General features: G+C 48.4%; 4 protein-coding genes and 1 long non-coding RNA gene across 6 annotated transcripts in view; 1 reads left to right on the forward strand and 4 right to left on the reverse strand.

Annotated features, from left to right (window-relative positions):
- The window catches only part of FOXA2 (forkhead box A2), a 34,021-nt gene extending 18,838 nt beyond the window's left edge, over positions 1 to 15,183 (reverse strand). Inside the window, exon 1 of the mRNA XM_054064130.1 lies at positions 15,016 to 15,183. Within this exon, the coding sequence (XP_053920105.1) occupies positions 15,016 to 15,068 (53 nt within the window). The 5' untranslated portion in view covers positions 15,069 to 15,183. The remainder of the gene's footprint in view (positions 1 to 15,015) is intronic.
- A 7,180-nt stretch (positions 15,184 to 22,363) lies between these two features.
- On the forward strand, positions 22,364 to 25,520 carry SSTR4 (somatostatin receptor 4). Of its 2 annotated transcripts, XM_054062439.1 has the most exons (3): positions 22,367 to 22,926; positions 23,098 to 23,242; positions 23,683 to 25,520. In XM_054062439.1, exon 3 carries the CDS (start codon positions 23,731 to 23,733, stop codon positions 24,970 to 24,972), a length of 1,242 nt encoding a protein of 413 aa, XP_053918414.1. In that variant the 5' UTR covers positions 22,367 to 22,926; positions 23,098 to 23,242; positions 23,683 to 23,730; the 3' UTR covers positions 24,973 to 25,520. The 2 variants fall into 2 exon arrangements, with proteins under 2 accessions (XP_053918413.1, XP_053918414.1); XM_054062438.1 differs by having other exon boundaries at positions 22,364 to 22,926; positions 23,098 to 25,520.
- A 676-nt stretch (positions 25,521 to 26,196) lies between these two features.
- THBD (thrombomodulin) lies at positions 26,197 to 29,547 on the reverse strand. Its single transcript, XM_054062437.1, has one exon. The coding sequence runs from the start codon at positions 29,476 to 29,478 to the stop codon at positions 27,826 to 27,828; it is 1,653 nt and encodes a 550-aa protein (XP_053918412.1). The 5' UTR covers positions 29,479 to 29,547; the 3' UTR covers positions 26,197 to 27,825.
- A 7,717-nt stretch (positions 29,548 to 37,264) lies between these two features.
- CD93 (CD93 molecule) lies at positions 37,265 to 42,146 on the reverse strand. Its single transcript, XM_054062436.1, has one exon. It carries the CDS (start codon positions 41,848 to 41,850, stop codon positions 40,153 to 40,155), a length of 1,698 nt encoding a protein of 565 aa, XP_053918411.1. The 5' UTR covers positions 41,851 to 42,146; the 3' UTR covers positions 37,265 to 40,152.
- Positions 42,147 to 46,488: 4,342 nt separating this feature from the next.
- On the reverse strand, positions 46,489 to 60,730 carry LOC128851612 (uncharacterized). Its single transcript, XR_008448968.1, has 3 exons — positions 60,614 to 60,730; positions 57,390 to 57,566; positions 46,489 to 46,646 (listed from the first exon to the last, which is right to left on the reverse strand). It is a non-coding gene; the product is annotated as an uncharacterized LOC128851612 (long non-coding RNA).
- Between the last annotated feature and the right edge of the window lie 218 nt (positions 60,731 to 60,948).

Consider the following 60,948-nt stretch of genomic DNA (forward strand, 5'->3'; position numbering starts at 1 on the left):
CTCTGCAGCAGCTGGTGGCTGGGCACAAGGGGGTGGCTCCTGGCTCTGTTTTTGGCCATAGTGTTTTACATGTCTCATTCTACCACCTGTCTTCAACTACCTGCCCAGCTGCTGTAACTCACTAAACCAGCAGAAGATCCATGTTTTGATGGCAGGGTTTGTTTTCTGTTGGATTGGCAAGTTGAAATGACTCGTGGAGAAGCATCAGAGCAGGAGCAGCAACTGGAGCATGCCACAGGGATCAAAGGGAGGCCTTCCCCTACCAAACAGAGCTGCCTGCATTGCACACACTCACCTTCTGCAGCACAGGTGGGCCTTCTGGGCTCAGAAGGACTTGTGACTTGGAGGTACCATATTGCTGGGCTTGACTAGGTGTAAAAAGCTATTTTGAGAGTCACTCGCCCTCCCAACCCCCTGGAAGAGGATGCTCTGCAGGAATAGTGGGAGGGCAGGTGCACCTGAACCACAGTATCCCTGCCTCAGAGCTGTTGAATGCCGTGTAAAATGCTGAATATTAAACTGGGAGGAGGAGACACCTTCCCTGCCTTCCTGACCAGCACGGGGACATTGAGAAGTGACTAGGGGAGCTGGTAACATCCGACACTGCCACAGCTGTTTGCTTGAGTAAACAGCAGCCAAGCTTTAAGGCCTCTTCTTGCTCTCCCAGCTGCCAGACCTTGCTCCAACTTCAGGCAGGAAAAAACATTTCCTCAGGTAGGGCATTAACTATGCGATTGAACTAGGGAGTTATTTTTTTCTCCAGCTGTGCATACAGTAAGTAAAGCCCATGAGTCAATGGGCGCTAAGCTCACACTTCAACGCTAAGCCTGCACCACAGTGGATTTAAGCATGTTCCCAGGCTCTCCACGGAGCATACAACCAGACCCAGGCAGGGGGCTTGCAGATGCACCAGCATTCCACACCTGCCCCTGGGAAAGCAAGGGGGATGCCCTCTCCATCCCAGTTTGCATCATCTTAAACAATATGGATCATTCTTCTCCAAACTGCTCTTCTCACCACAGTGGGTGGGTAAGAGGCAGAACTGAACACAAAAAAACCCCCAGGTTTAAGAGCGGCATTTACACTGCTCAGAGAAAATCACTCATGAAAAACTGCTGAATTTGTGGCCAGCTTGAAAGCAGACAATTAGAAACAGTACTCAGCAGCAGCGCTCGGGAGCTAAGCCTGTGCTCAAACAGCAGAGCAATAAACACACTGCTGCAAGAAAAAAATTATATATTTTTTCCAGTGTTTGTCTGAGCAAACAGAAGCTATTTGCAAATGGTTTTGAGGTTGTAGCGGCCTTCCTTTTTGAGTGCCAGAGACTCAAGTAAGCGCAGGGGGTGTTTCCTCACCCAGTGCAAACAGGGAGATGCACAGCCAGACCATGCTCTGGGCACCCCGGCAAGAGCAAGGCGGCCTCTCCTCCCCTCGGCAGGTGATCTGAGACACGGCACCTGCAGGGAAGAATGGAAAAGGGGAGATCCCTTCAGTTTGAGAAGAGTGGGTGGGTGCACAGCCCTGCAGGACCCTGCAGCCGCAGCTTTCCAGCCAGAGACCTGCAGGCCAGCTGGGGACACTTCTGGGCATCAGAGCCCATCCCCATGGCCAGCAGCCACTGTCCTCACAGAGCTGGCTCACCCTGACAACGGGGACCACAGGCAGGGCCAGATGCTTTCCGGCTCTCTGGTTTCCTCCAACCAGAGTGTGCCTGGGCAGAGTCGCTCCGCAAGGAAAGCAGCTCCAGGTTTTCTATTTATGGGCTCTATTCATCCCCAGCTGGGTTTCAGCGGTGCCCTGCCATAAAAGTTGCCTGCTTCTCTGTCTTGGCAGCCAGGAAACCTCAGCCGGCTTGAGGAGACCATAGGAAATGGCAAAGCCTCAAGCTCCAGCTCTCCAAAACAAGGTGCAGCTAAATTAATATGGTGTGAGTGAATGGTGAAGTGATGTCACCTCAGCCTTACAGAGAGCGGTGAGGGGCATAAATGCATCCCTCTGTCCTGGTTTCGTCCTTCTCTGCCTGGAAATGCCCTAGGTGGGCTATAAGAAAGGCACCACAAAAAGCTGCAGCCTGAGACACAGAACACACAGAGGGAGAAACTGGGAAATATTAAGGGATTTAACACAAAGCCATTATTGCCTTTCATGGTGGGAAGTACTAACAAGAGAAACCCTACACTACAGCCAGAGGCTCTAAAATACATCTCCATTATCTCCAATGAGACAGTTAAGAGAATTGTGAGATTTGATGGCCACAAGCACCTTTTGAGTGTCACATATCTGAGTTTCACCTCTTTTCAGTGTTTTCCCCTTTCTGTTGGTCTTGTACTTGGCTAAAGCAATAAACTACAAATGTAACTCCCACCAAGAAGAAAAGCACCATATCCCTTGTATATCACCATTTAGGCCAAATAATAAAGGCACTGTAGCTTCTAAGCAATCACTTGGCTGCTGTATTTCTGTACAGCATGGCTTGCTGGAATTTCCATCAGAAATTCAAGCCCATCCATTACCATGTCTGCATTTAATCTAGCTGGATTTAGACAAATTCCACTGCGCTATTTAAATATTAATTAAGATTTCTCACCCAGCGCATCCTGCATATCCTTTCAAATATCTTTCATCCCTCCAAATCTGGGATACGTTTTTTGAGTGGGTTTATGGCAAACAGGCCTTAACAGGCTGGCAGGCGCCAGGGGTAAACGGCAGCCTGGCTGCCTTGCCATTCCCTAGACCCCTCAAGAGCCAAGGAGCCTGATGAAGCCCTTGCCATAGGGATCAGACCTGAGCAGGACAATGGGTAATTAGCTGAATTACTCTTCTGTCCATCCTCGGCTCCCCAAGTTAAAGGTTGGTCTTGTCTTAGGTGATATGGAATTAAGGTGTTCCTTCCTATTGCTGAAGCAGAGAGACATCTAGCTCTTTGTTTTCGCTGTTCTGCTCTCTTGTGTAGCCAAAGACACATGCCCACTTAGCCACCCTTTTGCTGGGTTACCCTTCTTGCTTTAAGTTTGTTATATACACCTGTAGGTACAAGTTGTACAAATCCACAGGGTTCAAGTGACACAAGGGTCCCCTCCTGCTCAGTGCCATGCCTCTGCCTCTTCCCTGCTTTGTAGCTTTTCTATAAGCTTTATTCAGTATCAACATTTCACAGAGCAGCCTGAATATTTATGCCAATAAAGCCAAGGTTTGGGCACACAGCAGGAATTTGTACAAAACCCCCAGCATTTTACTGTATACAAATGAAAACATAACTCACAAGTGAGAACAAATGCTGAACTCAACACTGAGTAATTTAGGCTTGGGGAATGGAAAGAGGGGATGCACACAGGGCATCCCACTGCCCAGCTGGTGGCTGTGCTCCAGAGCCAGGCCATGCCTCCCACAGCCCGTGCCACGTCTCCCAGCCCATGCGGAGGACGTGAGAAGCATTCAGATGGAGCAGTGGGCTGAAAAGCTGGGTCAGACAGGGCACAGCAAGCAGACCCTGGCCAATGCTCACTCCGAGACTTGTCCTGTGTACCTTGGCCTTGACCCCAGCCCAGACTGGTGGCCGGGCCCATGCTGTGTCCCACCACTACAACAGCTTGGAAGGAAGGGGTTTAGGATGATCAAAGTCTGGGGAGACCCCTGCAGCCCTAGGGTCATATCCCTCACCCCATGCACCCCACCCCAGCATCTCCCCCATCCCCAGGCTCCCAGAGAGGTGTGAATATTTGGAGGAGCAGACACAGGGGCATTGAGTGGGGCTGTGAAATGCAGCAGTGTCTGCTGCACTCCTGGCCAGCACTGCTGAGCTGCCAGCGTCCAGGAGCTGCCGGGACACCAGCCAGGGCAGGAATAAGTAACACCACTGTGGTTCCCGAGACCATGTAAACAAATACCTGCTCTACCCAGCTCACCGCCTGAGCTCTGCTGCTGACATCGGGGGGACACTCAAAGCCCCAGCCTCCATCTCTCCATACGAGCAGAGATAACACCACCTCCGCACCCACCAGGGAGGGGAAAGGTATTCAGGTATTTGTATACCATCCAGGTATTCTGAGCATAAAACAACATCAAAACACCCTGGAAGTTGTCAGCTACCTGCCTGCTAGCAGGAGTGATGAGTGAGCAGCTGTATCTATCCCTCACACGGTCCAAGCAGGACTAGCATAGATAGTACACTGCACGCTGACAGAAAGAGCAGGGATCTTGGTGTGCATATGTGAACATAAACATCACCAACCTTCCGTGCTTCATCTGGGCTTCCCCTAATTTTTTGAGATATTCACTTTATAAATGCAAAAACTGCAATAAAGGCCTTTCCCCCATTATTATTTGTATGGGGATGCACACATTGAAGACTCTCATGAAACACTTCTCCAGTAGCAAGGTGGTCTTCAAACTACACAGTTTCTTTTTGTTAACACCTTCATTTGCCAAAAAATGGTTGCTTTCCTGAAAACTGGAGCAAAACCTCCAAAGTTACAAAGTGGGCAGGACTCTGAAGAGTTTAGAGATGCTATTTTCTGGAAAACAGAAAAGGCAGCAGCTGTGCTGAAGATGTCTGCAGGCTAACAGCCATTAGCTGCGCTGGACAAAAAAACCCTCTAGCCAGTTATATTTTGGCCAGAAAACTTTTCCTAATCACAAGATCCAGTTTTACCACAACTCCCAATGACGTTGTATTTCAGGAAGGGAAAAGAAGTTTTCAAACTGGTCAGTACCTGCTTGTTTGACATTTTGGAAGAATCCTACTCTGACTCTTCTGCAGTTTTCTTTACTGGAAATTACTTTCTGCTTTGAGATTGCAAGCAGTGTTAAAAAAAATCCTTAACGTATGAAAATAAAATAACTGGAAGGTGCCAAACCAAATACTTCGATGGAGCCAAACTTCCTCTCTTCAGAGCCATGAAGCTTGCAGGTGCTGTGGGGTTTCAGCCCCGCAGACCAACCTGACAGCAAAGCACACCACCAGGGTTTCAAATGCACAGCAGCCTTAATAATAGTGATTATGGCATATGAGAAACTCCCCTTGGAGTATCGGTAAGCCTCCAGATGTCTTCCCTTGCTTTGGAAGCACTTACAAGCACCCCAAATCCCGGTGTAGGAAGGTGAGGGTCTGCTCCCAGGCAGAGCTAACAGGAGAGGGCAGCAGCGATCCACATTTCATCACATTCCATCGTGTTTCGGGCTCCTGCAGGCAGGGAAACAGGAGCAACTTCGCGAAGTGCATAGATAAATGCGGATTCATCATCCACAGCCGCCCCGTTGGTGCTCCGGTTGCTCTGCAGGCATAGGGACATGGACAGAAAGACTGCCCCACAGGTCTGTCCTGGGGTGCAGACCCGGACACGACAGGCAGCTACCCCCCAAAACCAGGCACAGCTACCAAAGGGGAGCTTGGGTGCATACGGCTGCTCTGCGAAGGGCCAGCTGTTTAGTCACAGGGACACCACAAATCTTTCAGACTGTCCCTGGGATGTGACACAAAGCCCAGGAAAGTCCCAAGCTGTCAAAAAGCCCCAATTGCAGCTGCCTGGCACAGAGGGTTTGCTGGAAGAAGGGAGCATCACCACGGCTATTTTGCAAACATGCTCATTTTGCAAACAATTGGTGCCAACTAAAGTATCACCTCCTCCAGCTGTCTGTCACCAGTCCTCAAGACCACGCAAGTGGGCAGCAAAAACTGATAAGCTGTGTTAGCAAAACCTGGCTTAGCAAAGCCTGCCAGCAAAAGCTAAGCAGGATTTTGGAGCAGCAGTCCATGCACTGCAGGCAGAGGCAGCAGCTTCCTTGCCAGTGATTAAATGTGATAAGAAGCACAAGCAGCAGTTGCTGCATCTCTCCAGTCACTTCATCAGCCATGTGTTTCCACTCAGCACCCTCTTCATCCGACACGGTCACAGGGAATGCAGCAGTTTTTGGAGAGAAAACACAAAATCATAGCATGATGGATAATAAAAGCAGGCATTAGTTATCATTAGGAGACCCTCATCTCCTCAGTACAGGAAAGACATTGAGGTGCTGCAGCATGTCCAGAGGAGGGCAACAAAGCTGGTGGAGGGTCTAGAGACCAAGTCTTGTGAGGAGCGGCTTCGAGAACTGGGATTGTTTAGCCTGGAGAAGAGGAGACTGAGGGGAGACCTCCTTGCCCTCTACAACTACCTGAAAGGAGGTTGTGATGAGGTGGGTGCTGGTCTCTTCTCCCATGAGACATGAGAGGAAATGGCCTCAAGTTGTGCCAGGGGAGGTTTAGATTGGATATTAGAAAAAAATTCTTCACTGAAAGAATGGTCAAACATTGGCACAGGCTGCCCAGGGAAGTGGTAGAGTCACCAACCCTGGAGGCGTTCAAAAACCATGTAGGTGTGGCACTTGGGGACATGGTTTAGTAGGCACGGTGGTATTGGGCTAACAGTTGGACTAGATGATCTTACAGGTCTTTTCCAACCTTCATGATTCTAAGATTTCCATAACTATCCTGAAAGAATTTTTCTCTTTTGTCTGTCCATGAAATACCACATCAGCAACAAAAGGAAGTGCCATGGAAAGGTGAAGTCATCTTCACTTAGGCTCCGTGTTCCCCAGCTGCCAGGAATGAAGGGAGGGCACAGTCCCATTCTGAGTGTTTGTCAGGAAGGGGATAGAAGAGCAGTACTGGGAAACTCTCAGCTCTGTCAAGAACAGGTATGAAACAAAAGCCAAGGCTGCAGCAGGCAGAAGGCAAAGGGGCTTCATTGCAATGGCAGCACTGCACCAGTTTGCAACAATTAGCAGTATGTCTACATATGCAAAGCTAACACTTCCTCACGTTAGGAAACAAGTCTCTAGCCTGAAGGCGAAAGGAGAAGTGATTTCTTTAAGGTCACATAAGATTTCTCTGCAACAGAGAAGAGCCCCTAAGGCCCAGACCAGTGTTTTCATAGCACAGGCAACACAGCTCTCCAGAACTGGCTAGCAGAAGTCTCTGGGGCAACAAATGCACACCAAAGCAAATCAGCACTGCCAACACAGAAGCACCCAGCAGTTTTTTCCAAAGCACCCACAATGGTGTGCCATCCCCACAGAGTCTACCAGGTCCCTGTGTTCAGAGGATCACTTTAACCAGCCCGAGTTTCAAGCCAAGGAGCAATGTGGCAAATGTTGGGGCTACTGCCTGGATGTACTGAGTCCAGTCACCTAAGATCTGTAACAGCAGAAAAGCAGTCACACACCCAGGAAGCCACAAGCACCTTCCAACACCTACCTCCACCAAAGAAATACCAACACACTTATCCCATAAGGAAAGGCCCTTTGCACCCTTTAAATGGGAGTTCACCCTGGCAAAAAAAACCGACCCGAGGGGTCCTTGTTTAGCTGTTAATTAATCCCCCAGCTGTGCCCTCTGCCATGTCTTCAGCATCCACAGGCTCCCCTGCTCTCTTGTCACCTGGGCCCAGGCCCTCAGCTGCAAATTTGGAGTCCAGACATATTTGGGGACCATGGCAGGTCTGCTGGCAGCAGGCACTAGAAGTTCATGGCACACAGGGATGAGAGGGCAAACACAAGCTAAAGAGAGCAAAATTAGCCTGTTTCCTAAAGCTGGGGCAGAGGAAAAGCCATGTACTGCATAAAACCTAGGACTATTTCCTTGCAATTTGTCAACTTAGAGATTTTCTACAAATACCAGATACTACAAACTTTAAAAACTCAAACTGGGTGATCCCAAGGTCCATAGCTCCCCCAAGACATTCAAGCATCCCCGTGCTCACAAAGATACATACAGCCCCAGTGAGTAAATCCAGCTTTCCCCTTTTCACCAAAATACACTCTAAGAGCTGGTCAGGGTCTGTGCACAGTGGGGCAGCTTCCTAAGGGTGCAGTGTGCCTGGCACATTTCGGAGCAATTATAAGATTAAGGTTAAAGATATTTCTATGAAGCAGGCAGAAAGAAGAAATTTCCAGAGCACGGCAGAATGGTAAGAGATTTTCTTCTCCCTGACAAGTCCTGATCCTAATAATATTATCATTATGCTGTGATATGTAAAAAAAACCTAAAAAACCCAAAACAAACTAACAAAAAAAGCCCAAAACCTTAATTCTTGTGATTTGGGAAGAACTGAAGCAATTCCTAAGTGTTGCTACAGGCAGCAGCACAGTATAGAGGGAGGCTTTACACAAGGCTATTCCCTTCATTGAAGGGCTAAAAAAAAGGAAAGTGGGGCTGGGGGTGCACCAGGATGGGTGTTGGTGATGGGGAACAGCCCTGGCAAGGGGTTCAGCATCCCCTATCCCACAGCAGCACATTCCCTGCATGAGACAGAATGGAGGAGGGAATGTGACAGGGGATGTCAAGTCATGGTCTTCTGAACTGCGCTGGCAGTGGAGCCGATGCGACGTGTTTGCACCAGGATGTTTTAGTTATAAGAAACATCTCAAAGGCTGCCAGGAACTGTTCTGATTCAGCTGATTTTTTTCAAGCTTTTTGATAACTCAAACTATTTGGGAGGGAGGGCTGCCCTGGGTCCCATCCAATTCCCCCTTCTCTCCCTCCAGCAAGAGGAAGGTATTTTGCCCTGTTTAGCAAATGAAGCATTTTTTTCAGTCATTGAACCCTGGGTTTGTTTTCTTTCCAGTTTGGCTGGGAAGGCATAACTGCTGTCAGAAATCTAAAATACAAGTGAGGTGTGTGTGTGTGTGTTTTTTTTTTTTTTGACACAAAATAACTTGTGCTGCTTTTCCGCTACCCTTAGGTTCAAACCCTCCTCTCACAATTGTTGCTGCAGGGATGATCTGGGGTTGGTTCTGGCAGGGAGAAAATGGCTTGCAGCCCCCACAGAGTCCCCTCATAGAGCCCCACATGGGGTGGCAGGCTGGGGGTTTGTTGCGATCCCCTACCTGGAAAGAGGAATGTGAGTTTCTGTGGTCCCTTCAGCTTTGACAGAGACAGAAAAGCAGGGCGAAGGTATACCCACTACATTCTTATGAGCTGGAGGAATGTTAAAAAGAACTCAAATGGTTTGTCCAAGTTAGTGTTCCAGGGTGAGGTCATACAAATCACTAGGACTTATTTATTTATTTGTAATTCTGAGCAAACTCAGCATGAAAAGAAGAAATTCAATCCACTGCTGTGGAAAATACAGGAAGGGTGAGGACATTGGCACAAAAGGGACAGATCTAGGAAATACTTTTGCAAACAGCTTATTCGCTTAAAAATGTGTGTGTTGGCCAACAGTAAACTGTTAGTGATACTTGGATCCTGGTGGTACTTAGGTGCCAAGGAACATTTAATAACCTTTGAGACATTTAACAGGGCACATTATTAGCCTAGGCACTGTCTGGTTTGACAGACCCTCCCTGGGTTTTCTTTGCAGCCATGAAAGCAAGAGCCTCACCTTTTATTACTACGGTATTGCAGCAAAGCTTGGGTGCTGGTGCTTGGCTGGAAGGAGAAGAGCAACTTGTGGGTCATGCCCTCAGGCACAAGCCCCGCATGTTGAGAAATGCAGCTCCATGGGGAGAAGCAGAGGCTGCCCAGGCTTGGGAACATGTTGACAGATGCCTGTAGTAGAGGCTTGTACCAAAGCAGTTATTCTGGGGTCATTTCTCTGTCTACTAATTTCAGGGAAAATTTCCCATGTTAGAAAACATCTTCAGAGCTGCCCAGACAGATTCATTACCAATCAATTTAGGGAAAAGACAAATGCTTCCTTGGCTCTATTAGAAAATGATGAATGAACCCACAGTTTCAGCTCCCCACAAGCAGCAGCATTGCAGAGGGGGGTGAAGGCCACAGCACCAGCTATGCTGTGTTCAATGTTCCAATGCCACTTCACAGCAAAAAATCACAGTGAGCATCCTTCTGCCTTAACATACCACTCAGATGCTGAGCATCACTTCAAAGAGGTTTCAAGGGAGTCCCAAGATGCTTTGAACCAGCCATGGCATCTGATGGTGCTATGGGAAAGGTGGAACTCCATCTGGGTGGCTCTGTTTGGGACAGCAAGGGAAGCAGAAATCAGTGGAAGAAATCCCCAACAGTCTCAGCAAAAGCAGGTTGTTATCTTTGTCAGCAAAAGCAAGTCATTATCTTCTGCAGTGGCTGTCATTCATAAAATGACATCCCTACAGACATAGGGGAGGGAAGTGGCAGACACAAGGCAATGGGGAGCTGGGAAGTGAAAGCAAGGAGGAAATCTAGCTCTGTGGAGCCACGATGCAAGCTGCCAGCCGCGAGCTCTCTCCAGCACAAAACCAACTCCCATGCAAGGTACCACCACTTCACATACCGCTGGCAGTTTGTGGTCCTGGGCTGGTGGATGAGACCACTGGATTATGCTAGAGGTAGTCTTCAGTGGAAACGACAAGAAAAAGCAATATGGAGTTTGTATGAAAAACAATATCTCGTTCTAGCTCTGCAGATCACAGAATGGACCAAGCCCATAAGGTCATTGCCTGGGAGAAATCATAGAATCATTAAGGTTGGAAAAGACCTCTAAGATCATCCAGTCCAACTGTCAGCCCAATACCCTGAGTGCCACACCTACATGGTTTTTGAAGGCCTCCAGGGCTGGTGACTCCACCGCTTCCCTGAGCAGCCTGTGCCAGTGTTTGACCACTCTTTCAGTGAAGAATTCTTTTCTAACATCCACTCTAAGCCTCCCCTGCCACAACTTGAGGCCATTGCCTCTCATCATATCTCTTCTTACTTGGGAGAAGAGACCAGCATCAGCAGATCCCCAAATCTTCACCACAGGGCCAGGGTGAGCCCTGGGGAGATGCTTTAGCACTGGAGGTGTTTGTCTCAGCCTGCCAAATCTTGCCTGGCCCTGAGAAAGAGAAAGAGAAAAGGAAGGATCATGCAGTGTATTTCTGACTCCAAACACCCCATCTCCTGCCATCATGTGTCACCAGATGGCACTGCCACCATCAGCTAGATGAAGTGATGGCAGTTGTGCTGTTATCACAGTATTCCGATGGTTCAGAGAAGAGCTGGAGCCACATCAAGCAGAGGTAGAGAAGTGAGCCAGTTGCCTGCACATCCCCTGAGAGGCATAAGCATGGCTGTGCAGTGGTGATGCCCCGCTGTGGGGAGCAAAACCCTGCACTGAGCTGCCCTGTGGTGGAAATCAGCATGGACCTCTCTAAACATGAACAATAAAAAATAATTGAATGTTTAAATAATATATTTAGCCAATTTTTCCACACTATTCACTCTTAATTTTCCTTGTTGCTTCCTAAAGCATGCTGCTTTTCAGCACAAAGCAGGGAGTAAAACAGCTATGATTGGATGGACCCAGCATCAATGGAGAACCAGGCACCTGAAATCCCAGCACCTCCCTGCACCCTCCATGTAGCTGCCCTTCTCTTAGGCAGAAAGATGCCAGAGGGGAAGAAGAAAGCTAGTGGGCTGGGGTTTAGCTGGCTCCAGCACTCAGCACAAATTAATAGCAGACCAACTGCAGGGAGGCACAATTTTAGAGTAATTTATTTTGTTTTAAGGGCCTAATAACTTCCAGCTGGTGATTTGTAAATGAACTGGTTCCTCACAAAAACCTGAAATGAAGCATTTGACACTGAACCCTGTTTTGCTAAGGCAGGAATTTAACACTTGTGTCTCAGCAGAGGGAGAAGAAACACAGCACGGAGAACAGGGGAAGGGAGAAATGCCTTTCCAACACGTATTAATGAACCTGTTAACGGTGAGGAGTAATTGAGCACCCCTGCATGCAGCCCATGGACCTCAGCGCAGAGGACCCAGTGTTGTCAACCCAACATGTCACCCGTGGCCACCACAATGGAGAACTCTGCATACCAGCAGATCCCTCCATGATGCTGAATTACCATGGCTGTTGCAACTAGAGCACTCAAGCCCCCTGCGAAACACAGCAGCCCCCATTTTTGTGGTGAGACCCCATTCACGTGCTACAGGAGAGGGGAGCTGTGGAATCCAACGGGAACTCCATCTCGCTCGGGTCACACAGGCTCCACATGCTGTTGCTATTCTCCTGTGATACCATCGGTTGTCTGGACCCAAGCATCACTAAGCAAGTACATCCCCAACCACAGGGATGCAGAGTGTGTGGCCAGTGCTAAGAGAGGGGAGAGCTGTTTACCCTAGGAAACTTATAGCATTGAAAAGAAAAGCTGCCTTTGTTATTTCAGGGAAGGAACAGAGAGGGAAAGAAATCTCTTCTAAAACTCAAATCTCAGTAAAAGTGCAGTGATATGGATGTTCTCAGTTAACGCATGCAGCAGGACTACTTTCAGCAAGGCTGAAATACTAGCTCCTCTGAAAGAAAGAGACTTCTCCTATACATGAAACACCAGGGAACATTCCAATGTCACAGTTTCTCTACAATTTGGGTGTTTTTCTGTAAAAGCAAGGTTGCAGGAAATTGCTAAGCAAAAAAAACAGTGCGGGATGTGGGCAGCGAGATGACAGCAGTACAGCTCTCTGAGGGTGCAGGCAGTGGGATTCTGGCAGTGCAATTCTCATGTGGACACCCCTTCACCACCCTCGATAGGCTGGAGGTCCCGGCAGAGGCCCTGACTGCATCCAAAAGGGCTGGAGTGGGAGCACAGGGACCTGCCATGAAAGCAGCAGGACCACACCAGCCTGGGAGCAGCCCACCATCACCACCAGCCTTGCTCATTGTTTCCCTGAAGGTTCCTAGTCCTGGAATTTCCTTTAGAGGTGCAGAACAATATCAGGAAAATCAGTTTTTCTTTTTTTCTTTTTTTTTTTTCTTCCCCCCCCTAAAAAGCTGATGGAGGCCCCTCTGCCCTCTGTGCAATAACATCCTCTGCAACCTAGGTTCCCTGTCACCCTCGGATCACCCCCGGCAGACTGTCAGATTTCTCATGGCCAGAGCGATACTGGTTTCCTCTTGACTCCCCATGCCAAGCATTCACAGCCCCCAACCACATCATACCCTGGGCAGCCTGGCCATCTCAGAGGCAGGGTTTTGAGCCTCCTCCTCCCACTGCAAGATCCTTGGCCATGCAGAGGGCCTCCTGTCCCAACCACCAGCTCTCTTTGGGAGCAAAAGTCTTTGTTGAGGTGCTTGCAACCCTCAGCATAACATGAATGCAAATGCTGTGCTTCTCAAATCGCCTCCAGATTAAAGCCGAGACTTCCCCTCACAGGGAGAAAGAAAAGCTGCTGCTGAGGTTACAGTCAGGAGCGGTACCCAATTTCCATTCCTTAAGCTTTTGTTCATATATACTACCAAACATAACCCAGCAAACCCATGAGAAATATTTAGAATCATAGAATCATAGAATCATAGAATGATTTAGTTGGAAGGGACCTTAAAGCCCATCGAGTTCCACCCCCGCTGCCATGGACAAAGACACCTTCCACTGGATCAGGTTGCTCAAAGCCCCATCCAGCCTGGCCTTGAACACCTCCAGGGATGGGGCAGCCATGACTTCTCTGGACAACCTGTGCCAGTGCCTCACCACCTTCACAAGAAAACATTTCTTCCTAAGATCTAATCTAAATCTACCCTCTTCCGGTTTAAAACCATTACCATCGTATCCCTGCACTCTCTGATAAAAAGTCCCTCCCCAGCTTTCCTGGAAGCTCTCTTTCAATACCAGAAGGTTGCTATAAGGTCTCCCTGGAGCCTCCTTGGGGATGAACAAGACCAACTCTCCCAGCCTGCCCTCGTATGGGAGGTGCTCCAGCCCCCAGATCACCTTTATTGCCCTCCTCTGGACCCGCTTTAACAGATCCACGTCTTTACTGTTCTGATTTAACACCTACAGTGGACCCAGGGTTTCATTTCTGTGGTTTAATGGACTCCCATCACAATGTCTCTCCTACTGTGCTACCCCCACATTTCTGTATGTCACCTACTGCAGTGGTTTGGATATCTCCTCCTAGCGATGGTGATCAGAGACACCCACTTCCCAGCCCATCTGGAATGAAAATTGCCATTTATAAATGGGAAGCATTTCAGGCAATACATTGAACCCTCTGATGCTCAATTTAAATTTGAGAACTACTTTAACTTTTAGCCAGACTAAAGCCCCTGAAACTCAAAGGTATCAATAAGCAAAGGTCCTTTCAGTAGCTTTTCTTTCCAGGGGCCCTACCTCGTATAAAACTGAAGGCTTTTCAAGAGCAAAAGCTTTTTTTTTTTTTTTTTGTTTTCCTGAAAAAGGGACTTTTCCAGTCCACTTTTGCTCTGAGTGGTTAACAGTTATCATCAGAAAGTACCAGATTCCTTTCCAGTATCTCACTCAAACAATTACTTAGATCAAGAGCAGCAATGAAACAAGATTCAGGGTTCAACACCACCACAACCAAAGCCACCATTAAGATAACATCTTGACAATGTTTCTTTCATGCAGACAGCAGGGCAGGAAAGCAGGTGCACACAAAAATGTGCTGTCCTCAGGCAGAAGCCTTCCAGCACCCACCTCCTAGCCTGTGCTGCCCACATGGACAAGGCAAAACCTCCCTATCATGCTTGTGTTCTCAGGATAAACCTCTGACCAGTGTTCCCAACTCGATTTCCTGAGATAACCCAGAAAAAAAAAAAAAAAAAAAGTAAAGATCCTTTTCTCACTGCAAACACTGGCTGTCCCAGGGCCAGGGGAGCTGGAGGTGATGCTATCGGTGCCTCCCAGCCTCTCCACCCACTACCAACAAAGGCAGGATGCGGCATCTGTCATCTTGCAGCTTTTGGGATGGGGTGGACCCTGCCCTGGCGCTCTCCAAGTGTTTACATACCAGCAGCCGCCCATTGTGCATCTCCTTGTCCAGCCACTCCCATAGCATCAACCATTCAGCCATCTGCCTGCTGCAAGTGGCTGGGAGGGAGAAGGCTGAAGGCACGAAGACTGCCTCTGATGCTTCCCCAACCATTAGACAGGGCTCAGGCTGGCTTTCCCAGCCACTCTGAAAAAGCATCCTCACCTCAGCATCACTCCAGCATCTGCTTCTCACATCTTTCCCATCATGGTTATTCCGGCAGACAGCTTGGAGTCAGGCAGTTTTCTGGGGAGACTGCAGCTAAAGCTTAGCCTGCTCCCTACCTCTGCATCTTGTTGTTGCTCCCTTGGCCAGGCTGCAGACCCATGGGCTCCATCCATAAAATCAAACCCCTTATTTAAGATCCTGAGTTTTTCCTGGGGATGCTGTGGCAGGTTGGGGGTTCACAGGTCACTGCAGAGCCAGGGTGGGAAGGGTCCAAGAGAGAAGGAGCCGAGTGCTGGCAGTGGGGCAGCAGGGAGGAGCATCCTATCCTGTGCTTCAGTCCGACACCCGAAGGGAAGGGTGGGGGTGACATCCTCTCGGATGGGGGACAGCCATAACTCATGCACTGTTGATCTACCGGACTTCTGTGAATAAACATGTCCAAAAAGCTATCAGATATTGCAACAGCCCCTATCTACCCAGGATCTGACCTTTCCTTGCTGAAGGGACCAAGTGCTGCAGACAATGCAGCACTCGAATGCATGGTGGGGAAAACATCCCATCCCTGGAGGTACCAAAATACAGTGTCAAGAATCAGTTTTATTCACTGTAACTGGGAAATTAACCAGGTTTTCTGGAACCCTAAGAATGCCTCCTTCCCTGGTTTTGCATAGGAAATTTTACCTCTTCTGGGGGATTCAGATCCAGCTTTTACACAAAATGGGTCACTGTCTGGGGGTATAACAGAGCCCCAAGGCCATAAAGGAAGCTAGCAGAACATTTTCAGTAAAAAAATCATGGAATCATTAGGTGGGAAAAGACCTTAGAGATCATCAACTCCAACTGTACCTGTCTACAGCTAAATCATGTCCCAAGCACCTCATCTAACCGTCTTTTAAACACCTGCAGGGATGCTGACTCAACCACCTCCCTGGGCAGCCTCTGCCAGTGTTCGATAAAACATTTTTGTGAAGAAATTTTTCCTAATGTCCAATCTAAACTTCCTCTGACACAGCTTGAGGCTATAAATCTCTCAGGGTCTGGGGGAATATCATGGGGTGGGAGATTTTCATGCACAGGGGAGCCTTTGCTTACTTTGAAAAGTAAAAACTTATTTTTTATTAAAGTGCAACTGCTGGAAGCAAAGGATTTTCATGAAAATGCCAGAGCTGTCATTGGACGTACAAGACATTTGCTTCTGTTCGCACTACAAAAGAGAAGGCAGGAGAGAGGCGCTACCCTGCAGGCCACAGCCACACCCTGCTCGGCTCTGCCCTAGGTGAGCATGGGGCTCCCAAAGGGCATGGGCTGTTCCCAGTGTTGGTCCAGCTCACTGGGCTCCCCAAAGGTGTGGTGCTGCTTCTGATGTCTGCTTTCCGTAACAAAGGATATGTGCGCTCTGCCAGGAAATCCCCAGCCCTGCAGAAACTGGCCACATCTCCACCACCTCTATTGTCATTTGTATGAAACGTGGTTGTTTTTTTTTTTTAACAAAGATGATTTGTAGGAACAGCCATGTGCTGCAGAAGAGCAAAATACCTCTAACGTGTTGTGTAATGTTTTGTCCTCTGGCAATGGAGCTGGGCTGAATTTCTCAGCAAACATTTTGGGAGTATGAGCAAGGCAGCCGTAACAGCCTTCAGGGCACAACCAGGTGCTAATGCTTATTTCTTTTTTCTCATTGCTTTTACTGGGCAATTGCTTGGTGATCACTGACTGCATGACGTTTAACAAGAACAAGTGCTAGATTTTGCACCTGGGTCACGGCAGCCCTTGATGTCCACACAGACCTGGGATGAGAGACTGGAGAGCAGCCCTGTGGAAAGGGATTTGGGGCTTCTGGTTGACAGCAAGTTGAACATGAGCCAACTGCGTGCCCTGGCAGCCAAGAATGGAACCATGTTCTGGGGTGAATGAAGCATGGAGTTGCCTGCAAGTTGAAGGAGGTGATTGTCCTGCTTTTCTCCCCACTGGTGCAGCCCCAACTTGAGCACTGGGTGCAGTTTTGGGTGACACAGTGTAAAAAGGATCTAAAGCTACTGGAGAGAGTCCAGAGGAAGCCACAAAGTTGGTGAAGGGTTTAGAGGGGAAGCTGTATGATGAGCGGCTAAAGTCACTTGGTCTGTTCAGCCTGGAGGAGACTGAGGGGAGACCTCATTGTGGTCTGCAGCCTTCTCACAAGGGGAAGAAGAAGAGCAGGCACCGATCTCTTCTCTCTGGTGACCAATGATAGAACAGAACAGAATGAGGGAATGGCAGAGGGTGTGCTGGGGAGGTTTAGATTAGATATAAGGAAAAGGTTTTTCACCCAGAGGGAAGTGAAGCACAGGAACGGGTTCCCCAGGGAAGCAGTCACAGTGCCAAGCCTGACAGTATTGAACAAGCATTCGGATACCACCCTCAGACACATGGTGTGAATGTTGGGTTTGTCCTGTGCAGGGACAGGAGTTGGACTCAATGATCCTTGTGGGTCCCTTTCAACTCAGGACATTCTATGATTCTATGATTCTATTATTCTACCTTGTTAGAGGAGAATGTGTGCAGAAAAATTCAAACACAGACAGCAACCACAACGTTGAGGGATGGTTTTATTCATCTGGTTCCAGTAAACCCCTTACCACTCATGGATGTGTTGGAAGATATCTGAATCCTGCCTGATGCCAGGTGCATCCTATTCTCCTTGCTCGCTGGTACCCAGAGGTGCTCCGTATTGCACAGTAGACAGAGCTGGGCAACACAGGCATAGGGGTGTCTTTGGCCGTGGACAGCTGTGATAAGGGCGTGCCCAGCTGTCAGGTCATATTTTGGAGCACTTCTTTCCAGTATGAGCTCTTGCTTTTCATTTAGCTAATTGTGAGAGAGGGCTTTCTGGGAAAAATGTAACAATAATGCCATTTAAAATTTCAAACACGTGGGTGGGATTGATGCCTCTTCCCTAACTTCAAAGGGCAGTGATGATGCTCAGACTGTACAGACGCTGGTACTCCACAGACTTTGAAGTTGGGCAAGCACTTGGGCTTTTCTGATGCTGCTCTTTGCCTTGAGCTGCCAGTTCTTGTAAGACAGCCATGAAGCATCTCACATCTTCTCTGTGGGAGCCAGAGATTTTCAGGAGGAGCCCTGTGTTACTCTGTACCATTGCACAATCAGAAGCCCAGAGCCTGTATTAGAACTCCATTGGTTTCAACTCATTTTCTGTCAACTCTTTTTGAAAGCAGTAACTGAAGAAGACACATTTGCCCAGAAGGAAGGGTGGGATATGCAGTGTGACGGCTGCTCCCACACAAAACTGGAAGCAGCAAAATCCTGTAATATGATTTAACGCATTTTAAATATCTCTTCCTTCTGTGCTCGACTATTCTGCTCCAGTGGTAATGATATGATCTCATTATCTCATTTATTCATTTTTTTAACTCATAGAATCATAGAATGGTTTGGGTTGGAGGGGACCTTAAAGATCATCCAGTTCCAACCATCCTGCCATGGGCAGGGCCACCTCCCACTGCATCACATTGCTCAAAGTCTCATCCAGCCTGGCCTTGAACACTTCCAGGGGTGGGGCAGACACAACTTTTCTAGGCAACCTGTGCCAGTGCCTCCCCACCCTCACAGGAAAACATTTCTTCCTAATATCTAATCTCAATCTCCCCTCTTTCAGCTTAAAACCATTCCCCCTCATCCTATCCTTGCATTCCCTGATAAAGAGCCCCTCCCCAGCTTTCTTGTAGGCTGCTTAAGTACTGGAAGGCAGGTCAAATTGAAATTGTGAAATTTAAATTTAATTGAAAATTGAATTTTAATTTGAAAATTGAATTGATTTTTTAAAATTCATAATTTTCCTTCTGATCAGAAAGATGCACAAAGCGAAGTTGGACAGCTGTTCCCTGCCAGCCCCACTGGCAATCAATGCTGTCTGCTGTGATGATGTTATTGCATTTGGGTGCAACATGCCCTCAGAGGGCCATGTGCTCAGAGGCAACTGCCGCCCTCAAATATGTTGTGGGGTCTTCTGCTGAGCAGTCCTCTCAGGAGATCACTCTTATTTAATGAACTAATACAACTGTTAATTTCATAACGTGGCAATTAAAGTTGGACAAGCTGGATCAGACATTTGAGTCTGATTTCCTTCTCCTCCTTCCTAACTGCACAATATCCCAGCAGAGGTTTTGATATGCAGAAGTTTTTCCTTTCTGCATAGCTAAAACCAGAAGGGAATGTCTATGAAGGCTGCAAAGTAAATATGCTCAGGTTTTATATTCAAGCTTGAAAGGCTAAGAATGGAGAAAATGCACATTTGGCAGTGTCATTTTTATATTAATTCAGCTCTCACTGCAGGGATTGACCTATTTTTATCTCCGAAAGCAGCTCCTGGATGCTGACAAAGTGGTTGCACTTTGTAATGGCAAAGCAAACTCCAGATCTCAAGAATGTGCCTTCAGCCCCAGCTACCCACAGGGTCTACCCTGGCAGAGACGGCTGCAAAGCCGTCAGCATGTTTTTGCTTCTAATCAGATAAGAAACCAGATGTAAGTTGGTAATAGTGAGATAATCAGCCATGGGGACCATTAACTGAAGGAAATGGTATGTTCCTCATAATGAGAAATGTTTACATCAACATTGAGATATAGAAATTTGGCTAATTCGACACAGTCTCATGTACACATTCCTGCTGGATACATCCATATGCAGCTCGTCCAGAGCAGCATCCCTGGTGCGAGCTCCACCAGCCACACCATGGAGCCTGGCAAGGGCTGGAAACTTTCTTTGTACAACAGGGTATTATCTATTTTAAACTCTATTTTTGAGACATTTTCAAATTGGAGTACTTTACCTGTTCCATTTTGAAACTGCATCTATTTTTTAGGACAAGGTTTAAAAAAAAAAAAAAAAAGAAACAACGCAAAAAACAGTCTAAAAGGAAAAAAAGCACAGTCTGTTCTGCCCAGCACTATGTTTCATTGGATTTTCATTTTGATCAGAGGAGAATTTTGATCAGGGGCTGGAGAACAAGTCTTATGAGGAGCGGCTGAGAGAGCTGGGGTTGTTTAGCCTTGAGAAGAGGAGGCTGAGGGGAGACCTTATTACTCTCTACAACTACCTGAAAGGAGGTTGTGGAGAGGAGGGAGCTGGCCTCTTCTCCCAAGTGACAGGGGACAGGACTAGAGGGAATGGCCTGAAGCTCCGTCAGGGGAGGTTCAGGTTGGATATCAGAAAAACATTCTTCACAGTAAGAGTCATTGGGTACTGGAACAGGCTGCCCAGGGAGGTGGTCGAGTCGCCTTCCCTGGAGGTGTTTAAGGAACGGGTGGATGAAGTACTTAGGGACATGGTTTAGGGAGTGTTAGGAACGGTTGGACTCGATGATCCAATGGGTCCTTTCCAACCTTGTGATTCTGTGATTCTGTGAACAAGGCATTTTTGTTGGCTGTTTTGAACTCCTCTGGCTGTATTTCAAGGTGTATTTTTTTTGCTGTTGCTGCAAAAAAGAAAAAAAAAGCAACCACCAGCTGCCTTTTGCTGGAAGATTGGGCAGGGCAGGGCGGAGGCTTGGGTTTACAAATATTGAGCTGGCAGTGATTGCAGGTTGCTGTTAGAGGGAATGCTGCTGGTGCGAGCACATGCGTGCACGCAGCCCCAGTTACACGTCGTTCACATCAGGCAGGCCTGGAAAAGGGCATGCTCGCATACCGGGTTTACATGGCTGTAAGACAAGAGGGTGCAGAATCAGGTGGGTGGACACTTGGCATCCAAAAAAAAACATATTAATGTTCCAGCTTGTCCTATGTTTGCAATAAACTGGTGATGAAAGTCAGATTTCACCTGGCAAAGCCAATTTTTATTATTCCAGGCTGTGGATGTTGAGGTTGGGGGGTATGGTTTAACCAATTTAAATACCACTTGATGCTGTCTTGGGTGGGGAGTGACCCGAGTTTTATTTTAAATTAACCATCTGGAGAGCTTCACTTGCTGGAAGACAGGTTGATTTTGCTTCTTAGCAAATTCAGTTAAAAGAATTCGCTCACAGTGAAGAATCTCTCATCTCAAATCTCTCAGCAACATGAGGTTTGGAAGGCAAGAGGGAGAGTAAAGTTCGGTTAGCTTAGCACAGACAGCAGCACCAAGAGAGGGCTTAAAGACATTACTGCTGGTCATTCTTCCAGACATGGAGAGCACTTTGGCTTACAAAACTCATGTTCTGCAAGCACTAGGGGCAGGATCCCCTAGGAAGCCACCTCAAGCAGGAAAGCTGCTCCCAAGCTGCTGGAGTGGTGCTTCCCAGGGCACTGACTGCCCTGTGTCAGGGCACCCTTAGCCACCTACAAGGAGGCTGTTGTGGCACTAGTTACCACAAAGTGTTCCCCTGCAGCCAAAGCAGTTGCTATTCACCTCTGGTTCTCCCCACCCAAATCTTTTCCATGGAAGGACTAGTACCAACAGTACAATGTGGGCAGAAGTCCTGCTCTCTGTGAAGGAGTTTCCTCGTTTACGGTAAAAGAGCATTTAAAAGTTTCCTGTTCCTCCTGGGAGGTGGAGGGGGCCGATGTAATCTACAGGCAGTTTCATTGTTTTATTACACATTTTCCGGTTGCCGACTGCAACAGGAACCCCTGGAGCATGGTGCCTCTCCTGGGCCTCCGCGCCCAGCCTGGAAGCCACTGACGCTGGGAACATTTGTGTCATCTCAGTGGACCAGAGTGTCATTTTCTCCCCAGTAAAACACCCCATGGAGATGGGGGGAGCAGGATGTGGAGACTGGATGCTCCGCTCCCAGTGCCACGGTCCCTGCTCCAGGGATCAGCATTTCTGTGCTTCTCCACATCCACGATATTTAAGCTGGGATGTCATAGCCAAAACATCTTTGCCAGCTGCATAATTAACTATGGTCATATATTTAAGCACCAAGAGGAAAAATGCACCTGCTTTCCCATGCACATCCAGCCTGTTCTCAGTAATATAATATATGTTTATCTATATTCCCATCCGTGCAGTCAGAACCGCCCCCCTATAACTCCACATACAAATGAACTCATTCAGCCAGCTCACCTTCAGCTCATAGCTCCACCCTGACCTCCCAAAACCTCCATGACCCCGTGTCCTTCACCCAGCAGGATGTCTTGGGAGCATGTTATGTGGATAACTGTGAAAAAAGGTCCTTTGCTCCACCACTTGATGACCCTGAACAGGAGAGAGCGATGGAGTGTAGGATTAGGGTTGCGCCATCAGAAAGCCCCCAGCCCCCCCGACAACCATGAGTGATCCACTGTGACCCAGACCTGGGCTGTCACTGAGCTGAGCCCTGCCAGTGATTTCTCACACAAAGGTGTTATTGATCACTCTCCTAAAAAAAAAAACCAAACAATCAACCAAACAAAAAATCCCAACAAAACACAAAGCCCAAACACAACAGTTGCTTAAAAAAAACACAAATCAACAAAGGAAAAGATTAAATCTCTGCCCCTTTTTACTCATTGCACCATGAAATTCAGTGTAGGATTCGATTTTGGGTGAGACCTTTTGTGCATAACCAGTTTTGGGGCCAGGTTTGGACCTGTCCTCACCCTGCTGCCTCCTTGATTCCGTTTTTTTGGGAGAGACAGTGCTGCAGGATGCTTCTGTCCTGCCAACAAAGGAGAGCCGGGGGTCCCTGCTTGCATTCCCCCACCTCGCATCGGGCTGAAGGGGAAGGGCAGGGGGAAAGCAGGGATGCGCGGAAGGGATGCGGGGATGCGCGGGGGGGCGGGCTGCCGGCAGTCGCCAGGGCAACCTGCCGCCATCTCTCGCCTTGCCCGAGCGGGGACCATCCCGCCGCCCCTCGGAGGGACCCTCCGGTGTCAGGGGGGATGCGAAGGCGGGGTGCGAGGGGGCCCCGGTCCCTCCCGCCCCACCGCCGTGCCCGGATTGCAGCATCCCGCCCGCCGCAGCGCCGGGATCGGGCCGGGGAGGCTGGAGGGCTCAGCACCGCCGGAGGATGCTGCGTCCCCTCGCCACAGCCAGAGCAACGCCACGCATCTCGGAGGCAAGGAGGAAGGGTACGTCTGCTGCTTTGTTTTCAGTTGGAAAGCAGAGAGCTTAAACCAGCAACTCGCGTTATTTTTTTGTTTTTAACGGGAAAACTGATTTTCATGGCATAAATGATGGGGGTGAGGGAGAATAGCCTGTGTCCCCATCCGGCAAGCATGGTCTGTCTTTCACTTTAAAAGGTCCAGATCCTTCTGGTCATCTGATTCAGGTCAAGCAGGACTTTGCATTGCCAACAGCCCACAGATCACACCGGAGTGGCTCCCAGTTGCTGCTGCCCACCGGGAGGGAGGCAAGGGGCTTTTTCAGTCCCTGGAGGATTGAGAGGTAAAATATTTCCAGCTCGGTTTCTCCTTCTGTTTGCTTTCCCCTCAGCGGTTAATGAAACCATTGATATTTGTAGAGGTTGTTAAGGCAGATGGTGGACTTCATTCCCAGTCCATGCTACCAGTTTGTCACTGGCAGCTGAGGTGCCACCAGCAGCCAAAGTCTCCCTGTGCACGGTTAATGCATACACCGTGCCCAAACCCCCTAAAATCCCAAACAGCTGGGATGCCCTGGCCCGAAGACAGATGATACTGCCCTGAGGAGTGACGTGAAAGCATCTGGGCTGGGGGTGGGGTGGATGGATGGAGGTAGCAGGTGGGCCACAGCTAGAGCTGCCCAACGCACGTGGCCAAGAGGCATGGCAAGGGACTGTGCTTTGCCTCTGCTGTGTGCCACAGCTTTCATCTCTTTCTTTCTCTCTGCCCATGTCCTGCCTGCAGGCTGGCCCCTATCCCCAGCAGTGTCCCATTCATGGACCACCACCCAGCATGAGTGCTGGCGCTGAGCAGCTCCCAGCAGGGCCCCAGGCGGCTGGTGTGCCCCTCTGGACCGTATCCAGCTGGGCTGCCTCCGAGGTGCCTCCCAACACCAGTGCAGCTGCAGGGGAGGCTGGCCAGCAGCAGGGGCAGGCGGAGTGGGGCAGCAAGGCAGGAGAGATCGCAGGCATGGTGGTGATCCAGTGCATCTATGCCCTGGTATGTCTGCTGGGACTGCTGGGCAACTCCCTGGTGATCTTCGTCATCCTGCGCTATGCCAAGATGAAGACAGCCACCAACATCTATCTGCTTAACCTGGCCATCGCCGATGAACTCTTCATGCTCAGCATCCCCTTTGTGGCCACATCAGCTGCCCTGCACCACTGGCCCTTTGGCCGGGCCCTGTGCCGCACTGTGCTGGGCGTTGATGGACTCAACATGTTCACTAGCGTCTTCTGCTTGACTGTCCTCAGCTTGGACCGCTACATTGCAGTGGTGCACCCACTGCGGGCAGCCACCTACCGCCGTCCTCGGGTGGCCAAGATGGTCAATGGGGGCGTGTGGCTTCTCTCCTTACTGGTGGCCTCACCCATCCCCATCTTTGCCGGTACAGCAACCACCCGTGACGGCCAGTCAGTGGCCTGCAACCTCCTGTGGCCAAGCCCAGCCTGGTCAGCTGCGTTTGTGGTCTACACCACCTTGCTGGGCTTCTTGCTGCCAGTGTTGGCCATGGGGCTTTGCTACCTGCTGATTGTGGGCAAGATGCGGGCAGTGGCACAGAGGGTGGGCTGGCAGCAGCGTCGGCGCTCTGAAGGCAAGCTGACACGCCTGGTGCTGATGGTGGTCGCCATGTTCGTGGTCTGCTGGATGCCCTTCTACGTGGTGCAGCTGATCAACCTCCTGCTGCCTGGCCGTTTGGATGCCACAGTCAACAACGCCTCCCTCATCCTCAGCTACTCCAACAGCTGTGCCAACCCCATCCTTTATGGCTTCCTCTCTGAAAATTTCCGGCATTCTTTCCACGGTGTGATGCGCCGCTGCCTCGACACCAGCCTCTGCTGCTGCTACACCAGGGAGGGGGCTGCCGAGGAGGAGGAGGAGGAGGAAGAGCCCCTTGACTACTGTGCCACTCCCCGCGGGGATGACAAGGGCAAGGGCTGCATGTGCCCACCCTTGCCCTGCCAGCAGGAGCCCGTGCACCCTGAGCCCTGCTGCAAGCCTGGACCCCTCCTCTCAAAGACCACCACCTTCTAGGGTGCCCCATGCCTTGCCAAACCCCAGATAAGCATCTCCATCAGGCACGGGCAAAGGGGACTCCAGCCAGAGAGCGGGAAAAATGCCATGCCCTGTGCCGCCAGTCCTCACTTGTGCTGTGCCATTCGACAAAATAAAAAGCCATAAGACTGGCCCGTGATACAGTTAATTACGTCAATTGAGTGATTATTGCCATTACCTTTGGCACCAAGGAGCCTCTGCTGCCATCAGTGATGATGAGGATTTCAAAATGCATTAGTGAACAGTGACTGTGGCAACAGGGTGGGTGCTCCTCCAGAATAACAGAATATGAACTTCCCATTCCTTCCCAAAATATGCTCTGAAAGATGGAGAAACGACCTAAAGCCTATCAGCCCAGTTATGTCTATAACAGAGTGTGGGGGTAGGACTGGACTGGACTTCTACAGCAGCTCTACAGGGTGTTGAGAGCACAGGATCGGTTTGATGCCCTTATGTAAAAGGTAAAAGAAAAAAAAAAAAAAAGAGGGTTCTGAACCCTCTTATGTTCCTCTTATGTAAAAGGTAAAAAAAAAAAAAAAAAAAGAGGATTCTGAACACCAGAGATCAGAGCTTGAGACTACGCAAACTGAGCCTTGGCAGGTACCAGGGAGTCCCAACCCTTCCTTCAGCTAATGGGGAAAGGAAAAAACTTAGGTCCCACCAATAAACCTCACCCACACCCCTGAATTCCCAGGCAAAGGGATTTTAGCACACAGGGGACTAAAACTGTATTTTCCACAAGAATACCCAGAACCCAACCCTATTCTCTCTCTGCTACAGGTAAAACATCATCTCGTGGTACTTGAAGAATGTACCCACAGAAACTTCAACTGAGAAATAGCACTGGGGCTATACTGGCTTGGCCACACCGAGGTAGCATTAAATTAGCCATTTCCAGCTTATTTGGTTTTAACTTCATCCTTTTAATGTTATTTTTGTTCTCTACTATTTATGGCTCATTCCTGCTATTTTAATCACACTGGTGAAATAACTGGCAGGGTATGCTTGCAGCCTGATGCTCTGCTAAGAGCCCACAGCTGCTTTTTTTTCTGCTCCAGCAGGGTTTGTGACTTTGGAAGCTCTAGTTGCAAGGCAGGACAGTGCACAGTGGGGAAAAAAACAGTCATTTTAGTGAAGAGGAGAAAGAATGTTTCATTAGCAGCTTTCTATAAACCAGACTGTAAAAGCTTTATTGGTCTACACACAAAATCACCATGTGATTGTGCATTGCGTAGGGTATATTTCCAATAAATAAATAAGTATTTACAAATGTGCCGGGTGTATAAAACAGTGGGCTGAACCATTTACATTAGGAAAGCTACAGTTTATACAATGTCTTTATTTTCCTTGGAGGCTGCAATGTAGCTCTATTATAGCAGGAGGGGAAACGCCGCACGTAAGGGAAGATGTAGGGGGACACAACCCCCCTCTCCTTCCCCGAGTTCTGCAGCCCTTCTGCAGCATCCAGCCCTCCCAAGTTCTGACCCCAGGCTTGCAAAACTTCTGCGGGAAAGCTAAGCACTACTGCGGGTTGATATTTCATGGGCGTAAAGCTTTCAGCACCCGCTCCACCGCTTACCCAGTACTGGCACCAACAGATGCTGGATTTGCCTCCCCATGACTGCCAAAGCAGGACCCCCCAGCTCTGCCCAGCAGCACGCTGGCTTTGCCGAGCTGCCCCTTGTCTCCCCACCGAATGATGTAGCTGGAAAAAAAAAAAAGCATAAAATACTTTCCCAGATTTCCCACAGTCTGGGGCTGGAAAGTAAGCAACGGACAAGATCCTGCCCCCCAGGAAAGTTTTGTCATGGGCTTCAACATGGATTAGACTCAGTCCTGGACAAGATTAAAAGAAAACCAGGAAAAAAAAGCCTTTTGACAGGAGGGGCTGCTTAAGCGGGTTTGTAGAAAAAAGTCCAAACAGTTTAACCCAACAGTTACAGAAAGTCATGGAGGAAATTGAACAACAAATGCAAAGTTCCCCAGTGCTGCAAATGACCTTTCCTAACACAGAAAAAAATCGCCCTGGTTTTCTTGGTATCCCTATTTAACATCTGTGCCCCCTCAAAATCACCCCAAAATGGTAAGAGGGAATAGAAATCTGGCATTTTACCCACACACGGTGACTGGCAGGGTCCCCGCTGTCGCTCATGATTCAAGATAAAAAGTGCTCAGCTGCCAGAGGTGAGAGGCAAAAGATAGGAGTGGGAAAAACAAAAATTGAGATTTCTGACAAAAACGCGAAGGAGGGCAGAGAAGGGAGGCAAAGGGGGTCAAAGAAGCAAGGCAGAGTGCTAACCACAAGATCTTTGCTCCTTCTTCCATCACCCATCAATTTAAAAAACAACTAAACCAAACTCAGACAAAGGCAGGAAAATCCCAGCCCCTCATCGCCCCTGGATGAGGAGAGGGGGATTTGGGGCCAAGTGACCTTCCATGGTCCACGACGACTCATCCAGTTGTGGCAGGCATGTTCTTGTCCCATAGCTGATGTATATTTAAACAGTTCCAGGTGGAGACATCCCTCCTGTAACACACTCATGCTTTTTACTTGAAGACCTCACTACCCAGCTGCTGCCTTGGGGAAAGGAAAGCCAAACACTTGCCACTGTCTGGGAAGGGAGCAACAATGGAGTAGTGCTCCATGCCTTCTACTTTCCCCGCTCTCTGGTACGAGTTTACTAAGAGCTGACTGGAAAGCAGTGAGTATTTTTGGAAGGGAGGGTGATCATAGCTTTTCCCAAACTCTCTTTATCATCAAAAAATTGGCAGGGGGAAAGTAAATGCTATTCAGTGTCATCCACCTCCCTCTCTCTGTCCATCCCAGTTTCCCTACAGTTTCTGGCCAGAGGTGGTACACCTCGAGGCAACCGGCTGAAGTCCCATCTCCTTTTCGTGGGGGCCACTGCACTTGTAATCCATGGTCGTGGGGGGTCTGCAGCGCTTCTTTGCCAGGTGGTACCCCAGGGCCAGCAGGGCCAGGGCCGCAGAGAGGACACCCACAGCAATGCCCACCAGCATGCCAGGGTGAAGATGCTCCATCTTTGGTGGGGTCCGGCTGGGGATGGGTGTCTGGGGTCCAGGCCCGAAATCTCCTGAGAATGCTTCCTCCCCCTCCTCCTCCTCTGTTGTTTTGACACAGTGGTTCTTGTTGAGGAGCTGGTAGCCAGCGTGGCAGTGGCACTCGTAGCCACCAGGGTGGTTGGTGCAGTTCTGTTGGCAGAAGTTCATGCTGCACTCATCAAGGTCAATGCAGACAAAACCTTTGTCGGCATCCACATCCAGCAAGAAGCCCTCAGGGCACTCGCAGGTGTGATCGTCACACACGGCATCGCACTGGCTGCGGTTGCAGTGCAGCAGGCATCGAGTGGGATCCTGTGGGTCAATGGCATAGCCAGGCGAGCAGCCACAGCGGTACCCATCAGGCACATCCTCGCACTGCTGCATGCAGGGTGCCTCATAGCAGCGGGAAAAAGGCCGGCAGCGCCCCTCCACCATCTTGTAGCCATGGTGGCAGTGGCACTCGAAGCCACCCTCGGTGTTGACACAGACCTGTTCGCACAGACTCGGCACCACAGCGCAGTCATCGTCATCCTCACAGCTGCTGCCGTCAGCGGCCAGACGGTACCCCGAGTCACACATGCAGAGGAAGCTGGAGCCGGCAACCACGCAGTGATGCTGGCACGGCGCCCCAGCACAGGGCGAGCCGCAGGTGCGCCCGTCGGGTGCCAACACCTTGCTGTCGGGGCAGGAGCACCGCGGCCGTCCATCCTCTTCGCTGCACGCTCCCTCGCAGCCCCCGTTGGCCAAGCGGCAGGGCCAAGCCCCAGGGACGGCGTGGCCCCACCTCAGCACCCCGCTTTCCCCATCCTCCTCGCAGCGCAGCTCCAGGTCCATCTCCGGAATGACGGCGACGCTCCGAGGGGGCAAAGCCAGGAAATCCCCGCCGCGGGCACCGAAGGGGGTGGTGTAGGCGACGGGGATGCCCTCGGCGGGAGGCAGGCGAGGGCAGCTCCCCGCGTAGTTGTACTCGCAGAGGAAGCCGTCGGCGGGCTGCTCGCAGCGCCGCTCCTCCCAGCGCAGCTCCCGCGACACCGCCACGCAGCGCTCCCCGCACCGCCGCCCCGACGGCGCCCAGTTGGAGTAGTCGGTGCGGCGATCGCCCGTCACCCACTGGAAGCCTCGGAGCCTCTTGGCCGGCTCGGTGCAAGGGACGGGCAGGCTCAGCCCCAGCCAGAGCCGCCCGCTGCGGTTCTGCACCAGCAGCGCGATCGCGTCCTCGGCCACAGTGGAGCGCACCGTCATCAGGTGCCCGCCGCCCCGCTCGCACGCCTCGCTCGCCTCCGCGAACGGCAGCGCCGCCCAGAAGATGCCGAAGCAGTCGTGCTCCAAGCACTGAGCTCCCGAAGGAGCGAGGGGTTCCCCGCCAAGCCCCAGCCCCAGCCCGGCCAGCAGCAGCGGCAGCGGCAGCGGGAGCCGCCGCATGGCGGGCGGCGGAGGGGCCGACCGGCTCGGGAAATCTCTGGCATTCCGGCGTCCCCGGCGCCCGCCCCGCTTTATAAGCGCTCCGTTCCCTCCCCGCCGCAGGAAGGAAGCGCCTCCGGGGACGGGCGGCCGCCGCCAGGAGTGATTGCGGCGGGGGCGGCCCCGGGTAAATCCCGGCGGCGGGGGCAGCCGGCAGCCCCCTCCCTGCCCTGCCCTCCTCCTGCCGGCTCCTCCTCCGCCACATCCCACCCGTCTGGGGATGCTCAGCGGCAGCCCCGGGTACCCCGAAGGATGGGTAGAATCGTGGAATAGACTGAGTTGGGAGAGAACTTAAAGATCATCCAGTTCCAACCCCCCTGCCATGGACAGGGTCACCTCTCACTGCATCAGGTTGCTCAAAGCCCCAAACAACCCGGCCTTGAACACCTCCAGCAACGGGGCAGCCACGACTTTTCTGGACAACCTGTGCCAGTGCCTCACAACCCTCACAGTAAAAAATTTCTTCCTAAGAGCTCATCTAAATCTCCTCTCTTTCAGCTTAAAACCATTCCCCCTTATCCTATCCTCGCATTCCCTGATAAAGAGCCCCTTCCCAGCTTTCCCGGAGGCCCCTTTCAGTACTGGAAGGCTGATACAAAGGGTCCCCAGAGTCTTTTCTTCCCCAGGCTGAACAAGCCCAAGTGTCTCAGCCCGTCCTCATATGGCAGCCGCTCCAGCCCTTGGATCATCTTTGTGGCCTCGTCTAGACTCCTTCTAACAGATCCATGTCCTTCCTGTGCTGAGGACTCCAGAACTGAACACAGGACTCCAGGTGAGGTTTCATGAGAGTGGAATAGCAGAAGAGAATCCCCTCCCTCAACCTGCTGGTCACACTTTGGATGCAGCTCAGGGTATGGTTGGCTTTCTGGGCTGCAAATGCACATTGCTGGCCCATGTTGAGCTTCTCATCCACCAGCACCCCCAAATCCTTCTCTCCAGGGCTGATCTAAACTACTTCTAGTAGTTTAGCTTCAGAAGTACATGAAAAGCATTGCAAGGTTGTTAAATTTAGTGGCAAGGAAAAGAATTCTCATCTGCACCATTTTCTTCAGGTTAATTTATCTGGAACGCCCAACAGCAGGAATATCTATGAGCAGGAGTATCTGAAGGAAACTGTCTATCCTCGAATCTCGCTATCGGCAGAAAAATGAATCCTGAAGTCTCTAAAAATACCAAATCCTATCATTTTGTTAGGTATGGCAAATTATTTCTAGCATTTTTACAATTAAACAAACGACAAAGAAAAAAAACCAAGTAAGTTGAAGCTGTAAAATTGCCACCGTCAGAAAAGGGAAGCCTTTGTTCCCATTCCCTTGTGTCTCAGTGCAAGGGAGAGATTTAGGAGAGGTATTAGGAAGAAATGTTTTCCTGTGAGGCACTGGTATAGATATATCAGAAGTCATGGCTGCCCCATCTCTGTCGGTGTTCAAGGCCAGGTTGGATGAGGCTTTGAGCAACCTGATCCGGTGGGAGGTGAACCTGCCCATGGCAGGAGGGTTGGAACTGGATGCACTTTAAGGTCCCTTCCAAGCCAAACCATTCTGTGATTCTGTATAAGGAGGGAAATCAGCCTACTTGAACCTCATTGAGTTCCTCATCCCATTTGTAAGGCTGCCCATCTCGGTAGAACATCAGTTTTACTGCAATCAGCACCTCCCTAAAGTCTACAGAGCCCCAGAAACCAACGTGTGACTGTGGTGGCAGAAGCACCAGCAGCAGCCCCACAAGCTGTCCCCACTACCCAACCCACTCAGGACATCCTGTCAGAGCCAGACTGGTGGCCTGTTGGTTCTTTCCAGCCTAACCACCACTGCTCATCTGGTGCCTTTCCAAGCTTCAGTGTCCCAGTTCCATGTCAATCATTTCTGTCCTGTCCAAGGGAGGCTGCCACTCAGCTGCAGGTGGAAGAGACACCCCCGTACCTCCAAGGCAGCCAGGATCAGGGGCTGTAGAGTGACAAGGGTGTCTCACCTCGCAGGCCCATCTGCTGCTGTTTTCTGAACAGCTATACCTTTTCCATATTTTTTTATCTTTGCAGGATCTCTGCTGTCAGAACACAGCCAACAGCAAAATAAAAATGAAAAGCAAACATCCAAAGCTTCACCACTCAATGGGAAGGGTATTTGACACCCCACCCCCCCCTTTTTTTTCAATTTTGAACACGGTGCTTCAACCAGAAGACTAAGTCACTGCAATTAGCCCTTGGGATCCCCTGCAGAGAAGCAAACACGTATTTCCTTACTTCACTCATCGCAAAGAAGCTACTTGATTAAACGCATGATTTGTCTTATCCTCTTCCAACCCTGTGTGGTTTGTGTAGGTCATATGAGGCTGTGGACATTGATTCTGGCTGCGGAGAAAAGGGAAGATGGGGAAAAGAGTAATAATAAACTTTAATGATAATTATAATAATTAAAAAAAACCCAAACAACATCACCAAAAAAGCTGTGCTGTTCGGTAGTTGCAAATGTAGCCTGGTGGAAACTGAAGCAGAGGAGCTCACACCCTTCACCACACGCCTTTCCCCCTGCCTGTCTTTGGTCTCTTTCATTCCTTCATCTGGGAAGGGGCAAGGCAATGCTGTTTTCTACTCTGACTGCAGGAGGAGTAATGGAGAGCTCAGTTTTCAGCCTACAGAGCATTCAATCTATCATTTCATTCCCTTGAAAATTTTGGCTGCCACCTGCATGGGAAATAAATGTCTGTACGTTTTGATTTCATCAGTAGGAATGTACCCCAAGGAGAACGGCAGGCTAGGGTATGGCCCAGGGCAGGTTCATTTTCTCCACTAATTAAGCCCAGGGCTAGGGCTGGGCTCAAGCCAGGATTCCCTAATCTCAACCCAAAGCCATCGTCTCCTCCTAGATGACACATGTCCTGTAGGTCTGATCCGCCTTTCCTCTGACCTCTGGAAAGTAAGGATAAATTAGTCTATTTATGGGTGATATTGCAAAGGCCTTCTGCCCAGTGCCGATCACTCCCTGGATCAAATAATCCACCCTAGAAGAGCTCAGTTGCTCTTCGCTGCCTTATAAAATGCATAAACAGGATAATTCCCAGAAGTTTCCTGAAAGGGCTTGGAAACACTGAGCTTTCTTTCCTTTAGTAAGACCTGTTACTTCCCCAGTTTTGGGGTTTGGGTTTTGGGTTTTTTTCACTTCTGGTGGTTTTATTTTCTTTTTTTCTTTTCTTTTTCCCTTTTTTTTGTGTGTTTTCAGAAGCAAAACAGCAAAATAAGGGAGGAAAGTCAGGGCAAGCAATGGAAAAAGAAAGAAGACAGAATGTAATTGGTGGAAAGTAAGAACCATTAATTTCTGTTCTTTTTTTTAAAAATAATAATATAAACAAATTAAAATTTCCTTTTCAAGGCTGCATGATAAGAAATATTTATACAATTTCCAGGAAAAAAATATAGTACTCCCCAAACAATCACCCTGATGTCCTTGCACTGTTGACCACAGTTTGCAGGTCAATCTTGCCAGTAAAAGGGACAGAGGATCAAGGCAGAAGAAACAAGATTAATCATGCTTTAAAAATTTTTATTCTTATGATCTTTTCCCTCTTTTGCCTCAAAGCATGACAGGCATTGGCTGCCTTGGACCTGACAAGCTGACTCACAGATACAGAAATGCCCTTCCTGCTGACATATTGCTTTTCCTTTATAAAAGTGGATTAATCATGCTCCTCCGCAATGCAAAGTTATTGCAAGACATTACTGGCTGTCTGCTGCGATAATAGGAGGGAGACCTCTGGCTTTACTTCAGTCTGATTCATCTGAAATGTCACTGCCACCCTCTGTCCAGAGGAATGCTGATAGCGGGTATTTTGAATAGTTCATTTGACCTGTGTTTGTGGGAGTATGTCATTTTCTTTGCTTGTTTGTTGGTTGTTGGATTTTTGGAAATGAGGTTCATAAGGTCAGAATACTGACAGTCATACACAATATAATGCAATACCATACCACACTATACTACACTATACATTAATATATCAATTAATTAAGGCTCCAGGAAGATCTTGTAGCAGCCTTCCAGTACTTAAAGGGGCCTGCAGGAAACCTGGGAAGGGGCTATTTATCAGAGAGCACAGGTATAGGATGAGGGGGAATAGTTTTAAGCTGAAAGAAGGGAGATTTAGGTGAGATATTAGGAGGAAATGTTTTCCTGTGAGGGTGGTGAGGCGCTGGAACAGGTTGCTCAGAGAAGTCATGGATGCCCGATTCGTGGAGGTGTTCAGGGCCAGGTTGGATAAGGCTTTCAGCAGCCTGATCCAGTGGGAGGTGTCCCTGCCCATGGCAGAGGGGTTGGAAATGGATGGGCTTTAAGGTCTCTTCCAACCCAAATCATGCTATGATCCTATGCTAACACAGTACAATACATTACAATTACAATACAATTAATATACTGTAGTATAATTTAATGTAATATAATATAATAAAATTAATGTAATACAACACTTTTAATTTGTTATGTCAGGATTAAAAAAGTCAGAATCAGACCACTAAGTAACATATACATGCTTTCCCATCTATGCATGGTCTGCATGCAATTCCACTTGGGATCATTAAAACTGCACAAGGATCCCTTCTCACTAATTTGGATGATCTGCTTGGGTTTTGTGGTACCCACCAGCTGCATGTAAGCCATGTTCCCGCAGGTCCTGGGCAGGAATCTCTTGGAGAGAAGGTGAATATCCCTGCACTGGATCAGACACAAGGAGAAAAATATCTCAAGCCAGGAAGTGCCAGACAAATAAATGCATTCAAAAATAAGACTTCATGCCTATCCAGGCACCCAGGCAAGGCAGAGACCCGCAAGGGGGTGTTGCTGCAGTAAGGACTGGCTGCACATTAATTTAGATCACTGCTTAGGGCAGTTTTCATAGAATAGAATAGCAGAACAGTTTGGGTTGGAGGGGACCTTAGAGCCCATCCAGTTCCAACCCCCCTGCCATGGGCAGGGACAACTTCCACTGGATCAGGTTGCTCAAAGCATCATCCAAGCTGGTCTGGAACACCTCCAGCAATGGGGCATCCACAGCTTCTCAGAGCAGCCTGTTCTAGTTTTGTCTGGATGGAGCTGTTGCCAGTGGCTCTGGAGAAGTATAGGCTCAGCAGGTCACACCAGGTGGTGAGCAAATCTTTTTTCTTGTTAAAAGTCAGGAAAAAAATTCTCAATGCTCTCCCATCTCCATGGTCTGTTATAGCCACAATTTTCAATCTGGATGCAGAAAACACAGCTTGAGAGTTGCAGTAGGGCTGAGCCAGATCATGCAATCATGCCTGGTACCTTTTTTTGACTCTGGCTCATAGTTTTATATTAATTCTTGGACTACAACCAGGAGAAGTAGCTGATGTTGATTCCCACAAGGATTAAAGCCTCACGAAGCTAGGTGTTTGCAATATCTGGCATGGCAAGTGTGTGACTTCTCCTCCTAACATCAGCTTCATCTGGTGACCTGCTTTTACACCCTCTCCTATCCGTGTGCCCTTACCTGAAGCCAGCATGGCTGAATTAATTGGTATCTCCCATAAGCAGTGGCTCACATGTGGCTCAATTTACAGGAGATGAAGATGCTTTTGAATTAATCTGTGCTCAGCTAGACAAACATTTTCAGGACCCCAGCAGGGAAAATATTGGAAGTTTTGGTTTTTTAGGCACATAAGACTCTTATCTTTCTCCATGAGCTTTCTCTTGAGCCTTGCAACAGCTCCAATAAATGCACTTGCCCAGTAACTTGAGACACTTGAAGCTGTGTTTTCCTTTAGGAAAGCTGAAAGATCTTTCCTCTGCCACAGGCTGGCTCTTCCCCTTTGTCACGTTGTCACCAGTACTGCTCATATCTGCTCAGGGAGATATGACCTTCGTTTAGCAGCCTTGAAAGGGCTCTGGAGAGCCAAATGCCAAGAAATGTTTAAAAGATAAAAATAATAAGAAGAGGAAATGAACAGACATTTAAAGCATTTGGGTTTAGTGGCTGACTTTTTGTGGGATTTGAAGGAAGGAGCATGGTATTTTGTAGATTATATTTTAACATTACTCAGTACCTTTTCTCTAAATTCTGGTGGAGGGTATTTCCTTGCAGCAGCTTCCCTGGAAATGAGTTAAAAATATACCCCGCAGTGTGGCCAAATTACCACATTGTGCGCCTTCACTTTATTGGGTTAGATGTGAGGGTCTTGCTGGGGAAACTCCATCCAACATGCCTCAACCTCAGTATAGCAAAATAAATAGAATTGGAGGTAACGAGACTGGTTGTGTATCACCATGCTATGTCTGGAAGCAATGTTCCTGCTAAAATATAACCATTGTCCCACCCTTGGCAGCTCCCTGTGCTCAGTAGGGACCCCACTGCTCCTGGCATGGACTCTGTTGGCAAATTTCACATGGCTGATGCCTTATCCCCATGGGCATTTCCCAGGGCAGGCAGAACAACTCTAGGAATGCTTTTTATAGTTTGATGCATGGAGGCACAAACATCCATCACAAGGTGTAATGTCTATTTTTCCCCAGGTTTTCTTGCTTTTAATCACTGCTTAAGGCAAATTTCAATGACTGATAGAACACCACATGAATGCTATTGCAGACATGGGTGATGCAAGTGGGGGGTTATGTCACTGGTTTTTTTCCCCCATCTCTGTGACCTCGTTCCCCTGTAAGTATGGAAGTGCACGTTCTGGAGGTAGCTCTAGCCACAGGCAATCCTGCAGTCTGAATTCATTGAGTGGCTTCTGTGCCTAGTTGCTGACCAGAGTCAGAAAAACAGATCTCTGCCCTCGTACAGGGCTACGTTGACTTCAGTAGGATTCCTTGTGGGATCAGGACCCTGCTTGTGGGTTTAGGATCCAGCCAAGATCATCCCAGTGCCCCCAAACCATGGCCTTGGAAGACACAGAGTGAATTGCCCTCGCTCAGAACAGCAGTGCCTAGGGAAGTCTGAGACCCCACTGACTTTGCTACACAGAGGATGAGCACTTACAGAGGCTTTGTCAGCATCATTGTAGAAAAGGCAAGGATTACGTGTACCAAATCAATAGATTTTGATATAATAGATTTAGATCAGCCCTGGAGAGAAGGATTTGGGGGGTCTAGTGGATGAGAAGTTCAACATGAGCCAGCAATGTGCACTTGCAGCCCAGAAAGCCAACCATATCCTGAGCTGCATCCCTAGTGTGATCAGCAGGCTGAAGGAAGGGATTCTTCCCTTCTACTCCACTCTCACGAAACCTTACCCGGAGTCCTGTGTTCAGTTCTGGAGTCCTCAGCACAGGAAGGATGTGGATGTGTTAGAAGGAGTCTAGATGAGGCCATGAAGATGATCCAAGGGCTGGAGCAGCTGCCATACGAGGACAAGTTGAGAGAGTTGGGCTTGTTTAGCCTGGGGAAGAAAAGACTCTGGGGACCCTTTGTATCAGCCTTCCAGTGCTGAAAGGGGACTACAGGAAAGCTGGGAAGGGGCTCTTTATCAGGGAATGCAGGGATAGGATAAAGGGGAATGGTTTTAAGCTGAAAGAGAGGAGTTTTAGGTTAGATCTTAGGAAGAAATATTTTTCTGTGAGGTTGGTGAGGCACTGGCACAGGTTGTCCAGAAAAGTCGTGGCTGCCCCATCCCTGAAGGTGTTCAAGGCCAGGCTGGATGAGGCTGGATGAGCAACCTGATCCAGTGGAAGGTGTCCCTGCCCATGGCAGAGGTGGGGGGGTGGGGGGGAACTGGATGATATTGGAGCTTCCAACTCAAACCATTCTGCAATTCTATGATATTGTATGTATTTATTAAAAAACACTGAAGATGCATTCTTTTTAGATTTCATTGGTGTTTCATCAGGAAAGCAACTTACAGTATTATTCAACATATGGGATAACCTTATTCTTTCAGTCAAAGGCATCTGTAAGGCTGTGGTGCTGTACTGTTGCTGTGCAGATGACAAAGTGAAATTCAGTCCTGACTTGTCATTTCCACAAACAATGAGGTGTCCCTTAATTCTGGACCATAAAAACATAACACTTCATTACAAACCCATTGATATGTACAAAACATTACGAACATATTGGCTAGCCTGCCCTGCCATGGTGGCACCAGGACAGTTAGAGATCGTGCTTAAAATGGCACTTCATTTATACCCAAGGAACAGGGAGCAGAGGTAGCTGCCCCGGGCACCACAGTAAAACTCCCTTGGGCCAGGACGCACACCCCATCTCCTCTGACTGTAAGATGGGGTTCCAACCTCTCTAGTCTAATTCTATTTGCTTTTGCCCTCAGAATTCAACAGGCCCTGGATAGTTCCCTAACAAGGACATGGATCAAAATGTTCCTGCTGGATTTGTGGCAGGAAAAAAAGGAGACATGAGACTATCCAGGTGTAATTGTACCAGGGTGAAGGATGCTACATCAGGAAGTATTCCACCAGAGAGAAATCAAACTAAACCTAGGCACAAACTAATATCTTCCCTAGGCTGGACCCATTACCATACTCCACTGGTAATACAGTACACATACCCAAATACACAAAAGTCACAACAGAAATCAGAATTACAGGTTTTACCAGGGGATTTCTGGTATAAATAATACCTCTCAGATTTGTACCAGCTCTGAACCTGCACTTATGCTTCCTTTTCCCTTTTTCATAGTGGAAGAAATGTTATATGCAACAATTAATTGATACTTCAACTGAAAAATAAGGCAGAAACACTCCTGAGACTGTTAACAACTGGAAAACGCCTCAGTTTTCAATAAAGTGAACCAAGTAGTCCCTGTGATGCAAGGCATGTCGCTGTGACTGCCTTTTCTCCTTCCAGACCCTGAGCTGGCATAGCCCAACAGTACAGGCATAATTTTATGTATGTAGGTTGTCCTACTGATTTGAGGAGGATTATTCATTTGTTTAATTCATTCATATATTCAGAATGCTTTGCTGCCTTGTCATAACATAGACAGGATAGGAATTTTCTGAGGGACTTCCAAGAATGCCGCTGCTACGTTCACTGTTTCTCCCAGCCACTGTGTGGAGAAAAGGAAGCACAGGCAGAACTTTAAAAACATTTCTAACAGCTACATTTTCCTGTGCTGTTTTGGGTTTTATTTTACAATGGAGAAATGCAGACAAAAAAAAAAAAAAAAACAGCAGGAAAGGGTTTTCCTCCACACATGGAAGAACAGGATGCAGGTCGCTGCCTACAGCAAACTCCTTTGTGTTCAGTTCCCATTTCTGTAGCAATTAAGCCTTAAGTATACAATAAACCCAGCAGATACTTCAAGAAACTTATGTACCCTTCAAAACACATGCCTGTTATTTTCTAGCACCTTTTTGCCTTGTAGAGTGTGGGTAAATAATGAAGATACCACTGCTTGATGGGAAGCTTGAATGGCCCTTGTGCCCCTGAGATTTTTTGGTAAGATTCACACTGAAACAGCTCCAAGAGGCTTCATTGTCAGGAGTGGCTGCATATAAAGGGCTCTCTGAAGTCAGGTACCTGGGGAAGACTGGAGAACAACTTCATCCTGAGAAAGCATTTGGGTTGAAGCAGGATTATAAGTTTTATATACAACAATAAGCAAATATACAACATCCAGTGTATTCTACACAGGGGAAGGAACGGAAAATGCATTCAGTCTGGACCCCCAGCCGTCAGGAAGGGGTCCTACCCAAAACAGGAAAAGTCCAGTCTCTCATCCAGCTGCATTTGAAGGAGAGCATTGTTTTCTGTATTTTGCAAGTGCTTTTAATCTGAATACACTGAAAATGGGTGGGCGGTTCTTCTACACGTATTTTTTTCATATCTTTTTACCACACATTCTCTGCCTTGGCCCCTTGTCTGCAAGGCCAAGTTGAACAGCTTTCTCTGTGCTGTGCACCTCCTGCACTCTGGGAATGGATTTAAGGTCCCTTACTAGGTGTGATGCCTTGGGGGAAGGTTCCCTGTTTCCTTGCTTCAAACCTAGTGCAATCGCACAGGCTCATGCATGGGTCTGGGGAGCTGCAGGGAAAACCGCTAAAAACAGCCTCTGCTTGTAGTAGCAGAGACCAGTTCTTGCCCTGGTGAAAGACATAAAGATTTCAAATGCATTTCAATGAGAACTAGGCGAAACCGAGGGTTCAAGGCAGGCTGTCTGCTGCCAGGCGGGCGACCAGAGAAAGGACTAGCATTACTTTTGGGACGGCAAAGGATTGGAGGAGCAGGGGACAGGGCAGGGAAGCTGCTGCTTTTGCATATTGGCATCTCAAATACAGGTAGAGAAGACTAAATGATAAATTAAATCAACTCTTTAGCTTCAAGAAGACACATCAATACTTATAATTTGTTATTTTTAAGCACAGTGAGGTTCTGCAGAGTTGAAGAGCAGCCCTGACAAGCAAGTTCAATCCCTTTCCCTCTCCACTTTGCAGCACTGTCCTTGTTAACCCTTCCCTGGGAGGAGCAGTGGCTGATTTATAAATCACAGGACTGATTTGGGCTGTCTTCCTACCCAGAGCCTAGATCTGTGCTTTGAAAGGAACATCAGGACAGGCTCTTGGACATACAAATCTGTGTTGAACAGACAGCATTACCCCTTTTTGGTTTTACTTTTCTTTTTAATTTGCTAAAATGCTCTGTGCCACTCCTAGCTCTGCCTCCCCCCTCACTGCCCCGGACACTGTTACCTGCGCTCACCACCTGCCCCACAGCTCTCTGGCTGCTCGGGCACCCAGCAGTAGTTGTCCGCTGCAGTTTTGGCTGTCTGCTTCTCCTGCTTGGCCGCTCTCCTCTTGCAAGCCAGCAGGGCCAAGGCAAAGGCCAGCACCAGCAGGATGGCTACCAGGCTACCCAGAATGTAGTAGAGGAGCAGCCTGGGGCCATCGGCACTGTGTTCAGAGCCAGGTGCCGACCCAGCCAATGTAGGGGCCGGTGGTGTTGCCCCAACAGGGATGCCCAGTGTCCAGGGAATGCCTGTGGTCCATGGGGCATCTGTAGCCTGAAGGATGCCTGTGGTCTGCAGGGCGTCCGTGGTCTGTGGGTTGCCTGTGGTCTGTGAGGTGCTGTTGGGGGCCCCTGTATTCTCCTCTTCAGGGGTGGGTGCAGAGTAGCAGCCACGTCCATCCTCCTCTGGGATGAAGCCAGGAGGGCAGAGGCACTCAAAGCTGCCGGGCAGGTTGCGGCAGGGACCAGGGCAGGGGTCCCGCAGGCATTCATCCACATCCACGCAGGCATCACCGCCACCGGGCTGGCGCTGGTAACCGGGCCGGCAGGCACAGTGGAAGGAGCCGGGAACGTTGAGGCAGAGCTGGGGGCAGACATCGGGCTGGGCGCACTCGTCCTCATCGTGGCACTCGTGGCCACCAGGGCCCGTGGAGCGGTAGCCCGGGCGGCAGAGGCAGACGAAGCTGCCAGCTGTGTTGCGGCACTCATGCTGGCAGGGCCCGGACAAGCACTCGTCCACATCCAGGCAGTGCCGGCCATCAGATGCCAGTGTGTAGCCGGCCTCACAACCGCACTCAAACCCGCTGTCCTGTGTCCGGCAGGTTCCCTGGCAAGGGTTGGGATGGCAGGCATCCTCAGGCAGGCAGGAAGCCATGTCGGCGGCCAGGACGTATCCGGGGTGACAGGCGCATCGTGGGGGCTGCCCTGGCTCCTCCAGGCAGCGGTGCTCACAGCCCCCATTGCGGTGGGCACAGGCGGCAGGGCAGAGGGGGCCAGGGGGATGCCAGGCGAAGCTGCCCCCTTCCAGAGGGCCCTTGCAGACGGCAAAGGCTGGGATGTCACCTCCATCGCATTCAGCCTCCGCCAGTGTGCCAAAAGGGGCGGCCGCCAGCTGGGGGCTGCGCACCCCGAACGGGGTTGTGTAGCTGACCCGGCCAGGTCCGGCCAGCGGCAAGGGTCCGCACATCCCCCTGAAGCTGAACTTGCAGAGGAAAGCAGGCAGTGGAATGCGGCAAGGGCGATCGACCCAGCCAGCCGGCCGCAGGCTGACGCAGCGGGCGCTGAGGCAGGTGATGGTGGGCTCCAACAGCCAAGCCGAGTAGTTCCCAGGCTCCCCGCTGGATACCCAGGCAAAACCTCGCAGTGGCTCCTGTGGCTGGACACAGCGGCCCCGTTGTAGCGACAACCCGATCCATGCCTGGCCTGTCCCGCCGGCTGCCATCAGCAGTTCCCGCAGCAACTCGGCCTCAGCGGGGCTGCGGGCTGGAGCCAGGTTGCCGCCGTCATGCCGGCAGCGCTCCTGGGCGGCGTTCCAGCCCAGCTCAGCCCGATGCAGGGTATAGCAGGCAGTGCCGGCACAGAGCACCTTGGCATCCTCCTCTCCAGATCCTCGTTCCAGCAGCAGCAGCAGCAGCAGCAGCAGCTGGGCGATGGCCATCCTGCTGGCTGGACGGACAGACAGATGGATGGACTCAGCAGCTGCTGCCTCACATCCCCTTGTTCCACCAAGCTCCCCCTGCACACATCCTGTACTCGCGGGTCTCCTATTTATCACTGGAGGCTATGGCTTCCTGTAGCATGGTGTGGCTCGCCGCATGTTGGTGGAAGCCCAGCCGCTCGCCTTGCTGTCTTCCCCTTCCCCCCAGCCCAGCCAGCTTCTCGCTCCCATCCTACATCTCTGGCTGCCAAGGGGCTCGCTGAGCTTCAGCTGGTGATGCTTTTCTCTGGGAGAAACCACCCAGGTTCCTTTTTCGTTTTTTAGTTTTCGAGGACTTGCACTACTCACTCAGCCAGCAGATGATTTTTATAATCCCTAATAGGGCCTGATAGTTTTCAAGCATGTTTTTGCTAAAACAGAAAAAAAAACACAACAAAAATAAAAAGCCGTGGGATCCCTCGCTATCAGCCTCTAAAAGAAACTGGCTATTTGGCGCGGCGTCTCATGCACACGCTACATTTTTCCCTTTCTTCGTGCACTTTAAATAGATGGACAAGCTCTGAAATAGGAGCTAGGTCGTGGGAAGGTCCAGGCTGCCAGGACAGAGCCAAGCTCAGCCAGTCCCCGATGCTGTCCGGAGCTAACCCTCCATGCCAGGGGAAGCACTGGCCAGACAGTGACCCAGCATCACACGGGTGCAGGTTGATGATGCGATGCTCCGTGTTAATAACTTGCTAATCACTTGACCCTGATCTGGTGTAGTGCAGAAAATCAGCTGGGTTTGGCTGATGTCAGTGACTCTGCAGAAGGCAGCTAGAGAAAGGGCAAAGACATTATTAGAGCACACTGAAATTCTTAAACAAACATTAACATTGCAAAAGCCCCTAAAAGGATGTGAAACAACTTATTTGCAACAGTGTTTGAGGATCCAAAACCATTTTAGCAGTGTGACTGAAATTTATACTTTTAGAAATACCTAAAGTAAATAGTAACTGGTGCACAATTTGCTTGGGTTATCTTTTGTCAGACTAGGAGATGCTAAACAACTCAGTGACTTCTTTTCTGCCCCAGCGCTGCAGCTGGTGTGCTTACCATTGGGGTGCTGTACCTGTGCATGTAACTGGCCATGCATGTATGCAAACTGGCATTTTGCACATCTGAGCACCCGTAGGCATGTCCTGGTTTGGACCCACCATTTTTTATTTCACTATGAAACTATCCTTTTCAAGCAAATTCCTGCCCACAAAGCAATGTCTGCAGAGAGATCAGAGTGGTGACAGCATTAGAGAGAGTGAAGATGAATGGGCTGCCCTGAAGAAGGGAGGACTGCAGGAGAGATTCTCCAGACACAGTGCTCCTTGTGCTTTCCACTTGCAGTTTGGAGACTCTTGGATGAAGATGAGCAGGTAGAGTGGTTTAATGACAGCTAGTAGAGGCTTTACACATGTCAAGTAATGTGGGCCAGTTTATTTGCACAGTTATCAGAGTATGAGGTAGTGTGAGGAGAGGGGTAGCAACGGAGCGAAAAGCTTATGAGTTTAATAAAATAATCCTGGTTCCCTCACTGATGGTCCATCCACCCGTCTTCATCCCAGGATCTTCTGGAGTTTCCTTCTCACAGCAGCTAATGTGGAATTCGGCCCCTTGACTTGTGAGTTTGTCTTATCTTTTCCTGCTTAGCAGGTATCCATCATAACCATTAATTCAATGTTCATTCCAGTAATCTTCCTATTTGTTGATTTATCTGGGTTTTGTGTGCTGTTAGCTCAGTAATGCAGTAGTGAGCAACAGCAACCCGACCAAGGAAACAAAACAAGAAACTTTGTTCACTTCCCTCATTTACACCATAAATATAAAAATTTCCAAAAATTCCTTTAGTGAAGACTAGAAATTTCTGTTGTTCTTCCCCAGACTTGTTTATGTACATCGTTCCTCAAGGACCTGTGGGCAATGGGATGACCTCTGGCTGGCAGCAAGGACTGGTGCTGGATTTTAGGTCTTGGCACATCTGAAGGTTACAAAGACCTTTGATGCAAACAAGTAGGGTGTAGGAGCTGGAGCCCTTTCACAGACCTCTCCTGCACACTACATTTTGTCAAGCTACTGGGTGGCACTGGCTTCACTGCAAAACAAGAGATAAGAATCAATAGGGTGACACAGACGTGTCACCCCTGATTGGGCTGAGAATAAGATGCAGGGATCCATAGCTAATGCTTCAAAACCAGAGTGTTTTGAGTCAGGAGCCTACCAAAAGACTACACTCGGTGGAAAAATATACTTTGATACCATCTCAAATTGGTTTTATTCAGAATCTCCGACTGGAAGAAATGGGGGGAATTTTCTTTCGACTTGTACAAAATAAGAAAGCTCAACACAAAAGCATTTCCTTTCTGCTAAACCAATGCGTGTCATTGCATTTATAAAAACACTGCTAATGTTTTCTCTTCCCAGCTGAAATGGCCAGACAAGCCGAGTGCTCAGCTGACAATTTATTTCAGCAACTCAAATGAGCATTTTTTGCCCAACCAAGATTCATGGACAAAATTGGCCAATTCTAACTATAGCTCCTCCAGACATTTTCAAGCTGGGGTTATAAACAAAATAAAAAATACTTCCACATGCAACAAGAAATAATTTTTAAGAGGTAATTACAGCAGAGTAATTAAGAAATTGCTGGTCATATTCTTCTTTAGGATGTGTATGAGGCCTTCATAGAATCATAGAATCATAGAATGATTTGGGCTGGAAGGAACCTTAAAGATTATGCAGTTCCAACCCACCTGCCATGGGTAGGGACACCTTCCACTGCATCAGGTTGCTCTTAGCCTCATCCAGCCTGGCCTTGAACACCTCCAGGGGTGGGGCAGCCACTGCCTCTCTGTTCCAGTGCCTCACCACCCTCACAGGAAAATATTTCTTCCTGATATCTAACATAAATCTCCCCTCTTTCAACTTAAAACCATTACTCCTCGTACTATCTCTGCACTTCCTGATATAGAGCCCTTTCCCAGCTTTTCTGCAGCCTCCCTTTACATGCTGGAGGGCTGCTACGAGGTCTCGCGGGTGCCTTCTCTTCTTTAGGCTGAACGAGCCCAACTCTCTCAGCCTGTCCTCGTATGGGAGGTGCTCCAGCCATTGGATCATCTTTGTGGCCTCCTCTGGACTCACTCTAACAGATCCATGTCCTTCCTATGCTGAGGACTACAGAACTGAATGCAGGACTCCAGGTAAAATGTAACAAGAGCAGAGTAGAGGGGTCTAATCAGCTAAAAGTCAGGGTTCCTGTTCCAGGGAAGAGAACTTTTTCAAGACCATGATGTCAGATACTTTCCTTTAATTTTCAAGAACATAGCTAATACCTTCTTGAGTGTGTTTGTTTGTTTGTTTTTCTTTTTTTTTAATAAATGTTTGAATATTCCCGCTAGAGACATTAATGAGCTTGTTAGAATTTCATGGACAGGAAGCCTCTCCCCCCACTTGTTTCTAGTGACATCTGTATCTGTGAAACCTATGCTAATGCTTTTACCCACAGTTTTGGCAAGAGAGTAGGTTTTGGTAACTCGGTGGTCACTCCCTCTTGCTAATCACTCTCTTTTCCAAAAACAAGCTCTTTGCAATCCACAGGGCCTAGCAAGTCTATTATGCCACACTCCCATGGCTTGAACACTTTTATAAACTCCTGCTTTAGTGAATAATCAAAACCAAATCATCTTCTGGAGACCAGAAATCCTGCTGAATGGCATGCTGTACTTAAAAAGGCTATAAAATGAAAATAATTAAAAAATAATTTAAAAAATCAGCTTGCTGAAGGAACTGGTTAAAAACTGTTTCTCTATGGCCAAAGAAGGAAACATGTACTGTTTTCTTGACATCAGCAATGGTTGTTTGTGCAAACCCCCAAGTCTGGAACAAGGGACAATGGGGCCAGGGAGGGGTGACACTTGTGCCAGAAGCAGCCAGAGAAGAATAGGAGGAACTGTGCTTCCTCTTGGGACGTCCTCAAGGACAACAAGTCTGGACGGTGGTGTGCAGCAAATCACCCGCTCCCCTGGGTGAGGAGCAGGGCCTGGGCAGGCTCTTGGAATGGGATAACATGGTTTTGTGTGTGAAATTTTGGGGAATTCGGGCAATGTGGAACTGCATTGGCTTGTGCTAATGCCAAACAGAGGCACTGGAGACATGCTGTGCGTTTACATGAATGCACTTTACTTTTGACAATTTACAGCAACACCTTATTTGATATTAAGATTTTTATCATCTGCTTCTTAAGTAAGAAAATCTTAATACTATCAGAACTGATTGTAACATTTTCCAGTTAAATATTTTTTTCAAGGATGGTGCTTAATGGCAGGTGTTGGACCCCATTGCTAAGAAACAGGAATTAGCAGGGCTATAAGGGAAACAAAATCCAAAGGACCGGGAACAGGATGTTGCCTTATTTAGTTTCCAGCTATCATCGTTATTATACTCATAGCAATAGTCAGTGCATTTACTTGCGTGTCTTGCAGTCAGGTAGAACACTATTTTTCATTAAGATTCTCATAATTATGAAGCTGTGCTCTGTTGTTAGCTTGCTAGTTCAGCAACTCAAAGCAACTATTTCTGACATACTTCTCTGATGCAGCTGTGTATGGGGAGGTGTTCCTTCTTCCCTGCTCCTGCTGTGCTGGCATTGTCCTCCCTGCAGGGTCAGCAGAGCCCCGGGTGCAGTCTGAGACGAGCACTAGGAGTCACAAAGCCAGCCGCTTAATGCTTTAGCCAAGCTGCTGGAGACCCGGGGAGTTATTTAAAAAAGCCTGGAAGGAAGTAGAAAAGAAAACAGCATTGAAAACAAGGGCTGGGGGGACGATAGAAAAACCACTTCCAACAGGACGGATGGAGAGTGGCTTTGCCAGCAGCCACGAGCACGCAAGCCAGCTACCAGGAAACGTCCATAGGAGGGAAGCACATGGGGTCTCATCCCCGGAGGAGGGTCCCTTTGCTCCAGGTTGTTGTCTCATCCTCATATTCCCCTTCTCCAGCTGTAGATGAAGTTACAAGCCTGTTTGCTGTGTCACCCAGCTGCAGACCAAGCTCATGCAGCCAGTGTTTCAAGGGATAGAGCACAGTCGCAACAGGACTAAGTGCCACAGTTCATTCATTAATGTAATACTTGTATTTGCAGGAAATATAAACCCTCTTTACTTATTATTTTTATATATACATATATACACACAAACATTATGGTTTTACACATGCAAACACTTATGCTTACTTTATATACAAATTTATAAACCTTATTCTACATATTTTTATCAACAAGTATATTAGAATCCCTTTTGGGTTACAGTAGGTTGTCCTAAGTTAGACTGAGGAAGATCATGCTCCAAAAATCCTTCTGGGATTTCTGCATGGCCTTTACACAGATAAAGGAAAATAGTCCTTGTGAATAAATGCAACAAAGTCAACTTCATAAGAAAACCAAATGAAAATATTTCACATTCTTTAGTGGTAATTGCTCTGCATTATTTCTGTAAGACCTTCTTTTAGTGCTGTTAGTTTTTCTAAGTGTCTGTAAGAAAGAAAGGGCCTCAGCATGGAGGGGAAGGATGTGTTTCCACCTTGCTTTCAGTTGTTAAAACAGCTACGAAGGCTCACGAACCACTAACACAGCTTATGTTCCCCACTGGGATAGCAGAGGCACTGCAAAAAAGCCACTGCCAGTGGGAGAATGAGGAGCCTGGGCAGCCAGCCAGAACCAGGCAATGGAAGGGACCACAGCCAGTGTTAGTCTATTTTATTCTGGAGCAAACAGACCACAGAGGCCCAGAGATATGGTTACCCCCAGTGTCAAAGAGCATCGGCTTCAGGCATCGGGTCCACAAAGCCATTTCTGCATCAGGCTACACAAATACCGCAGTCACCAGGATCTGGATGCTTTGGAACAGCAAGTGTTTTTTAAAATAAGATCTTATCAGCGGCTCACATGAAAGGCAGCCCCATGAAGGGAGCACTTCCCTCTCGTGCAAGTCTCTCCGGCTTTGCCCGCCTGCCTGGCCTAGAAGAAACAGTGCCTTTTATTCCCAAAGGCAAGGGCCAGGCATCATGCTGCGTGTCTCTGTTTATTTGTCCTGCCTTTCCCTCTGTGCTGCAGATGATGCTGCCCGTTTGAGGTGCAATGCTGGAACAGGGAGTCTGGATAAAAGGGGATGCTGGGGTGGGGATGCTCGAAACCTAAACAGGCATTTCAGCAGGAGAGAGGTTTGGCAAGGTCTCAGCAGATGAGCACATGGGGCCGAATCCCATGTCCTGCAAGGCTTTTACAGGCTCTGCTATTTTTGGAGTGGAGCCCTTCATGAGCAAATACAGGTGATAGCTGTGGAGTCAGGAAGGATTATTTGATGGTCATGGGCCACTGGCTGTGGCCAGGGAAAATGCAGCTCATGTGCCAGCCCCTGCCACTCTTCTGGGAAAAACTGTGCTCCCCTGTGAATTTTTTTCACCATCAGAAACATCTTTTTCCCCTCTTCCTGAAGAAAGGATTACCGAGGGCCAGCAGCAGTCTGCTCTGCTTTTCAACCCTTTCTGCAAAAATCCCTGCAGAAAGTAGCTGCCTTTCCCAGAGCAAATGAAAACCTGTTTAAAATGACATTTACTTTGAAAAGTTACTGTAATTTGGCACTCTGGCCCTATTTCACGATAGTGAAGGTAATCATTTGCTTATGTATATGATGGTGGCAGCAGGGAGCCTCTTTCATGGATTACCATTGCCATACAGGTGCTAGAGAAGGCAGCATCCCCATCTGCAGAGCACCCAAGTTTTCATCCTCACATTGCCGTTTTGTCCCACCTCCTGGAAAACTGCACAGAAATATGAATCCCATGCTCAAATAATGCTCGGACCACTTGAGAGTAATAAATAGTCTTATTTTAATGAGCTGTGGTCCTAGCAAACCTTTGGCGGTTCAGTAAAAAAAGAAAGGTCTCCAAATGAAACACCAAAGTATTATTGATTTATGAAACGCAGAGGGTGTTTGAGTTCCAGCTAGGAGCATGTTGGGGGGTGGGAAGACACCAAAATCTTACATCTCCCCTGTTGTAAGGCAATTGCCTGGGTGCTACCATGTGTTTCTCAATGGTTTTCATTTCCCTGGGCTCCCCTGTTTTCAGGAGCAATATAATGAGTGATTGCTTAGGCAAAGCATGTACTGCACAAGCTACAGCTAAAGCCAGTAATTTTATTTTTGCCTTTCCAAAGTGAAGGATTTTGTGGGTTTTCCCTTTTTGACTGACCTGTAGGTGATACCTGCAAAGAGCAGCTGGGTCCTTCAGCAAACAACCCTAGCCTGGTTAGCATCTCTGGTCAGGACAAAGAACATGGCAGGACACTCTGGATTGCAGATAGGAGGATACTGGGATCACGCCAGGAACAGGACTGAAGGCAAAGCAGAGTTAAGTTGAGTATATTTGTCCTCCTCCTGCTGTTGGCAGTTTTAGTCAGGAGAGCACTGTGTTTTGTCTCCCTGGGAAAAGGAGTACAATAAGGATGGGAGTGGGAGGAAAATTAAAACATATGTGGTGAGGACAAGGTGGGAGGGACAGGCAGCATGCATCCAAACTCATTAACTGTCCCCTTTTCACTCATTTGTAGCATCTTCATTTATTTCCCTAGGTACGAGTTTCCCATGTACATTGTGTGTCAGTCTTTACAGGCAACTTGGGAATGGCTCTGAAATGTTATTTTTATGAAGTTTATGCTCCAATTAAATGGATGGTTTAAAGGGCAGATGGTTACCAGGGATGAGTTACTCATGATTCTATCCTCTCTTCTGCAATCCAAACAGTCATGGTAGATCTATACATTTTTTTCTGAGGAGCTGCTCATAATACTTGACTCTTGAAACTATCAAGTCTATGATCTGTACTTGCTTTTCCATTTATAAAAGGCTTAGCTGCTGCTATTCACATGCAGTGCAGCCAAACCAAGTGGCCCTGAACTGGACTTGGGCTCTGCTGTGGCTGCCTTTGTGCATACCCTGAGCAATGCAAAAATCCCTTGCTTGGAAATATTTATAATCTACACAAATTCGATCTGAATAGAAAGTTTAAATCCAGTGGAAGGCCTTCCATTTGCAGCTGGGGGATAGAACAACATGATGTGAAGGTACTTGCCCCTGTGCTACTGGATCAGCCTTTCCTGCTCCTATGCCCTCCTGAATATGCAGAAGCTATGTGACCCTCCTTCGTGGTGGACATGGAAAGTATCACTGTCACAATAAAGATATATCATTATATATATATATATATATTTATCAGCCAGAAAGATGTTCCTACAACAGCACCTTCTTCTTTTCTCTGTAACTGCTGTTTCCTACATCAAGGTGGAAAGACGAGCTTAGGGACTTGCAATGGGGTCAGCACAGTGGATTTTGAAAAGCAGAGCATGTAAACCCAGCCCGATTAAGCCACTCTGCAGTACTTGCTTTCCTGCAGCAGACATGGCCCCATGCTCCCCCTCCTGCTCGTGGTTGCACTCACTTTCCCCTGGCTGTGTGATAACCTGCTCCCTCTGTCCTGGGTCAAGACTTAAATCACAACAAGGGAGATTTAACTTAAATATTTGGAGAATTTTTTAACTTAAAAATTCCTGGCTGGGAGGCAGATGAGGTGTCTTGCTGGGGCCATCCTCAGGCATCCATCCTTTTCACGTGCACTTCTGCAGACCTGCTGTGCTGGGACTTGTGCTGCATGCAAAGTTAAACCATGTGTCTGAGTATCTAGAGGACCAGAGCCTGGATGTGTCCCTCCAAACGACTCAGTGACAGGCTCATCCTAAGCCTCGGATGCAGCTCAGTGTGCTCATGGCTGGTGGGCAGAGGGGAAGGAGTGTTCCGCACCCCCAAGCTCTAAGTCATAGCCGCAAAGCAATGTATTTTAAAAGGGAGCAAAAAGGTGAATTTGGATGTAAAATGTCTTCTGGGGGCAGCTGTGAAAGTCTTTTAAAACACAATGTTTTCTGCATTCCAACAGCTCTGAGGTAGCTCCCCTGGAGCCTGGAAAACAAGATTAAAAATTTGATAGCTTGATTGACAAGTGCTGGATAAAATCCAACAGGGATAGGTCCAAAAGTGTTATTGATCTGACCTGATGCTGAACTGCAGCACCAAAATTGGAAGATCTGCAGTGTCAAGTTATATTTCCTATGCACAGATGATTGATTTCGAGGTCTCACTGCACTCTGCTACCTGCCGGGATTTCTGTAAGTGTGCATGCGTTCCTACGTCAGGTATACCATAAGCAATAATTTACAATAAAATTGTCCACTTTTCCATTGTTATTGTGAAGGAATTTCTACCTTGTCTAGCAGGCTTTCATTTCTCTTTTGTGGGACTCCATGAACATTAGCTGAAAGGCTTATTACTCAATATTTAAAGGCAGAAGCAAGATGTCAGGAATGTGGTTACAGTGACACCTTCAACCCCTTGTGAAACCTAAGGCTGTATCACCTTTTGGAAGAAGTGGACATCATTAGGGTGGGTCAACGTAATTAATCTCTCTGGGTGGACAGACTCGGCTTCTGATCCTCCTTCTAAAGGCTCCTGCTTGTTCATTTTCCAATTAAATTTAGCAGGAAGGGAGCAATTAAAAGAAAGGCATGAAAGCCTGGCAACTCAGTTAGTATCACACACTGCAGCGCAATTGAGCAGCGTTATCTCCATGTCCCCAGGCTCTGCACTCCTCAGATAAAGATTTTCTTTTAATTCCCATTTAGTGAACAGAACTATCACAGACCACAATCTCTGTCTTTCCCTCGCCCCAACGTATCACTGTTTGCTTTATAGAGAACAACTCTCCCAGGGGACTGAGAATGAGTGCTGTTATTGAACATCCTACTCTTCCTTCTCTCATTCCAGCACCTTTCCCCACATCATTAGCCTGCATTTAAGTGTTTGGGATGGCCCCTGCTTTAACAAGCCAAGAGAGGCAGGAACGCAAAGCACGTGGGATGGGGGCCAGGAAACAGAGCGTAGCAGCACCAACACAAACATAGTCCTTCAAATCCCGTCCTAGTGCTAACTCAAGAGGTTAGGGGGGCTGCTGCTTCCTTGTTGTCATGCTTGAAACAGTTAAATGAGGCTTGCTTTGCTGCTTGACTGTTGCACTCTGCCCCTTCACTGTCTTTACGCCAAAGGAGAGAGTTTTCCACCCAGCATAGCTAGGTGACACCTAGCTGCATCGGCTCACACAGAGAAAATAATTCTGTAACCTGGGATAAACTCTGCAGGGCCTGATTTTGCAGGGTTCAACTGAGGAGACAACCCAGCTGCTCCCAGTCTGCTAAAAAATGAGGTATGTGCCTCCCTCCGCACTTGTGCAATAGGCTGCCCTTGCAAGGAGCCCTTTGCTGGTAGCATCTTTAAGCTGAGTCTGATTGCCTTAATGCAATAGGTGGCAGGTTTGTCTTGAGACAGCCTGAATCTTGGACAACCATATCTCGGCTGCATCCAAAGAAGTGTGACCAGCAGGTCAAGGGAGGTTATACTGCCCCTCTAGTCTACTCTGGTGAGATGGCACCTGGGGCCCTGTGTTCAGTCCTGGGGTCCTCAGCACAGGAAGGACGTGGATCTGTCAGAGCAAGTCCAGAGCAGGCCACAAAGATGATCAGAGGGCTGGAGCCCCTCCCCTATGAAGACAGGCTGAAAGAGTTTGGCTCCTTTACCCTACAGAAGAGAAGGCTCTGGGAAGACCTCATAGCAGCCTTCTAGTACTTAACGGGGGCCTGCAGGAAAGATTGGGAGGGGCTCTTTATCAGGGGCTGCAGGGACAGGATGAGGGGGAATGGTTTAGAGCTGAAAGAGGGGAGATTTAGATCAGGTCTTAGGTAGAAGTTTGTTGTTGTGAGGGTAATGAGGCACTGGCACAGGTTGCCCAGAGAAGTTGTGGGTGCCCCATTGCTGGAGGTGTTCAAGGCCATGTTGGATGAGGCTTTGTGCAACCTAATGCAGTGGAAGGTGTCCTTGTCTGTGGCAGGGGGGCTGGAACTGGAGGATCTTTTAGGTCCCTTCCAACCAAAGCCATTCTATGAAGTTGGAGCCCCCTTCTCCAGGTAACAGCGCAAGCCTCTTTCCAAGAGGAGGGAGCTGAAGCAATCTGGTTCTGCAGGAGATGCTTCCCTGGCACGTTTGCCTTTGGTAAGGGTGATGGATATTGCTGTTTCTTTTTTGGGAGGAGGAGGAGGATCACAGGAAAAAGCATTGCCTGTGCTGAATAAAATGCTTACTGTTCGTATTTTGCGTTGTTCTCCTGGAGAACATGCTGTTTGAGAAAGCACAGGGGAAACGAGGCCCCAACCATGTATTTTTAAGGGCTCCTAGCTGTACAGTAAAATGACTGTCATGTTTGCATCACGCTTCAGTGTATTTATGCAACGTGTTGGCAAAACGTAGGTCAAAATGTTCATGCAACATTTGCCTTTTATTTAACCACAAAAAGACGTGACAGTTTCCTCTCCCTGAAACCAGCATTAATGGTCCACAGAAAGGACGAAGTGGTAAATAAAAGCAATAACAGTAAAATAAAAGAGTCTTGGAATAGATCTTCCCTATCCAAATGTGTTAGCAAAAGTAAAATAAGCCAGGCAAAACTGGAACAAATTGGCAGGATTCAGATGCGATGCAAAAGCTTCCAGTATCTACGTGGCAGTTTGGTGCTTTTTTTTTCTCAATATGCTGTTTTCTGTTTAATTGTTGTGAAATAAGTACAGATGTGAACCCCCCAGTCAGAGCACCCAAATCTTGTTGTGCCCTTTGGTCTGAAAACTGTGTTAGTCATTAATTAGGTACAACTAGCCCAACAGATGATATGTGATTGCGTGGAAGGACAGTTCCTTTATGACTCAAAACATAGAAGAGGGAGGTTTGGGGATGGAGGTGGGCCCCTAGACCTGACCCATCTCTGTTTCATGAGTGTTTTGCACCCCAGTTGCTACACCGTTGAAAAACAGCTTGTATGGAGATGTTTATCCTTTGACTCTTACATCATATGTTAGGAAAATCCTTGTTATATCGCAGTACAACTGCCCAGCAGAGGTGAGTTTTTGATGGAGTAAGTGAATGCCTGTCTGAATGGAATGAAATAGAGAGGAAAGGAAGGAGCAGCTCCCATCCAAATACTCCCCCCTCTTCTGAGCATCAGCATGGCGTGCATCTCTTATCTTCCTTTTTGTTGTTAAACAGGATGAGGCGGGGGAGGGTGGTTAAGATTCGCTATCTGCTATCTTCGTGGTAGTGCAGATTTATGGGCTGGTGTTTTTAACCCTGGCAGTGTGCAGTTCAAGGACCCTCCCTGCAGCTTTATCAGCTTCTGCAGGGTTTTTTCTGTTTCTCCAATACTGAAGCAACTTCCAGGCTAAAGCTAGGGAGAATTTGTATACAATTTTGACTTTCCTGACAGCAGATGCAATCAGGACACTCACCTTAAGGTGCTACCCAGCCTTGCCCACTGGCTCTGTCCATGCAGGGGGTTATCCCCCATACAATTCCCTGGCTGGCTGCATTGTTTGCTGCTCTCCCACGGTCGGCAGAGGCAATCTTTGTGGACTCCTACTCCTGTGAGCTTTTGAATGCCTCCTGCTTTTCAGCATCAACAGCCAAAAGCCGATTTTTCCACCTATTTCTGAGCAGTTACCAGCAGAGCCGTTCAGCTGTGCAGATACTCAATGTTCAAAACAACCTCATTATGAAATCAGGCAGTTTCAGATCTCTTGAAGATAAAAGCCAAGCTGTTCTCCCCCTTATCTTGTGTGCAGAACTTTTCTTGCTTGGGCAGCACAGGCAGGTGCTCCTCCTGGCCACGTCCTGGTCTGGCTCCTCTGCATCCAAACTCCTCCACATCCAAAATCCTTTGAATGCTCTCTAGCAGGAGGGCGTGAGGGTTGGCTGGCAGCTCTGATCGGCAGACAAGGAGCTGAGCTGGCAGCATGCAACGGGGAGATCAGGAGATGGTGGTATCTAAGAGGATCTACAGCACCTCTGTTAGCAGAGCATATCTGGATGAGATAGCAACAGCCATTGGGGCTGAGAGAGCAACTGATGTCATCAGCTGAAGTTCACTGTTATCCATGCACTTCTCTGGTGGGATCCCTGTGTCATCAAGGGATCCCTGCCTGTGTTGGCTTTCTTGGTTAAGGCATTTGCAGGTGCTGTGCGGGGTCTCTGCCAGGTGGGAGGGAGTGTTGCAATGAGTTATTAGTTACTCCAGCAATAATGGGTAGCATATGCTGCTGGAGGTCAAATAAGGACACACAGGACTGCCTTTGGGCTGACATCTTCACCAGGCAGGGGGCTCAAGTCAGAATACACCCTGCAGAGGAAGGCTGAGCTATGGTACTGGGCTCCTGAACACTGGAGTGGGTTTTGTGCCTTAGCAAGTGGTTGTCTAGTGCTGCAGGCAACAGTGTAACCAGCAGCAGGACTAACCATCCTGCAAAACGCCCCTGCTTGTGAGCTGATTTATGCTTGCCTCCGTTGCCCATCCTCTCCCACAGGACAGATCAGGCTCACAGGGGTCCTGTCTCAGTCCAGGGTTTGTCCTCTCTGTGCTTTCTCCACCTGGAGAAAGCTGCAGTGGTTAGACTTCAGCCCTTGTGCTTGGACCCTGTGCTTTTAAGCCCAGGTATTTCAAATGCTGCCTTTCTTTCTTCCTCTCTCTTTTAATAGTCACTGATATTCCTGGCTGACTAATAAATCACATTGTGCAACAAAAATAACAATAGCTTTAAAAAAAAAAAAAGAAAAAAGGTAACGTTAAGAGTTCCCAGTCTCCAAAAGCAACTGTGCTGCAGACTCAGGAAGGAGCTGAGTAAACAGAGGCTCTGGCTGCTGTCCCTGAGGGGCTGCAGGCTGCCCCTGCTGCCATAGGCAGGGAAACTAGTGGCATCCCTAGGGTGAGTGGAGGGGACACACAGGGCTGGCAGCCCACTGAGCTCTGCAGGCTTTGGCCACACCTATCCATCTGCTAGAGGTGTTCAAGGGCTGCTGGCTGAGCATCCAGGGAGGTAAATTAAGGCTGAATACCGGGGCACTGACCTAAAGATGTTGACCCTTGGAAGAGGGTGGAAAGGGGGATAATTCTGTGTGTGCCAGGAGTATTTAATTGGTATACGTTATATACCAGTCATCCTTGCCAGGCTGTTTTTCCTGCAAGTGGAAGGACCAAAGTGTAGCTGAAATATTAGGCTCTTGTAGAAACAACCTGGAAGCAGCAGCAGGGGCACTAAGACAATTAGAAAGTTATTACTCTGAAAGCCATAATAAAGCTGCCCAAGCTGGCACAGCTCATTACAAGCACAGATTTATTTACATGCAAGTCTGCACAAAAGGGAAGGCTCCCCAGATGCTTACAAGAACACGGCATTAGCAGGCATTTGTCCTGGGAGCTTTTGACTGTCTTGCTAGGTTCCTGGGAGTGAATCAGGGGGAGAACCAGGCTCCTTGCAAGGAAATACCTTATGGGACAAAGGGCAGAGTCCTTGATTAACTCACACCGAGGGACGTTTTGCCTCTTAACTTGTTGCTAGAGTGCTTATTTTCTTCCTATTATTTTTTTCTTTCCCTGTGTCCAAAAGCTCGTTGCAGTGCCTTGCAAGCACTGAAACTGCTGACGAGTTTGTATTGGGTGGTCTGGGGCAGCGTATCAATGGGGTGTACAAAATGCGGTGTCGTAATAACCTTTGGCCAGGTCTTTTTCGCAGATGGAGTGCATTTAAGAAAACAAGAAAAGTAAATTAGATGCTGTCCCTTAGCAATTGCACATGGATGGATCTCTCCTCCCGCTGACTTGCTGGTAGGGTGAGAATATTACACAAAAAAATGCTTCTAAGGGAGTTAGGATGTAGTAGGGGGGAAGTTGAAGAGGAGGACAGACTTGCTGTGTTGAAAAAAACCAGCAACCCCTCCTTTTAATTTCAGGGGGAGATTTAGGAATATTAAGGTTGGAATCCCACCAGAACACCTGGCTAATGCACACACCCCCTGGCTGCAAAAATAAACAAAGGGATTTCTATGGCCAAATTATCCAACCCATCCTGTTAAGTTTGGTCTGGGATGTTGAGCTCAGAGGAATCAGTGTGGTAGTTTGTCTGCTGATTACCTGCAATCTGAAGTATTTTTTTTTTTTCCAGTAGCATAACCTGCATCAGGGTGGTGCTGCTGAAAAAACAATGCTTCAGCTCTGCTGAATACACTTTTCTTACCCTTCCAGAGGGACCTTGAGAGATGTGCCTGTGCAAACCTCATGAAGTTCAACAAGGCCACGTGCAAGGTCCTGCACCTGGGTCAGGGCAATTCTAAGCAGAACTACAGGCTGGGTGGAGAATGAATTGAGAATAGCCCTGCTGAGAAGATCATGGGGGTTCTGGTGGATGAGAAGCTCAACATGAGCAATCAGTGTGCTCTTGCAGCCCAGAAAGCCAATGGTATTCTGGACTGCATCAAAAGAAAAAAACTGCATCAGCAGGGCAAGAGGGTTGATTCCGCCCCTCTACTCTCATGAGATCTCACCTGGAGTCCTGCATTCAGTTCTGGAGTCCTCAGCACAAGAAGGGCATGGTTCTTTTATAGTGAGTCCAGAGTAGGGCCATGAAGATGATACGAGGACAGGCTCAGAGAGTTGGGCTTGTTCAGCCTGGAGAAGGCACCTGGAGACCTCATAGCAGCCTTCCAGTACTGAAAGGGGGCCTGCAGGAAAGATGGGGAGGGGCTCTTTATCAGGGACTGCAGGGATAGGATGAGGGGGAATGGTTATGAGCTAAAAGAGGGGGCATTTGGATCAGATATTGGGAAAAAAATTGTTATTGTGAGGGTAATGAGGCACTGGCACAGGTTGCCCAGAGAAGGTGTGGGTGCCCCATTGCTGGAGGTGTTCAAGGCAAGGTTGGATGAAGTTTTGATCAACCTGACACACTGAAATTGGATGGGCTTTAAAGTTCCTTCCAATCCAAACCATTCTATGATCCTACGATTCCTGAATCTCACCTGGTCATCTGCTTTGCCAGGTGAGCTGTTAGATAGTTTGGCAATGCAGGGAGCATTGTGCTCTTCAGACTCCTTGAGAATGTTCCTGAAGTGCTGGAGCAATGTGGCTGGGGAGATTACAATATGCCCAACCAACCATGAGCTGAGAAAAGGAAAACTGGGCATTTCATCTGCTCCTGCAATTACGGGCCTTGAAATACAAATGGGCAAAAGGCAATTGCTAATAGCAAAAGCATGGAGAAATTTTGCACATTTTTTCCTAAAATTGGATGTCTCTTCTTTGTGGGGAACTAGATGCAAGGGCAAAATATTGCATGGAAACATTTTTAGCGTACTTTGATGGAGTTTTTAGCTAGCTTGGGATTCTCCACTGTCAATAGTAAATACTGGAAGGGTTTTCCATTTTAGCTCACTCCATTTGGTAACTGCATTTTTTTTTTCACAGGGAAAATTAACAAAGGTTATTAAATACTCATAGCAAGGACTGTAAAGTACTGATATGGATACTGGAAATTCAGACATGTGCCCACTCTTCAGAACCTGCAGTATCTCTTAGGCAACACTGGGCCTGATATTTGAAACAAACAAAAAAAAAGTAAAAATTAAAAAAGAAATCACCCTAAACCCACAAAACACTCTAAGTAGAAGTAAGATAAGCATGCCCAGATGAGGACATGGCCATAGTTCCCAGCTAGTGCAGAGCCCAAGGGCAGGACTGTGGGCTGAGCATCTCCATTCCCTTCACAGAGGTGCTTTTGCTAGCCCCAGTTTTGACCAAAGTTTTCCCCTCTCTGTGGCTGCTTTACCCCATCCAGCTCCTCTTGCACAGAATGAACAACCATAACCGTGCTGCTCCTGTTCTCTGCATCATGCAGTGTTGTGGTATTTGATCACGATGATGCTTCAACAGCATGATGTTGCATTTCAAAGCAAGAGGCAAAGCATTGCTTTGCTTAGAAAACATTGGGGCCTCTCTCATTTGCTTTGGTCTCCAAGTGCCTCAGAGCTGGGTGTGGGGAGAAATGGTTTCACTAATGTGTTTTTTCTGAAGTTTTTGCTTCTGGGTTTTTTTTTTTCCCCCTCTCTCTTGAAGTTGTGAAACTTCAGCAGAACTTTAGACCGCAAGCTCAGAGCTTGAGGTTTTTCTGAGGAAACAGATACTACTTTCAAAGCGGTTACTTTCCATTATATTGAAGAAAATATTTCATAAGCAAAATATTATACAAATATGGGAGAATAGAAAAGCAGGGGTATACCAGAGTTGCTCAGGGTACTGAGGTCTAACAAGGAGCTTACTGTGCACCCATAGGTTTTCTACGCTTCCTGTTCCTGCCTGCAAATCCAGCACAGGTACTTTAATTCATTGCAGCCTCAGAAGTGCTATGAAGATGAATAACGCCTATTGAATGGGAGCTACAGCAGCCGATGATGGCTGTGTTTCCGCAAAGTGTGACGTATGGAAGTGGGGCAGCATCTTCTTTAATAATCCTGCCAAACCCCCAGTGGATCAAGTGCTATCCTAATCAGCTCTCATTGTCACTAGACTATAACAACATATTTAATTGTAAGTGGCTTTTTCCAGTGCAGGTTTGCCATATCTCCTGCATTGGTGGATGTACAGCACTGACCATCCAAAGCAAGGCTTGCTGGGCAGCTGCAGCGAGCCCTCAAAACCCAGCCTGAGCAGGAGGGTGGATGTGGGTGAGAAAGTGAGGTGCTTCTTGTCTAAATATTGAATTAACGTGGAAAGAAAGTATTGCATCATTTCTCTTTCAGGTGATATGCGAGGATATCCCCATCTTTTTATGATTCGTAAGGTTTCTTTCCCATGGAGAAAAGGTTGTTATTGAATGGGAGTGTCAAGTCCTGGGAAACATCTTTAACCTGGAGCCAAGCTTGGGTGGCAGGCAATGCAGGGAAGTCTTGAAAGTGCCATTAGCTTCAGCTTTTAATTATACTCTTGCAATAGAATCATAGAATAGTTAGAGTTGGAAGGGACTTTAAAGACCATCAAGTTCCAACCCCCCCCTGCTATGGGCAGGGACACCTCCCACTAGATCAGGCTGCCCAAGGCCCCATCCAACCTGGCCTTGAACACCTCCAGGGATGGAGCAGTCACAACTTCCCCGGGCAACCTGTGCCACTGCCTCACCACTCTCATGGTGGAGAAATTCTTCCCAGTGTCCAGTCTAAATCTGCCCCTCTCCAGCAGAAGGGAAGGGAACAAACACAGGTAACAAGGCTGGTGAAGGATATGGATGGAGCACAAGTCTTATGAGGAGCAGCTGAGGAGGCTGGGATTGTATAGCCTGGAGAAGAGGAGGTTGAGGGGTGACCTTACTGCTCTCTACAGCTCTCTAAAAGGAGGTTGTAGAGACAAGAGACCAGCACACACCTCACAAGCTAGAGGATGAGAGGAAATGGCCTTAACTGGCACCAGGGAGGTTTGGATTGAATATTAGGAAAAATTTCTTCACTGAAAGAGTGGGAAAGCATTGGAACAGGCTGCTCAGGGAAGCTGGTGGAGTTGCCATCCCTAGAGACATTAAAAAAACCCCATGTAGTTGTGTCACTTCAGGACATGGTTTAGTAGGGATGTTGGTGTTGTGCTGATGGTTGGACTTTGATGATCTTAGAGGTCTTTTCCAACCTTAATGATTCTATGATTAAATTGGTCTCTGTCAGGGCTGTGAACAAGACTTGAGATGAGCAAAGCAGAGCTTGTTGCAGGGCTGGCTGTCTTCACTTACCTCAGGGTCATGCAGCACTGTGGCTGAGTGAGAACCATTGCGCACTGCCAGCACAGTGCCCCGTTTTCACTTAAAACTGGGAGCACAGGGGTTTGAGGTAGTCACCTGTACTCTGTGTGCTTCCTCTATGGTGCAGAGAAGAAATCCCAAAGGAAGTACCGTCATCCCTTGCACTTGCAGATCCAGCCTCTGCCATGTGTGATTCCACCAGTGGGGGACATTCAGGTTCAGAAAGGACAGTAAGGTCCAGGGTGGAGGTTTTAAGGGGCTCTCATTGATGTTTAGGACAGTCACGTACATGCATAGATGAAGGTATCTCCAAATGTCTGTGGTTT

The sequence above is a fragment of the Cuculus canorus genome, chromosome 3 (genome assembly GCF_017976375.1).
Source record: "Cuculus canorus isolate bCucCan1 chromosome 3, bCucCan1.pri, whole genome shotgun sequence".
Taxonomy (NCBI): Eukaryota; Metazoa; Chordata; class Aves; order Cuculiformes; family Cuculidae; genus Cuculus; species Cuculus canorus.

What these genes read in the sequence shown, in the direction of transcription:
- THBD (XM_054062437.1), bottom strand. Translation starts at nt 29,478, where the DNA reads ATGCGGCGGCTCCCGCTGCCGCTGCCGCTGCTGCTGGCCGGGCTGGGG.
- CD93 (XM_054062436.1), bottom strand. Translation starts at nt 41,850, where the DNA reads ATGGCCATCGCCCAGCTGCTGCTGCTGCTGCTGCTGCTGCTGGAACGA.
- SSTR4 (XM_054062438.1), top strand. Translation starts at nt 23,545, where the DNA reads ATGGAGGTAGCAGGTGGGCCACAGCTAGAGCTGCCCAACGCACGTGGC.